This window comes from Clupea harengus, unplaced genomic scaffold (genome assembly GCF_900700415.2).
Source record: "Clupea harengus unplaced genomic scaffold, Ch_v2.0.2, whole genome shotgun sequence".
In the NCBI taxonomy this organism is placed as follows: Eukaryota; Metazoa; Chordata; class Actinopteri; order Clupeiformes; family Clupeidae; genus Clupea; species Clupea harengus.
This window is the reverse complement of record NW_024879740.1, coordinates 1-72,089: the sequence shown is the minus strand read 5'-3', so window position 1 is coordinate 72,089 and position 72,089 is coordinate 1. Positions and strand designations below refer to the sequence as shown.

Below are 72,089 nucleotides of genomic sequence, written 5' to 3'. Positions count from 1 at the left end.
AGTACCCCCCCTCTAAGGGCCGGATTCCAGACGGCCCTAAACACAAACAGATCAAATCCACCTAGGGTGGGTGGAGGGGGTCCAGAGCAAGGCAGGCGGGCAGACCGGACCAGACAGCCCAAAAACACACAAACAGATCAAATCCACCTAGGGTGGGTGGAGGGGGTCCAGAGCAAGGCAGGCGGGCAGGCCGGGCCAGACAGAAGGCTGGAAAGAAGGGTCTGGTGGCTGACCGGGTGGACGGCCAAGCAAGGGCAGAATGTCTGGTGGCTGGCCGTGTGGGTGGCCAAACAGGGGCAGAGTCTTTGGCGGCCGACCGGGTGGATGGCCAAACAGAGGCAGAGTCTTTGACGACCGACCGGGTGGATGGCCAAACAGGGGCAGAGTCTTTGGCGACCGGCCAAACAGACCAACAATAAACACAACAACAACCCTAACAACAAATAGATGCCAGCGATATCGATTGGTGTTTGGGGTTGCAGGGCCAGTGGCTGGGGTAGACGTGGCACCTGGACTCGCTGGTTCATTAGGGCTGGCGGCACCGAACCCTGGGTCTGCTGCAGCTGGGACAGGGAACCCAGGAACACTGGAGACAGGATCCGGAGCGCCTGGGGCCGGCGCAAGGACACCTTGGACAGGGACGCCGGAGACGCTCGGGACCGGGACGCCTGAGGCGCTCGGGACAGGGGAGCCTGGGACGCTCGGGACCGGGGCGCCTGAGACGCTCGGGACAGGGGAGCCTGGGACGCTCGGGACAGGGGAGCCTGGGACGCTCGGGACAGGGGCGCCTGGGGCGCTCGGGACAGGGGCGCTCGGGACAGGGGCGCTCGGGACAGGGGCGCCTGGGACGCTCGGGACAGGGGCGCCTGGGACGCTGGGGACAGGGGCGCCTGGGACGCTCGGGACAGGGGCGCCTGGGGCGCTCGGGACAGGGGCGCTCGGGACAGGGGCGCTCGGGACAGGGGCGCTCGGGACAGCAGAGCCCTCAGCAGCGACGCCATCAGAAGGTGCTGCTGGACCGGTCTCGGCAGAGGGTGCTGCTGGGCCTGCATCGGAAACGGATGCTGGAGGATCTTGGTTGGCAGCTGTGGCAGCAGGGTCCGGGTCAGCTGCGGGGTGTGGGTCGGCAGCGGTAGCTGCGGGGTCCGGGTCGGCAGCGGTGGCTGCGGGGTCCGGGTCGGCAGCGGTGGCTGCGGGGTCCGGGTCGGCAGCGCTGGCTGTAGGGTATGCACAAGCTGGGTGAGCGTCGGCTGGGTCTGCTGGGTCAGCGACGGCTGGGTCTGCAGGGTGAGCGACGGCTCGGTCTGCAGGGTCAGCGACGGCTCGGTCTGCAGGGAGAGCGGCGGCTGGTTCTGCTGTGGCGTAGGCCTCAGTGGCGTCACCATCAGTAATTTCATCAGAGGCTGCTTCAAGGACAGCAGCGACAGAGGCTGCTTCGGGGTTGCTAGCAACAGAGGCTACGTCAGGGGCAGCAGTGGGTGCTTCGGGAGCGGCATCAGAGGCTGCTTCTGGGGTGGTAGCGACAGAGGCTACGTCGGGGGCGGTAGCGTCAGAGGCTGCTTCTGGGGTGGTAGCGATAGAGGCTATGTCGGGGGCGGCAGCGTCAGAGGCTGCTTCTGGGGCGGCAGCGTCAGAGGCTACGTCGGGGGCAGCAGTGGGTGCTTCGAGAGCGGTAGCGACGGAGGCTACGTCAGTGGCATCAAAGACTGCTTCTGGGGTGGTAGCGACAGAGGCTACGTCGGGGGCGGCAGCGTCAGAGGCTGCTTCGGGGGTGGCAGCATCAGAAGCTGCTTCGGGAGAGGCAGAGGCTGCTTTGGGAGTGGTAGCGACGGAGGCTACATCTGGGGCAGCAGAGACGACCTTGGAGGCGGCAGCGTCAGAGGCTGCTTCTGGGGCGGTAGCAACGCAGGCTACTTCAGGGGCGGCAGCGTCAGAGGCTGCTTCTGGGGCGGCAGCGTCAGAGGCTGCTTCGGGGGAGGCAGAGGCTGCTTTGGGAGTGGTAGCGACGGAGGCTACATCTGGGGCAGCAGCGACGACCTCGGAGGCGGCAGCGTCAGAGGCTGCTTCTGGGGCGGTAGCAACGGAGGCTACTTCAGGGGCGGCAGCGTCAGAGGCTGCTTCTGGGGCGGCAGCGTCAGAGGCTGCTTCGGGGGAGGCAGAGGCTGCTTTGGGAGTGGTAGCGACGGAGGCTACCTCTGGGGCAGCAGAGACGACCTCGGAGGCGGCTGCTTCGAGGGTGGCAGAGGCTGCATCGATGGCAGCAGAAGCTGCATCGAGCAAGGCAGCGCCAGAGGCTTCTTTGGGTGTGACAGAAAATCTTTCCAATGCTGCAAAGGCAGCTTCGAGGGCGGCGGAGATTGCTTCAAGGGTGGAAGCTCCAAAGGCTGCGTTGACGGCGTCAGAGACCGCTCTGATGGTGGCATTGGTAGAGGCTGCTTCGAGGTTGACAGCGTCAGAAGCTCTTCCTAGGGCGGCTGCGGCTGTCCTGAAGGCGGGAGGCAGGAGACGTGGAGTCGGAGCTGAAGCCAGAGCAGTATTGGTGAGTGAAGCTGAAACCCTGGAGCCGGAATCCAGGCGGCATGGAACCGGAGCTGGAGAGGGAGGTGCAGCGAGGGAATCCCAACGATCCAGGAGCTGCTCGAATTGTCCCAACAGCAGGTTCAGGAACTTCAGGGAACTTCTCCCTTGCTCCTCTATTTCCCTTGTCACGAGGCAGAGAGAGGAGGCTTGTTTGCTCAAACTGCATCTGAGCACTGAGTCTGAGTCGGCTGAGTCCATCCTTGGTGTCTTCGTACTGTTACGAATGGTGGGTGTTGTGCAGGACTCAATCGCACGACTCAGCACAGGGGTAGATTCAGAAGAATAAACGTTTACTAGCAGGGTTCGGTACACAGGTAGGCAGTCCAAAAGTAGGCAAACAAATCCAAACAGGGAATAGGCAGGAGAATAGTTGTAGGGCAGGCAGAGGTCAGAAGCACGAGTAATCACTTGAACAAGGCGGAAGCGCTAAACGCTAGGAACACACAAGGAGCAGTGGAAAAACAAGGAACATACCATGAAACACAATCTACGACGACACAACCAGGAACAAGAAAACAAGGACTATATATACACCCAGGCAACAGATAACGAGGGACAGGTGAGAACAATCAAGGCGGGGCAGACAAAGACACAGGTGGACTAAACAAGGGGAACCAACAGGACACAGGTGAAACCAATGATACACACAACCCGGGAGATTGGGAACAGGTGAGGGGTGGAGACACGGACAACAACAAGAGGGCACATGGCACAGACAAACAAACACAGGGAAAGCACATGGCGGGAACAAGGAAGCACGAGGACTAGACACGGGAACAAACATGCGACCACACAAGGGAGACAAACACAGAAATTAGACACGGACAGAACACAGACCTTACAGTGTGATGCCCAACCTCGTTGTCTTGGTTTCGCTACCACTTCCGCATACCTTAGCTTCTTGCTTTCAAATACTTTCTCAATCGCATCTTCAAAGAGAATTCTTAACTCAATAATGGAAACAATGTACAAGTACTTACACTTAGAATATAACACCATGTCTAGGTCTCATAGATGTCACAACAATACATTGTGGAACATGACGTTGTCTACTGACACCCACCAGTAATCTCCAGTCCCACATGGACAAATACTGATGAAGGTCCTTACAATTTTAAGTTTTAAATCAGTCTAGTGTGTTAAAGGAAAAACATGTGCCTTCATACGAGTGAAAAGTCAAACAGACAGCACTTCAATCTCAACAGTTTTACAAACCGCTGAGACCCAGCAACTCCAGTTTGGGCATTTGTTCAGCTGTGTTGATGTGTCATGCAAGATGTGTTGAAATGGAGGGACACAGACCTGAGACATTATTCACTCCACTGATCCTCTACTCTGCTTCTCTTCTCTACCATTACTCTAGAATCTAGTATGGCAACAAATCTCTTCACCTGTTCACTTTTAAGAGATACTGTCTATTTTGGCTACAGGCCAACAGCTCCAGGGAAGTGTAGAAAGATAACTGGCTACACACAGTCAAGCACTGCCCTTGAGGGGACCCTGGAAAGTGCTAACGAGCTGAACCAGTTTTTCAACAGGTTTGACCTCCCAACCCCCTTGAGCTCAGCAAGGCAGACTGGGTCCCCTCTCATCACCTCCACCAGTGCCCCCATTCACACCTCGCCTCCCGCCTCCCCCAGCCCCCGACCCCACTCATCACCACCAGTGCCCCCACTTACACCATGTCTCCCCCCACCCCCCCACCCCAGGAGGCAGCAGCATGCCACCCCACACACACCTCCCCCAGATCACAGCCCCAGCACGACTTCTACACCTGGACTGTACATATGTACATAGTTATATTTATTTACGGATAGGCTGTCCAACCAACCCAAGAAACCTCAGGGTCATTATTGATGACCAACTGACTTTCACGGACCACATCGCCTCTGTCTCCAGGTCCTGCCGCTTTGCGCTATTCAACGTCCGCAAAATCAGGCCGTACCTAACCCAGTACACCACCCAGCTGCTGGTGCAAACCTTGGTGAGTTCCCGCCTTGATTACTGCAACGCCCTCCTAACGGGTCTGGCGGCTTGCGTGGTGAAACCACTACAAATGATCCAGAATGCGGCAGCGCGTTTGGTGTTCAACCAACTGAAAAGGGCACACGTCACCCTGCTACTCATTGAGCTCCACTGGCTGCCTGTAGCTGCTCGCATTAAGTTCAAGTCACTTATGCTTGCCTACAGAGTTATTACTGGCTCTGCTCCCACCTACCTAAATGCTCTTGTAAGGGCAAATGTTACACCTAGGATGCTGCGCTCTTCTAGTGAGCGTCGTTTGGTACTGCCGTCTGTGCAAGTACGGCAGTCTAGACTATTCTCATTTGTAGTTCCACGTTGGTGGAATGAACTGCCTAGCACTACCAGAGTAGGGGCATCCCTCTCTACCTTTAAGAAGCTTTTGAAGACCCAACTCTTCAGAGAGCACCTCCCGTCCTAACTGGCACTTCGACTAGTGTTAACTTGCAATTACAGCAGTTACATTCCTGCACTTCTTTTTCTTTTCCATTTCGTTTTTTATATTTCTTATGTAAAGTAGTATTTATTGTAACACCAGGTTCTATTGCTCGTAGCTTGTTCTCTCCCTTGTACGTCGCTTTGGACAAAAGCGTCTGCTAAATGTAAATGTAAATGTAAATGCAAATGCAATCACTCAGAGAACCAGCGCAGATATGTAGGGCCAGTGTTTTACTTATCTTATTTATATTTATTTTTATTTATATTTTGTATTCCTATTACATTGTAACCCACTCTTACCTGTAACTCTCCTTGCTGCTATTACACCTGCATTTCCCTACAGGGATTAATAAAGGTTTATCTTATCTTATCTGTATCTTATTTTATGGAGCCTACATTGAAAGTATGGCAACAAATCTCTTCACCTGCTCACTTTTATGAGATACTGCCTATTTTGTAGATTCAATGAAACCGAATAATTAAACAGTGCTTCATCTCTCTACCACAGTTGTAGTTCACATAAAGTTCATTGTTTACTTACGAAATGCTTGAATTGGCACAAGCTAAACATTAAAACCTGTTTCATGTAGAAAACCCATGAATGTATCAGATAAAAACAACACGGGATAGATAAGACATTTTTATTCCCACTCAGTTTTCCATAACAATTAAGTAACAGGGTGTTGTGTATTCCCACCATACTCTATTGAACAGGTTGGTACGGAGTGTGAATCTCCGCAAGACGTGTAAAACATGCAAGGTCTCATGCCAGTTAACCTAGCTATGGGGAGTCCTGGCCATCTCTGTCTTAGTGCCCCATTATAACAGTTGGCCGGTGCCTGGGTGTGTTAATATACACTAATTAGCTGCGGAGTCAAATGTGTGTGTTTGGGGGCCAAGCAGTGAAGTTGCACAGGCACACAGAAGGTTTCCATTATTTATTAATTATCATTAGCCTATCATTTATTTTTAGCATCAAATTACTGACAATTGTCAGGGCCGGGCTCGGTAAACGAACTCTGGCCGCTGGTTCTCTGGTCCAGAGAGAAGCTCACTGAGCTAATGAAGGAAGTAGGACCCAAATGCAAGATGCTTGCAGGAATTGTTGTCTTTAATTACTTCTCCAAAACAGGGAAAACACAAAAAGGAATAATCCAAACGCTCAGAAGACAGTCAAAAACAGATAATCAAAAACAGAGAAGTTGATTTTAACAAGACTAGGAAAAATAAAAGATTTACAAAGACTGTGACTAGACTGTGAAACTGGAACTAGCAAACGTGATTAACCTAAGAGCCTTGAGAGACCTGAGACTTGAAACACGAAACATGAAAGCTAGAACCCAGTACTGACCAGAACACAAACGAGTAAGTCACCGAAAAGAACACAAAAAACCACCAGGTATAAATACAACACTTAATGGGTCATGTGACCAATTAACTAACAAACAGACAGTTGGCAACAATGAAAGGAAAACCGACACAGAAAGTCAACAAAAGCACATGTACAAACATAACAAACACTGGAAGCACATGTACACACACAACCACACCACAGCCTCTCTAGTTGGCGGCCTCCAGAGGCCCGGAGGTCCCAACTTGTGACACAGAGGTTCCAAATCGTGACAACAATAACACGTATGAAATTGTTTCTTTTTAGGAGGCTAAACTAGAAGGAAACATGACAATTCTCTTAAAACAAAAATATATTTTTAATAACGAAGACCCAGGGAAGATAAAGAAATTAATTTGGTAACTAGCTTTAGTAGTTATTTTCCTGCCAGCTACAACCCACACATAACATGGCAGCAAGATTAAGAACTACAATCCCTATGAGGAGTAGCCACAATGTTATCACAAAAGGTTCGAATACAAACCTTTCCCTTTATCACTTGGGAGACCAAGGCCTGCTAGATTCTTTTAGGAAGTTTGACATGCCTAAATGCTTTTGTATATTTGTATATATCACTAAAAACACAGATGCAAAAGTGGCATATATGATTATGTTCTAGAAGACCTCAGCAATAATAACATGAGGGAATGTAGTACAATATTTTTTTATTTAATTCAAATGTAAACATACCCTTACAAAAACCTACTTTTACCCTAAGGGTAAACTGGTGTTGAACATCAACCTTAAAATGTTCTGCTTCTGTGGCTAACAAAAGCATCTACATTAATGAACCAAAGATCTGATATTTGTGTGTATGGTCAGAAAAAAACCAGCATGGTTTGTCTACTGTATATTTCCTGATGTGTCTTGAGATTTATTCTACGCTTAAAGCATAAAGATTTTTGCATTGTTTCACCCAGGAGGAATGATCATTTTTCTTCTCTTTTTATTTTTGTAAACCCAGAGCAAATGTCTTTTATTCTTGAGAAGTAGGTTTCCCTTATGTTGTTATACTTATTACATTCTGTCAGGAAAAGTAACTCATACCCTGTTACTACAGTGAGGGCAGAGTCTGTATTTTTGAGGTAGCCATGTTTGTCTGTAGCCATGTTTGTCTACCCTTTTTAATGACAATGCTATGTTCCCTCCCCGTCCTCTTTCTTTCTTCCCCCATCTCTGACCCTCAACACTCATCTTTGAGCTGTAGATAATCTTCATATGAGGCGCTGTTTAGGCCATATATCTAGAAAGCTTGCACAAACACTACTGCTGCTTGTCGAAAACCAAAATCCAACAGAAGTGTTTTGGTTGATTTAGCTACAAAGCCTCTAACACCCATCTCCACTGGTCTTGTGTGTGATGCCCAACCTCGTTGCCTTGGTTTCGCTACCAGTTCCGCATACTTTAGCTTCTTCCTTTCAAATGTTCCCCTAATCACATCTTCAAAGGGAATTCTTAACTCAGTAAAGTAAACAATGTACAAGTACTTACACTTAGAATACAACACCATGTCTAGGTCTCAATGAAGTCACAACAATACATTGTGGAATATGACGTTGTCTACTGACACCCACCAGTAATCTCCAGTCCCACATGGACAAATACTGATGAAGGTCCTTACAATTTTAAGTTTTAAATCAGTCTAGTGTGTTAAAGGAAATACATGTGTCTTCATAATAGTGAAAAGTCAAACAGACAGCACTTCAATCTCAGTTTTACAAACCGCTGAGACCCAGCAACTCCAGTTTGGGCATTTGTTCAGCTGTGTTGATGTGTCATGCAAGATGTGTTGAAATGGAGGGACACAGACCTGAGAAATGATTCACTCCTTCACTGATCCTCTACTCTACCATTACTCTAGAATCTAGTATGGCAACCAATCTCTTCACCTGTTCACTTTTAAGAGATACTGTCTATTTTGGCTACAGGCCAACAGCTCCATGGAAGTGTAGAAAGACAACTGGCTACACACAGTCAAGCACTGCCCTTGAGGGGACCCTGGAAAGTGCTAACGAGCTGAACCAGTTTTTCAACAGGTTTGACCTCCCAACCCCAATGAGCTCAGCAGGGCAGACTGGGTCCCCACTCATCAACTCCACCAGTGCCCCCATTCACACCTAGTACGGCAATCTAGACTATTGTCATTCGTAGTTCCACGTTGGTGGAACAAGCTGCCTAGCACTACCAGAGCAGGGCCGTCCCTCTCTACCTTCAAGAAGCTCTTGAAGACCCAATTCTTCAGTTCCTAAATTGCACTTCTACTAGTACTTAACTTTAATATCATAATTGTCATTAGCCTATTATTATTTTTGGCATCAAATTACTGACAATAAGAAAATAAATTGTTGTTTTTAGGAGGCTAAATTAGAAAAAGGAAACATGAAAATTCTTTCAGAAAAAAAAAACATCTTTTTATTAATGAGGACCCAGGAAAGATACAGAAATTTACTTGGTAACTAGATTTTGTAGTTATTTTCCTGCCAGCTACAACCCGCACATAACATGGCAGCAAGCTAAAGAACTACAATCCCTATGAAGAGTAGTCACAAAAAGGTTGGAATTCAAACCTGTACCTTTAACACTTGGGAGACCAAGTCCTGTTAGACTCTTTTAGGAAGTCTGATATGAATCACTGCTTTTATATATTTCACCTCACTAAAAACATAGATTCAAAAGTGGCATATATGATTATGTTCTAGAAGACCTCAACAATAATAACATTAGAGTAAAAGGAATGTAGTAAAATAAAATTGTATTTAAATCAAATGTAAAATCACCCTTACGAAAACCTTCATTCAGAGGTGCTCAGAATTTGTACAAAAAAAACATTGTAAAGATTTCAGACCGAGACTTTTGAACTATGAACCTTGTAAACATAGGTGTTGGCTATACATATATGAGTTTAGCATTCAGAAAGTGTGTGTGGTTTCACTACTACATATTTATAATTTCAGATTGCCCTGTGCCTCTCCAAACTTGTGTCCCTACAAATGCATATTGATGAGTTAGGTGTAAACAGACCTGGGACACCTCAGACAAAGACAATGGCCATTATGTAATGGCCCTGGAATGTCTTTGTGGCCCACTACCCCCACAGGTTTTCTCGCCACACCATGTCCCAATAGAGATCACTGAATCACCATGCCCTTATCATATGAATAGCTGTCATTTGCTAATGGGTGAGTCCTTGGGAGCAGAAACCTCACTCAGAGAGTGAAATGTGCATGCTTAGACACTGTGTGCTTAATAGTGTTTTTGATATTATTATACTAAAGGAAAAATAAATTAAGTAATAAATCACCAAGGGAAAAAAATTACAAATGAAAATGACATACCTTTCAGTAAAAAAATAATTTCACCCAGGAGGAATGATCATTTTTCTTCTCTTTTTATTTTTGTAAACCAAGAGCAAATGTCTTCTGTTCTTGAAAAGTCGTTTCCCCTGATGTAGTTGTATTTATTACATTCTTGTCAGGAAAAGTAACTCATACTCCACTACCCCATTACTACAGTGAGGGCAGAGTCTGTTTTTCTCGAGGTAGCCATTTTTGTCTGTGTATACCCTTTTTAATGACAATGATATGTTCCCTCCCCCGTCCTCTTTCTTTCTTCCCCCATCTCTGACCCTCAACACTCATCTTTGAGGTGTAGATAATCTTCATATGAGGCTCTGTTTAGGCCATATATCTAGAAAGCTTGCACAAACACTACTGCTGCTTGTCGATTATATATTTTACACCCCCTCGCCGCACCCCCACATACACATACTTGAAAAAAACACTCACTTTTAATTTTTTTTTATTGAATTCATGTTTCAATCTTTACCCTAACAAATGTTTCAAATGTGAAGGAATAAACTTTTATCATGTACATCACATGTTGTTTTAAAACTCATCTAATCAAAAATATTTCAATAAGTGATACTCAATCAGGTATTAGCAGGGCAGCACATCGTTTGAATGGATCCTCTGGTGACTCTTGAGATTAGACATTTGGTTAAAGGCCTTTCCACACTGAGAACACTGATATGGCTTTTCTCCAGTATGGATCTTCTGGTGTTTCTTGAGACTACACATTCGGCTAAAGGTTTTTCCACACTGAGAACACTGATGTGGCTTTTCTCCAGTATGGATCTTCTGGTGTGTTGTAAGATTACACATAAGGCTAAAGGTTTTTCCACACTGAGAACAATGATGTGGCTTTTCTCCAGTATGGATCCTCTGATGTGTCTTGAGATGAGACATTCGGCTAAAGGTTTTTCCACACAGAGAACACTGATGTGGCTTTTCTCCAGTATGGATCTTCTGGTGTTTTTTAAGATTACACATAAGGCTAAAGGTTTTTCCACACAGAGAACACTGATGTGGCTTTTCTCCAGTATGGATTTTCTGGTGTTTTTTAAGATTACCCATTTGTTGAAAAGCCTTTCCACACTGAGAACAATGATAAGGCCTTTCCCCGGTATGGATCCTCTGGTGTATCATGAGATGAGACATTTGTCTAAAGGCCTTTCCACACTGAGAACACTGATGTGGCTTTTCTCCAGTATGGATCATCTGGTGTGTCTTGAGACTACACATTTGGCTAAAGGCCTTTCCACACTGAGAACACTGATGTGGCTTTTCTCCAGTATGTATCATCTGGTGTTTCTTGAGATCACACATTTGGACAAAGGCCTTTCCACACTGAGAACACTGATGTGGCTTTTCTCCAGTATGGATCTTCTGGTGTGTCTTGAGATCACACATTTGTTTAAAAGCCTTTCCACACTGAGAACGCTGATGTGGCTTTGCCCCAGTATGGATCCCCTGGTGTATTTTGAGATGAGACATTTGTCTAAAGGCCTTTCCACACTGAGAACACTGATGTGGCTTTTCCCCAGTATGGATCCTCTGATGTGTCCTAAGTTGAGACATGTGGCTAAAGGTCTTTTCACACTGAGAACACTGATAAGGCCTTTCCCCAGTATGGATCCTCTGGGGTTCCTTGAGGCTAGATATATAATTAATGGTCTCTCCACATTGAGAACACTGAACTGGCTTTTCTCCAGTATGTTTCATCATACGTACGGTTAGGTGTGATTGATTTGACTGATTGTGACATCTGTCTTTGTTTCTTTTTTCCTCAGTGTTCCCTTTCATATTAGATTGGATCCTTTGAATGTCTCCTGTAAGATTATAAAAAAAAGTTCAGCAATATTTTCTCTCTTCTCCTCTATCTGGGATGATTCTACAATACAATACATACGATACATATTTTTGATTTTTGTTTTGTCAGACACTTTCTCTCTTTTGAATGTAACAGACTGCAGATATTATCCCATAAGTAAGGTATTCCCACAGTATCTCTGTTCTCTGAAGAGGTCTCACATTCATTGTGAAGCACAAGTTAGCCAAGTTTCTCTAAAATGTAAGTAGTGTAACTATACATAACACATAACGACGAACAAGCAACTTACCTGTAGGAGAAGAGGCATAGTGACCATATTCACTTAAATCAAATTCTTCTTCATCTGTAATTTCCATTGGTGAATTCTTTTCTTCTTTCATGGTTGGTGACGTGTACATTTCAGTCTTGATTTCAAAGTCCATTCCAGGCTTTTCTTCCACTGTCTGAATTGCAGACAAATACTCTTGTAGGAAATCATCAAATTCTTCTTCTTTTATCTCCTTCTTCACTGACATGAGCGGTTGTGATGGTTCGGTAAATCCAGACATTTCTGACTTTAGTTCTGTTTGGAAACAGAAACTCTGTCAAACTATCCTTCAATGCAACGATATGGTGAAAATCTGCAAAGAAAGAACTACAATATAGTTGTATTGCTGGTGAATTACAAATACTGTATAGTTCCAGAGCAGCCCGGTGCCATTTATCTGACTCTGTGGTGTTAATATAGTGCTTCTTCTGTCTGACCTATTAGCTTCCTGGATTCAAACCTAGCCAATCAGCTGTAGGAGATTTTAGAATTCAAACTAGCATGACAAAGGGTTATGGGCAGGTCTCTGAGCACCGTTTACACATCTGATGGTCCTCAGGTGGGCATGGCCATAACTCAACCTGCTGAGACTACACAAAGGAGTGTAGTAGGGGGGTGGGGTGGATGTGTGAACTGAACGGTGATGGAGATAATGTACCTTCCTTCAAGGATGTAACACATAACAAATACAATTTACATGAATAAAAAAGGCTTTCTCTTTGGCAGTACTCCAACTAAACCTTGCCTGTACATCTATTGTGACTAACATAGAAATAGTTTATTTACTCACAATTCTCTCAGAGATGCTTGCTGACTTGTTCTTGTACTGCACCTTTAATCTTTATGTTCATACAATAGGAAAGAAACCTGGGGAAGAGGTTGCGGGTAGAAAGAGAGACGGTTACCATAGATTTGCCTTTTTGCAATACAAATTAGTACACATATTTATTTTTGCTAATGTAAAGCATTAAAAGTTGTAGTCGGTGATTCTGACAAGAGGTTGATGATCAAATCACACTGGCACTGATTGTTTCCCATTTGCAGGGCCAAGACTTTACGAACACCGGAATTATTTTGAGGACACACTCTGAACAGACAGCTAGAAGACTGTGAGGAGCAAGTTGCTAGATTTGACCAAAATTGTACCTGAACCTTTAAGTTTCTTTTTCTTTCTGTGATTCAGTGATTTTCTTGACATGCACCTACAGGTCACTTTCACAGATACAAAGATCAAAGCACCTTGCACAGCTTTGTCACATTAGTCCATACTTTTTTCTGGTAATTGTTCAACAACAATTATTCCCAAAGTGCTTTGTACAATTTATGTTTTTGAATTTCCACACAGTCATAATGAATCAGTAGTATCCATGTAGAAGCAGAAGACAGAGAAGGAGTAGTGACCAAACAGAGATTTCAAAGAATGCTATTTTCAGGGTTGTAATACCAAAAAAAGAACTTGAGGCCCAAATACTGGGGAGTTTGTGCTAATGCCAATCTAGTCACATCCACAACATATTGGGTAATTTATCCAGATGTCATAAAAGAGGTTGTAAGAAAAAGGGAAGTTTATTTTGTGGTTGATGCAGCAATCTGTATACATTCCAGTACAGTAACGAAGCACGTGGAACATACTCCAGATTCAGTGGTGCATATCTGAACAACAAGCATCTTATCTAGCCATATATACGGTTTAAGACACCTCCCAGGTTTTTAATGTAAATGAGCTAGGCTTCTAATTCAAACAGGTCTGGCAACCTTTTGTTGTTCTGTATGATGATCAGGTTTCTCTGACCTACTGCCTAAGATGGTTCTCAAATGGCCTATCCCATTGCCATACTATGATTAATTGCTCACAGCTCAGTTTGCTTCCTGACCCCAGGTGTCTGAGAAAATCCAGTGTGGGGACTTTTCCTTTGTTACCATGAACATTACCATTTTGGATAGCAGCTGCTTAATCATGAACTTGCAGGATTTATTGTAATTTTTTACAAGGTGTTGCAGCTGCTTGATCATGAATCTCATGTTCACTCACATGATATACTGTAATTAGTTACAAGGTGTTGAAAAGAATGCCACTGCTATGTCATATGGAACACTTACTTACTTACGTACCTGCATCCCCTTTTCAGTGCAATATTTTTCATGTCCATTGGGTATTACTGAGCCATTCACAAACACTGACAAGTAACTGGAAGAAAATCAGTTTCAGAAGAGTTTTCTAATTGAACCACTTTAACCCCTTTTGATTGAGTCTTCTTTTAGAAGATAGCCATTCATCATGAAACTAGCCAATAAGAAACTAGTGACTGTACTGTACTGTTTGTCAGCTCTGTCACACATAACTTAATGTCATTTTGGTTATACAAAGGAAAATATGTTCAATTCCTTGTGCTATTGGTTGGGGAATTCCCACAGTGGCTAATCCTCTCACTATCAGATGCAAGTACTCATAGCCAACAACCTGACCAATATAACAACTTCCCAACTATAGATACAAGTACGCAAAACTGGTTGGAGACAGCCAGAACAGCTGCATGTTGTACCCAGGATCCTTAAGGCCCTCCTTCATAGTAAAACAGGCCCAGTCTGTAGCCCACAAGTCCTAAACACAACAACATGATTGCCCAACCATACAACCTGAGCAACAGGATACTACAACATCAACAAAGCTACCTTTGTGAGCATTTCACTGGGGTTTTCAAGCAGGCACCTTCCTTCATCAGTGTTAGAAGGCTCAACAGTGGTGTCTGGCATCCCAGAGCCACCCACTTCATATTCATAATGGGTTAGAATACATGCCGCTAACAGAGACAACAAACAGATACACCTCAAAATGGACCTTGATAAGATTTCACGTATCTCAGTTTGATTCATGACCCCAAGTAGTCTGTGCGCGTCTCAGTCACAACCACTGGCTCACTTTTTCAGCAGCCTCAGTCAACTCCTTTAAAGCTCCTTTGAGTGACCTTCCTCGAAAACCAAAAAATCCAACAGAAGTGATTAGGTGGATTTAGCTACAAATCCTCTAACACGCATCTCCACTGGTCTTGTGTGTGATGCCCAACTTCGTTGTCGTGGTTTCGCTACCACTTCCGCATACCTTAGCTTCTTGCTTTCAAATACTTTCTCAATCGCATCTTCAAGGGGAGCTCTTAACTCAATAATGGAAACAATGTACACGTACTTACACTTAGAATATAACACCATGTCTAGGTCTCATAGATGTCACAACAATACATTGTGGAACATGACGTTGTCTACTGACACCCACCAGTAATCTCCAGTCCCACATGGACAAATACTGATGAAGGTCCTTACAATTTTAAGTTTTAAATCAGTCTAGTGTGTTAAAGGAAAAACATGTGCCTTCATACGAGTGAAAAGTCAAACAGACAGCACTTCAATCTCAACAGTTTTACAAACCGCTGAGACCCAGCAACTCCAGTTTGGGCATTTGTTCAGCTGTGTTGATGTGTCATGCAAGATGTGTTGAAATGGAGGGACACAGACCTGAGACATTATTCACTCCACTGATCCTCTACTCTGCTTCTCTTCTCTACCATTACTCTAGAATCTAGTATGGCAACAAATCTCTTCACCTGTTCACTTTTAAGAGATACTGTCTATTTTGGCTACAGGCCAACAGCTCCAGGGAAGTGTAGAAAGATAACTGGCTACACACAGTCAAGCACTGCCCTTGAGGGGACCCTGGAAAGTGCTAACGAGCTGAACCAGTTTTTCAACAGGTTTGACCTCCCAACCCCCTTGAGCTCAGCAAGGCAGACTGGTTCCCCTCTCATCACCTCCACCAGTGCCCCCATTCACACCTCGCCTCCCGCCTCCCCCAGCCCCCGACCCCAGAATTAGGTCCCCACTCATCATCACCAGTGCCCCACTCACACCATGTCTCCCCCCACCCCCCACCCCAGGAGGCAGCAGCATGCCACCCCACACACACCTCCCCCAGATCACAGCCCCAGCACGACTTCTACACCTGGACTGTACATATGTACATAGTTATATTTATTTACGGATAGGCTGTCCAACCAACCCAAGAAACCTCAGGGTCATTATTGATGACCAACTGACTTTCACGGACCACATCGCCTCTGTCTCCAGGTCCTGCCGCTTTGCGCTATTCAACGTCCGCAAAATCAGGCCGTACCTAACCCAGTACACCACCCAGCTGCTGGTGCAAACCTTGGTGAGTTCCCGCCTTGATTACTGCAACGCCCTCCTAACGGGTCTGCCGGCTTTCGTGGTAAAACCTCTACAAATGATCCAGAATGCGGCAGGGCGTCTGGTGTTCAACCAATCGAAAAGGGCACACGTCACCCCGCTAGTCATTGAGCTCCACTGGCTGCCTGTAGCTGCTCGCATTAAGTTCAAATCACTTATGCTTGCCTACAGAGTGATTACTGGCTCTGCTCCCACCTACCTAAATGCTCTTGTAAGGGCAAATGTTACACCCAGGATGCTGCGCTCTTCTAGTGAGCGTCGTTTGGCACTGCCTGTGCAAGTACGGCAGTCTAGACTATTCTCATTTGTAGTTCCACGTTGGTGGAATGAACTGCCTAGCACTACCAGAGTAGGGGCATCCCTCTCTACCTTTAAGAAGCTTTTGAAGACCCAACTCTTCAGAGAGCACCTCCCGTCTTAACTGGCACTTTGACTAGTGTTAACTTGCAATTACAGCAGTTACATTCCTGCACTTCTTTTTCTTTTCCATTTCGTTTTTTATATTTCTTATGTAAAGTAGTATTTATTGTAACACCAGGTTCTATTGCTCGTAGCTTGTTCTCTCCCTTGTACGTCGCTTTGGACAAAAGCGTCTGCTAAATGACTAAATGTAAATGTAAATGTAAATGCAATCACTCAGAGAACCAGCGCAGATATGTAGGGCCAGTGTTTTACTTATCTTATTTATATTTATTTTTATTTATATTTTGTATTCCTATTACATTGTAACCCACTCTTACCTGTAACTCTCCTTGCTGCTATTACACCTGCATTTCCCTACAGGGATTAATAAAGGTTTATCTTATCTTATAAGATAGGAGGACCCCCTCGAAAACGAGATGCTGCATCTCAAGGGGTTATCCTCCAAACAATACATTTCAAATTATCTGTATCTTATTTTATGGAGCCTACATTGAAAGTATGGCAACAAATCTCTTCACCTGCTCACTTTTATGAGATACTGCCTATTTTGTAGATTCAATGAAACCGAATAATTAAACAGTGCTTCATCTCTCTACCACAGTTGTAGTTCACATAAAGTTCATTGTTTACTTACGAAATGCTTGAATTGGCACAAGCTAAACATTAAAACCTGTTTCATGTAGAAAACCCATGAATGTATCAGGTAAAAACAACACGGGATAGATAAGACATTTTTATTCCCACTCAGTTTTCCATAACAATTAAGTAACAGGGTGTTGTGTATTCCCACCATACTCTATTGAACAGGTTGGTACGGAGTGCGAATCTCCGCAAGATGTGTAAAACATGCAAGGTCTCATGCCAGTTAACCTAGCTATGGGGAGTCCTGGCCATCTCTGTCTTAGTGCCCCATTATAACAGTTGGCAGTTGCCTGGGTGTGTTAATATACACTAATTAGCTGCTGAGTCAAATGTGTGTGTTTGGGGGCCAAGCAGTGAAGCGGTACAGGCACACAGAAGGTTTCCATTATTTATTAATTATCATTAGCCTATCATTTATTTTTAGCATCAAATTAGTGACAAATGTCAGGGCCGGGCTCGGGAAACGAACTCTGGCCGCTGGTTCTCTGGTCCAGAGAGAAGCTCACTGAGCTAATGAAGGAAGTAGGACCCAAATGCAAGATGCTTGCAGGAATTGTTGTCTTTAATTACTTCTCCAAAACAGGGAAAACACAAAAAGGAATAATCCAAACGCTCAGAAGACAGTCAAAAACAGATAATCAAAAACAGAGAAGTTGATTTTAACAAGACTAGGAAAAATAAAAGATTTACAAAGACTGTGACTAGACTGTGAAACTGGAACTAGCAAACGTGATTAACCTAAGAGCCTTGAGAGACCTGAGACTTGAAACACGAAACATGAAAGCTAGAACCCAGTACTGACCAGAACACAAACGAGTAAGTCACCGAAAAGAACACAAAAAACCACCAGGTATAAATACAACACTTAATGGGTCATGTGACCAATTAACTAACAAACAGACAGTTGGCAACAATGAAAGGAAAACCGACACAGAAAGTCAACAAAAGCACATGTACAAACATAACAAACACTGGAAGCACATGTACACACACAACCACACCACAGCCTCTCTAGTTGGCGGCCTCCAGAGGCCCGGAGGTCCCAACTTGTGACACAGAGGTTCCAAATCGTGACAACAATAACACGTATGAAATTGTTTCTTTTTAGGAGGCTAAACTAGAAGAAGGAAACATGACAATTCTCTCAAAACAAAAATATATTTTTAATAACGAAGACCCAGGAAAGATACAGAAATTAATTTGGTAACTAGCTTTAGTAGTTATTTTCCTGCCAGCTACAACCCACACATAACATGGCAGCAAGATTAAGAACTACAATCCCTATGAGGAGTAGCCACAATGTTATCACAAAAGGTTAGAATACAAACCTTTCCCTTTAACACTTGGGAGACCAAGGCCTGTTAGACTCTTTTAGGAAGTTTGACATGCCTAAATGCTTTTATATATTTGTATATATCACTAAAAACACAGATGCAAAAGTGGCATATATGATTATGTTCTAGAACATCGGTTCCCAAACTGGGGTACGTGTACCCCCAGGGGTACGCAAAGTGGTTCAGGGGGTACGCAGGGAGAAAATTTCCGCGATAACAGAAAACGGAAGGAATTCACAGAATGTACCGTTTGAAACAGAATTGCAACTTTCAGACGGAAACATCATTTTGTGCATCAAAATCGCCCAAATTCCCCCGTATTTTGTCCTGCAAGGCTGTATTTATTTCTTATAAACACAACAACGATCGCAACGATGAACAAGCATTAATTCGAAAACAAAACCACTGAGAAAATGTCACGTCTGTGCTGAACTCCGCTCCGGCCACGCCCCCCTATCCTATTCAACACAGACCTCCGTAGCCTGTCAAATGAATTAGTTCATCTTCCCAATCGCCTGCAAATAATGTTTTTTTAGTCTTCTGTTCTGTTGATGGCTGGCCAACAACAACCTTAGAAGGTTTGGGTCACTTGTGGCACATATTATTCACTCATTTTAGGCCATCAATCTACCTCTGGGTGAACAAAATAAGCCGAAACGGATTAAAACGGAATTAAAGTAAAAGGTGAAAAGGAAAAGTTTATTTTTTTCAACGGGGGGGGGGGGGGGTAAGCAGCTGGATATTAAATGTCTGAAGGGGTACGGTACTGTAAAAAGTTTGGGAACTACTGTTCTAGAAGACCTCACCAATAATAACATGAGGGAATGTAGTACAATATTTTTTTATTTAATTCAAATGTAAACATACCCTTACAAAAACCTACTTTTACCCTAAGGGTAAACTGGTGTTGAACATCAACCTTAAAATGTTCTGCTTCTGTGGCTAACAAAAGCATCTACATTAATGAACCAAAGATCTGATATTTGTGTGTATGGTCAGAAAAAAACCAGCATGGTTTGTCTACTGTATATTTCCTGATGTGTCTTGAGATTTATTCTACGCTTAAAGCATAAAGATTTTTGCATTGTTTCACCCAGGAGGAATGATCATTTTTCTTCTCTTTTTATTTTTGTAAACCCAGAGCAAATGTCTTTTATTCTTGAGAAGTAGGTTTCCCTTATGTTGTTATACTTATTACATTATGTCAGGAAAAGTAACTCATACCCTGTTACTACAGTGAGGGCAGAGTCTGTATTTTTGAGGTAGCCATGTTTGTCTGTGTCTACCCTTTTTAATGACAATGCTATGTTCCCTCCCCCGTCCTCTTTCTTTCTTCCCCCATCTCTGACCCTCAACACTCATCTTTGAGGTGTAGATAATCTTCATATGAGGCGCTGTTTAGGCCATATATCTAGAAAGCTTGCACAAACACTACTGCTGCTTGTCGATTATATATTTTACGTCCTCACACTGCACCCCCACATACACATACTTGAAAAAAACACTCACTTTTAACTTTTTTTTATTGAATTCATGTTTCAATCTCTACCCTAACTAATGTTTCATATGTGAAGGAATAAACTTTTATCATGTACATCACATGTTGTTTTAAAACTCATCTAATCTAAAATATTTCAGTAAGTGATACTCAATCAGGTATTAGCAGGGCAGCACATCATTTCAATGGATCCTCTGGTGACTCTTGAGATTAGACATTTGGTTAAAGGCCTTTCCACACTGAGAACACTGATGTGGCTTTTCTCCAGTATGGATCTTCTGGTGTGTTTTAAGATCAGACATTCGGCTAAAGTTTTTACCACACTGAGAACACTGATGTGGCTTTTCTCCAGTATGGATCTTCTGGTGTGTTTTAAGATTACCCATAAGGCTAAAGGTTTTTCCACACAGAGAACACTGATGTGGCTTTTCTCCAGTATGGCTCTTCTGGTGTGTTTTAAGATTACACATATGGCTGAAGGTTTTTCCACACAGAGAACACTGATGTGGCTTTTCTCCAGTATGGATCTTCTGGTGATTTTTAAGATTACTCATTTGATTAAAAGCCTTTCCACACTGAGAACACTGATGTGGCTTTTCTCCAGTATGGATCTTCTCGTGTTTCTTGAGATGAGATATGTGGCCAAAGGTTTTTCCACACTGAGAACACTGATGTGGCTTTTCTCCAGTATGGATCTTCTGGTGTGTTTTAAGATCAGACATTTGGCTAAAGGTTTTTCCACACTGAGAACACTGATGTGGCTTTTCTCCAGTATGGATCTTCTGGTGTGTTTTAAGATTACCCATAAGGCTAAAGGTTTTTCCACATAGAGAACACTGATGTGGCTTTTCTCCAGTATGGATCTTCTGGTGTTTTTTAAGATTACACATAAGGTTGAAGGTTTTTCCACACAGAGAACACTGATGTGGCTTTTCTCCAGTATGGATCTTCTGGTGATTTTTAAGATTACTCATTTGATTAAAAGCCTTTCCACACTGAGAACACTGATGTGGCTTAGCCCCAATATGGATCCCCTGGTGTCTCTTGAGATTAGACATTTGTCTAAAGGTTTTTCCACACTGAGAACACTGATAGGGCTTTTCTCCAGTATGGATCCTCTGATGGGTCCTAAGTTGAGACATGTGGCTAAAGGTCTTTTCACACTGAGAACACTGATAAGGCCTTTCCCCAGTATGGATCCTCTGGGGTTCCTTGAGGCTGGATATATAATTAATGGTCCCTCCACATTGAGAACACTGAACTGGCTTTTCTCCAGTATGTTTCATCATATGTACGGTTAGGTGTGATTGATTTGACTGATTGTGACATCTGTCTTTGTTTCTTTTTTCCTCAGTGTTCCCTTTCATATTAGATTGGATCCTTTGAATGTCTCCTGTAAGATTATAAAAAAAAGTTCAGCAACATTTTCTCTCTTCTTCTCTATCTGGGATGATTCTACAATACAATACATACGATACATATTTTTTATTTTTGTTTTGTCAGACACTTTCTCTCTTTTGAATGTAACAGACTGCAGATATTATCCCATAAGTAAGGTATTCCCACAGTATCTCTGTTCTCTGAATAGGTCTCACATTCATTGTGAAGCACAAGTTAGCCAAGTTTCTCTAAAATTGAAGTAGTGTAACTATACATAACACATAACGATGAAAAAGCAACTTACCTGTAGGAGAAGAGGCATAGTGACCATATTCACTTAAATCAAATTCTTCTTCATCTGTAATTTCCATTGGTGAATTCTTTTCTTCTTTCATGGTTGGTGACGTGTACATTTCAGTCTTGATTTCACATTCCATTCCAGGCTTTTCTTCCACTGTCTGAATTGCAGACAAATACTCTTGTAGGAAATCATCAAATTCTTCTTCTTTTATCTCCTTCTTCACTGACATGAGCGGTTGTGATGGTTCGGTAAATCCAGACATTTCTGACTTTAGTTCTGTTTGGAAACAGAAACTCGGTCAAACTATCCTTTAATGCAACGATATGGTGAAAATCTGCAAAGAAAGAACTACAGTATAGTTGTACTGCTGCTGAATTACAAATAATGTATAGATCCAGAGCATCCCAGTGCCAGCCTTAACAATGTGAGTTCATTAATCTGTCTTTGTGGTGTTAATATAATGCTTCTTCTGTCTGACCTATTACCTTCCTGAATTCAAACCTAGCCAATCAGCTGTAGGAGCTGTTGGAATGCAAACTAGCATGACAAAGGGTTATGGGCAGGTCTCTGAGCACCGTTTACACATCTGATGGTCCTCAGGTGGGCATGGCCATAAATCAACCTGCTGAGACTACACAAAGGAGTGTAGTAGAGGGGTGGGGTGGATGTGTGAACTGAACGGTGATGGAGATAATGTACCTTACTTCAAGGATGTAACACATAACAAATACAATTTACATGAATAAAAAAGGCTTTCTCTTTGGCAGTACTCCAACTAAACCTTGCCTGTACATCTATTGTGACTAACATAGAAATAGTTTATTTACTCACAATTCTCTCAGAGATGCTTGCTGACTTGTTCTTGTACTGCACCTTTAATCTTTATGTTCATACAATAGGAAAGAAACCTGGGGAAGAGGTTGCGGGTAGAAAGAGAGACGGTTACCATAGATTTGCCTTTTTGCAATACAAATTAGTACACATATTTATTTTTGCTAATGTAAAGCATTAAAAGTTGTAGTCGGTGATTCTGACAAGAGGTTGATGATCAAATCACACTGGCACTGATTGTTTCCCATTTGCAGGGCCAAGACTTTACGAACACCGGAATTATTTTGAGGACACACTCTGAACAGACAGCTAGAAGACTGTGAGGAGCAAGTTGCTAGATTTGACCAAAATTGTACCTGAACCTTTAAGTTTCTTTTTCTTTCTGTGATTCAGTGATTTTCTTGACATGCACCTACAGGTCACTTTCACAGATACAAAGATCAAAGCACCTTGCACAGCTTTGTCACATTAGTCCATACTTTTTTCTGGTAATTGTTCAACAACAATTATTCCCAAAGTGCTTTGTACAATTTATGTTTTTGAATTTCCACACAGTCATAATGAATCAGTAGTATTCATGTAGAAGCAGAAGACAGAGAAGGAGTAGTGACCAGACAGAGATTTCAAAGAATGCTATTTTCAGGGTTGTAATACCAAAAAAAGAACTTGAGGCCCAAATACTGGGGAGTTTGTGCTAATGCCAATCTAGTCACATCCACAACATATTGGGTAATTTATCCAGATGTCATAAAAGAGGTTGTAAGAAAAAGGGAAGTTTCTTTTGTGGTTGATGCAGCAATCTGTATACATTCCAGTACAGTAACGAAGCACGTGGAACATACTCCAGATTCAGTGGTGCATATCTGAACAACAAGCATCTTATCTAGCCATATATACGGTTTAAGACACCTCCCAGGTTTTTAATGTAAATGAGCTAGGCTTCTAATTCAAACAGGTCTGGCAACCTTTTGTTGTTCTGTATGATGATCAGGTTTCTCTGACCTACTGCCTAAGATGGTTCTCAAATGGCCTATCCCATTGCCATACTATGATTAATTGCTCACAGCTCAGTTTGCTTCCTGACCCCAGGTGTCTGAGAAAATCCAGTGTGGGGACTTTTCCTTTGTTACCATGAACATTACCATTTTGGATAGCAGCTGCTTAATCATGAACTCACAGGATTTATTGTAATTTTTTACAAGGTGTTGCAGCTGCTTGATCATGAATCTCATGTTCACTCACATGATATACTGTAATTAGTTACAAGGTGTTGAAAAGAATGCCACTGCTATGTCATATGGAACACTTACTTACTTACGTACCTGCATCCCCTTTTCAGTGCAATATTTTTCATGTCCATTGGGTATTACTGAGCCATTCACAAACACTGACAAGTAACTGGAAGAAAATCAGTTTCAGAAGAGTTTTCTAATTGAACCACTTTAACCCCTTTTGATTGAGTCTTCTTTTAGAAGATAGCCATTCATCATGAAACTAGCCAATAAGAAACTAGTGACTGTACTGTACTGTTTGTCAGCTCTGTCACACATAACTTAATGTCATTTTGGTTATACAAAGGAAAATATGTTCAATTCCTTGTGCTATTGGTTGGGGAATTCCCACAGTGGCTAATCCTCTCACTATCAGATGCAAGTACTCATAGCCAACAACCTAACCAATATAACAACTTCCCAACTATAGATACAAGTACGCAAAAACTGGTTGGAGACAGCCAGAACAGCTGCATGTTGTACCCAGGATCCTTAAGGCCCTCCTTCATAGTAAAACAGGCCCAGTCTGTAGCCCACAAGTCCTAAACACAACAACATGATTGCCCAACCATACAACCTGAGCAACAGGATACTACAACATCAACAAAGCTACCTTTGTGAGCATTTCACTGGGGTTTTCAAGCAGGCACCTTCCTTCATCAGTGTTTTGTTGAATTAGGCCCACAGTGCCTCCAGAAGGCTCAACAGTGGTGTCTGGCATCCCAGAGCCACCACTACATTCTCATGATGGGTTAGAATGTATGCCGCTAACAGAGACAACAAACAGATACACCTCAAAATGGACCTTGATAAGATTTCACGTATCTCAGTTTTAGTTCAGTTTAATTCATGACCTGTCAGGGAATTATTTCACCCTTTGTATAAGGACTGTATTTAAACCTCAGTTATTAAGACACACACAACCAAGAATAAAATCAAGTAACAGACATTTACTCTGGCCCAGAGGAGAGTAGTGGTTTCAGAACGCTGTCCCCACATACACTGCCCCTTGAGTAACTTGCCTGACCATTTATTAAGAAAATCTCACAGAACAAAGACAATGACACACCCATGGCTCTGTCTTCCCATGCCTGGTTCCAAAACACAAGAATGTTTACCTAAGACCCCCAAAAACCCTGACTATGGGTCTTAGACCAATAAATCAGTCTTAACCTAAACATTTCATGACAGTCTGAATTCCAAGCTTCTCTTCCCACAGTTTCAAACTTCCTTTCACAGAACAATGGAAAGAGCTTAGTCCTCCATTTAACTAACTAACTATAATCAAACTAAAACCCATCATGATAATAATTAAAAAGAAACATTTCTTTCACATGACCCCAAGTAGTCTGTAAGCGTCTCAGTCACAACCATCTGGCTCGCTTTTTCAGGAGCCTTAGGCAACTCCTTTAAAGCTCCTTTGAGTGACCTTCCTCGAAAACTTAAATCCAACAGAAGTGATTTGGTTGATTTAGCTACAAATCCTCTAACACCCATCTCCACTGGTCTTGTGTGTGATGCCCAACCTCGTTGTCTTGGTTTCGCTACCACTTCCGCATACCTTAGCTTCTTGCTTTCAAATACTTTCTCAATCGCATCTTCAAAGAGAATTCTTAACTCAATAATGGAAACAATGTACAAGTACTTACACTTAGAATATAACACCATGTCTAGGTCTCATAGATGTCACAACAATACATTGTGGAACATGACGTTGTCTACTGACACCCACCAGTAATCTCCAGTCCCACATGGACAAATACTGATGAAGGTCCTTACAATTTTAAGTTTTAAATCAGTCTAGTGTGTTAAAGGAAAAACATCTGCCTTCATACGAGTGAAAAGTCAAACAGACAGCACTTCAATCTCAACAGTTTTACAAACCGCTGAGACCCCAGCAACTCCAGTTTGGGCATTTGTTCAGCTGTGTTGATGTGTCATGCAAGATGTGTTTGAAATGGAGGGACACAGACCTGAGACATTATTCACTCCTTCACTGATCCTCTACTCTGCTTCTCTTCTCTACCATTACTCTAGAATCTAGTATGGCAACAAATCTCTTTCACCTGTTCACTTTTAAGAGATACTGTCTATTTTGGCTACAGGCCAACAGCTCCAGGGAAGTGTAGAAAGATAACTGGCTACACACAGTCAAGCACTGCCCTTGAGGGGACCCTGGAAAGTGCTAACGAGCTGAACCAGTTTTTCAACAGGTTTGACCTCCCAACCCCCTTGAGCTCAGCAAGGCAGACTGGGTCCCCTCTCATCACCTCCACCAGTGCCCCCATTCACACCTCGCCTCCCCGCCTCCCCCAGCCCCCGACCCCACTCATCACCACCAGTGCCCCCCACTTACACCATGTCTCCCCCCACCCCCCCACCCCAGGAGGCAGCAGCATGCCACCCCACACACACCTCCCCCAGATCACAGCCCCAGCACGACTTCTACACCTGGACTGTACATATGTACATAGTTATATTTATTTACGGATAGGCTGTCCAACCAACCAAGAAACCTCAGGGTCATTATTGATGACCAACTGACTTTCACGGACCACATCGCCTCTGTCTCCAGGTCCTGCCGCTTTGCGCTATTCAACGTCCGCAAAATCAGGCCGTACCTAACCCAGTACACCACCCAGCTGCTGGTGCAAACCTTGGTGAGTTCCCGCCTTGATTACTGCAACGCCCTCCTAACGGGTCTGGCGGCTTGCGTGGTGAAACCACTACAAATGATCCAGAACGCGGCAGCGCGTTTGGTGTTCAACCAACTGAAAAGGGCACACGTCACCCTGCTACTCATTGAGCTCCACTGGCTGCCTGTAGCTGCTCGCATTAAGTTCAAGTCACTTATGCTTGCCTACAGAGTTATTACTGGCTCTGCTCCCACCTACCTAAATGCTCTTGTAAGGGCAAATGTTACACCTAGGATGCTGCGCTCTTCTAGTGAGCGTCGTTTGGTACTGCCGTCTGTGCAAGTACGGCAGTCTAGACTATTCTCATTTGTAGTTCCACGTTGGTGGAATGAACTGCCTAGCACTACCAGAGTAGGGGCATCCCTCTCTACCTTTAAGAAAGCTTTTTGAAGACCCAACTCTTCAGAGAGCACCTCCCGTCCTAACTGGCACTTCGACTAGTGTTAACTTGCAATTACAGCAGTTACATTCCTGCACTTCTTTTTCTTTTCCATTTCGTTTTTTATATTTCTTATGTAAAGTAGTATTTATTGTAACACCAGGTTCTATTGCTCGTAGCTTGTTCTCTCCCTTGTACGTCGCTTTGGACAAAAGCGTCTGCTAAATGTAAATGTAAATGTAAATGTAAATGCAATCACTCAGAGAACCAGCGCAGATATGTAGGGCCAGTGTTTTACTTATCTTATTTATATTTATTTTTATTTATATTTTGTATTCCTATTACATTGTAACCCACTCTTACCTGTAACTCTCCTTGCTGCTATTACACCTGCATTTCCCTACAGGGATTAATAAAGGTTTATCTTATCTTATAAGATAGGAGGACCCCCTCGAAAACGAGATGCTGCATCTCAAGGGGTTATCCTCCAAACAATACATTTCAAATTATCTGTATCTTATTTTATGGAGCCTACATTGAAAGTATGGCAACAAATCTCTTCACCTGCTCACTTTTATGAGATACTGCCTATTTTGTAGATTCAATGAAACCGAATAATTAAACAGTGCTTCATCTCTCTACCACAGTTGTAGTTCACATAAAGTTCATTGTTTACTTACGAAATGCTTGAATTGGCACAAGCTAAACATTAAAACCTGTTTCATGTAGAAAACCCATGAATGTATCAGGTAAAAACAACACGGGATAGATAAGACATTTTTATTCCCACTCAGTTTTCCATAACAATTAAGTAACAGGGTGTTGTGTATTCCCACCATACTCTATTGAACAGGTTGGTACGGAGTGTGAATCTCCGCAAGACGTGTAAAACATGCAAGGTCTCATGCCAGTTAACCTAGCTATGGGGAGTCCTGGCCATCTCTGTCTTAGTGCCCCATTATAACAGTTGCCAGTTGCCTGGGTGTGTTAATATACACTAATTAGCTGCTGAGTCAAATGTGTGTGTTTGGGGGCCAAGCAGTGAAGCGGTACAGGCACACAGAAGGTTTCCATTATTTATTAATTATCATTAGCCTATCATTTATTTTTGCATCAAATTACTGACAATTGTCAGGGCCGGGCTCGGGAAACGAACTCTGGCCACTGGTTCTCTGGTCCAGAGAGAAGCTCACTGAGCTAATGAAGGAAGTAGGACCCAAATGCAAGATGCTTGCAGGAATTGTTGTCTTTAATAACAGGGAAAACACAAAAAGGAATAATCCAAACGCTCGGAAGACAGTCAAAAAACAGATAATCAAAAACAGAGAAGTTGATTTTAACAAGACTAGGAAAAATAAAAGATTTACAAAGACTGTGACTAGACTGTGAAACTGGAACTAGCAAACGTGATTAACCTAAGAGCCTTGAGAGACCTGAGACTTGAAACACGAAACATGAAAGCTAGAACCCAGTACTGACCAGAACACAAACGAGTAAGTCACCGAAAAGAACACAAAAAACCACCAGGTATAAATACAACACTTAATGGGTCATGTGACCAATTAACTAACAAACAGACAGTTGGCAACAATGAAAGGAAAACCGACACAGAAAGTCAACAAAAGCACATGTACAAACATAACAAACACTGGAAGCACATGTACACACACAACCACACCACAGCCTCTCTAGTCGGCGGCCTCCAGAGGCCCGGAGGTCCCAACTTGTGACACAGAGGTTCCAAATCGTGACAACAATAACACGTATGAAATTGTTTCTTTTTAGGAGGCTAAACTAGAAGAAGGAAACATGACAATTCTCTCAAAACAAAAATATATTTTTAATAACGAAGACCCAGGAAAGATACAGAAATTAATTTGGTAACTAGCTTTAGTAGTTATTTTCCTGCCAGCTACAACCCACACATAACATGGCAGCAAGATTAAGAACTACAATCCCTATGAGGAGTAGCCACAATGTTATCACAAAAGGTTAGAATACAAACCTTTCCCTTTAACACTTGGGAGACCAAGGCCTGTTAGACTCTTTTAGGAAGTTTGACATGCCTAAATGCTTTTATATATTTGTATATATCACTAAAAACACAGATGCAAAAGTGGCATATATGATTATGTTCTAGAACATCGGTTCCCAAACTGGGGTACGTGTACCCCCAGGGGTACGCAAAGTGGTTCAGGGGGTACGCAGGGAGAAAATTTCCGCGATAACAGAAAACGGAAGGAATTCACAGAATGTACCGTTTGAAACAGAATTGCAACTTTCAGACGGAAACATCATTTTGTGCATCAAAATCGCCCAAATTCCCCTGTATTTTGTCCTGCAAGGCTGTATTTATTTCTTATAAACACAACAACGATCGCAACGATGAACAAGCATTAATTCGAAAACAAAACCACTGAGAAAATGTCACGTCTGTGCTGAACTCCGCTCCGGCCACGCCCCCCTATCCTATTCAACACAGACCTCCGTAGCCTATCAAATGAATTAGTTCATCTTCCCAATCGCCTGCAAATAATGTTTTTTTAGTCTTCTGTTCTGTTGATGGCTGGCCAACAACAACCTTAGAAGGTTTGGGTCACTTGTGGCACATATTATTCACTCATTTTAGGCCATCAATCTACCTCTGGGTGAACAAAATAAGCCGAAACGGATTAAAACGGAATTAAAGTAAAAGGTGAAAAGGAAAAGTTTATTTTTTTCAACGGGGGGGGGGGGGGTAAGCAGCTGGATATTAAATGTCTGAAGGGGTACGGTACTGTAAAAAGTTTGGGAACTACTGTTCTAGAAGACCTCACCAATAATAACATGAGGGAATGTAGTACAATATTTTTTTATTTAATTCAAATGTAAACATACCCTTACAAAAACCTACTTTTACCCTAAGGGTAAACTGGTGTTGAACATCAACCTTAAAATGTTCTGCTTCTGTGGCTAACAAAAGCATCTACATTAATGAACCAAAGATCTGATATTTGTGTGTATGGTCAGAAAAAAACCAGCATGGTTTGTCTACTGTATATTTCCTGATGTGTCTTGAGATTTGTTCTACGCTTAAAGCATAAAGATTTTTGCATTGTTTCACCCAGGAGGAATGATCATTTTTCTTCTCTTTTTATTTTTGTAAACCCAGAGCAAATGCCTTTTATTCTTGAGAAGTAGGTTTCCCTTATGTTGTTATACTTATTACATTCTGTCAGGAAAAGTAACTCATACCCTGTTACTACAGTGAGGGCAGAGTCTGTATTTTTGAGGTAGCCATGTTTGTCTGTGTCTACCCTTTTTAATGACAATGCTATGTTCCCTCCCCGTCCTCTTTCTTTCTTCCCCCATCTCTGACCCTCAACACTCATCTTTGAGGTGTAGATAATCTTCATATGAGGCGCTGTTTAGGCCATATATCTAGAAAGCTTGCACAAACAGCTACTGCTGCTTGTCGATTATATATTTTACGTCCTCACACCGCACCCCCACATACACATACTTGAAAAAAACACTCACTTTTAACTTTTTTTATTGAATTCATGTTTCAATCTCTACCCTAACTAATGTTTCATATGTGAAGGAATAAACTTTTATCATGTACATCACATGTTGTTTTAAAACTCATCTAATCTAAAATATTTCAGTAAGTGATACTCAATCAGGTATTAGCAGGGCAGCACATCATTTCAATGGATCCTCTGGTGACTCTTGAGATTAGACATTTGGTTAAAGGCCTTTCCACACTGAGAACACTGATGTGGCTTTTCTCCAGTATGGATCTTCTGGTGTGTTTTAAGATCAGACATTCGGCTAAAGTTTTTACCACACTGAGAACACTGATGTGGCTTTTCTCCAGTATGGATCTTCTGGTGTGTTTTAAGATTACCCATAAGGCTAAAGGTTTTTCCACACAGAGAACACTGATGTGGCTTTTCTCCAGTATGGCTCTTCTGGTGTGTTTTAAGATTACACATATGGCTGAAGGTTTTTCCACACAGAGAACACTGATATGGCTTTTCTCCAGTATGGATCTTCTGGTGATTTTTAAGATTACTCATTTGATTAAAAGCCTTTCCACACTGAGAACACTGATGTGGCTTTTCTCCAGTATGGATCTTCTCGTGTTTCTTGAGATGAGATATGTGGCTAAAGGTTTTTCCACACTGAGAACACTGATGTGGCTTTTCTCCAGTATGGATCTTCTGGTGTGTTTTAAGATCAGACATTTGGCTAAAGGTTTTTCCACACTGAGAACACTGATGTGGCTTTTCTCCAGTATGGATCTTCTGGTGTGTTTTAAGATTACCCATAAGGCTAAAGGTTTTTCCACATAGAGAACACTGATGTGGCTTTTCTCCAGTATGGATCTTCTGGTGTTTTTTAAGATTACACATAAGGTTGAAGGTTTTTCCACACAGAGAACACTGATGTGGCTTTTCTCCAGTATGGATCTTCTGGTGATTTTTAAGATTACTCATTTGATTAAAAGCCTTTCCACACTGAGAACACTGATGTGGCTTTGCCCCAATATGGATCCCCTGGTGTCTCTTGAGATTAGACATTTGTCTAAAGGTTTTTCCACACTGAGAACACTGATAGGGCTTTTCTCCAGTATGGATCCTCTGATGGGTCCTAAGTTGAGACATGTGGCTAAAGGTCTTTTCACACTGAGAACACTGATAAGGCCTTTCCCCAGTATGGATCCTCTGGGGTTCCTTGAGGCTGGATATATAATTAATGGTCCCTCCACATTGAGAACACTGAACTGGCTTTTCTCCAGTATGTTTCATCATATGTACGGTTAGGTGTGATTGATTTGACTGATTGTGACATCTGTCTTTGTTTCTTTTTTCCTCAGTGTTCCCTTTCATATTAGATTGGATCCTTTGAATGTCTCCTGTAAGATTATAAAAAAAAGTTCAGCAATATTTTCTCTCTTCTCCTCTATCTGGGATGATTCTACAATACAATACATACGATACATATTTTTGATTTTTGTTTTGTCAGACACTTTCTCTCTTTTGAATGTAACAGACTGCAGATATTATCCCATAAGTAAGGTATTCCCACAGTATCTCTGTTCTCTGAAGAGGTCTCACATTCATTGTGAAGCACAAGTTAGCCAAGTTTCTCTAAAATGTAAGTAGTGTAACTATACATAACACATAACGACGAACAAGCAACTTACCTGTAGGAGAAGAGGCATAGTGACCATATTCACTTAAATCAAATTCTTCTTCATCTGTAATTTCCATTGGTGAATTCTTTTCTTCTTTCATGGTTGGTGACGTGTACATTTCAGTCTTGATTTCACATTCCATTCCAGGCTTTTCTTCCACTGTCTGAATTGCAGACAAATACTCTTGTAGGAAATCATCAAAAGCGGTTGTGATGGTTCGGTAAATCCAGACATTTCTGACTTTAGTTCTGTTTGGAAACAGAAACTCTGTCAAACTATCCTTCAATGCAACGATATGGTGAAAATCTGCAAAGAAAGAACTACAATATAGTTGTATTGCTGGTGAATTACAAATACTGTATAGTTCCAGAGCAGCCCGGTGCCATTTATCTGACTCTGTGGTGTTAATATAGTGCTTCTTCTGTCTGACCTATTAGCTTCCTGGATTCAAACCTAGCCAATCAGCTGTAGGAGATTTTAGAATTCAAACTAGCATGACAAAGGGTTATGGGCAGGTCTCTGAGCACCGTTTACACATCTGATGGTCCTCGGGTGGGCATGGCCATAACTCAACCTGCTGATACTACACAAAGGAGTGTAGTAGGGGGTGGGGTGGATGTGTGAACTGAACGGTGATGGAGATAATGTACCTTCCTTCAAGGATGTAACACATAACAAATACAATTTACATGAATAAAAAAGGCTTTCTCTTTGGCAGTACTCCAACTAAACCTTGCCTGTACATCTATTGTGACTAACATAGAAATAGTTTATTTACTCACAATTCTCTCAGAGATGCTTGCTGACTTGTTCTTGTACTGCACCTTTAATCTTTATGTTCATAAAATAGGAAAGAAACCTGGGGAAGAGGTTGCGGGTAGAAAGAGAAAGAGAGACGGTTACCATAGATTTGCCTTTTTGCAATACAAATTAGTACACATATTTATTTTTGCTAATGTAAAGCATTAAAAGTTATAGTCGGTGATTCTGACAAGAGGTTGATGATCAAATCACACTGGCACTGATTGTTTCCCATTTGCAGGGCCAAGACTTTACGAACACCGGAATTATTTTGAGGACACACTCTGAACAGACAGCTAGAAGACTGTGAGGAGCAAGTTGCTAGATTTGACCAAAATTGTACCTGAACCTTTAAGTTTCTTTTTCTTTCTGTGATTCAGTGATTTTCTTGACATGCACCTACAGGTCACTTTCACAGATACAAAGATCAAAGCACCTTGCACAGCTTTGTCACATTAGTCCATACTTTTTTCTGGTAATTGTTCAACAACAATTATTCCCAAAGTGCTTTGTACAATTTATGTTTTTGAATTTCCACACAGTCATAATGAATCAGTAGTATTCATGTAGAAGCAGAAGACAGAGAAGGAGTAGTGACCAAACAGAGATTTCAAAGAATGCTATTTTCAGGGTTGTAATACCAAAAAAAGAACTTGAGGCCCAAATACTGGGAAGTTTGTGCTAATGCCAATCTAGTCACATCCACAACATATTGGGTAATTTATCCAGATGTCATAAAAGAGGTTGTAAGAAAAAGGGAAGTTTCTTTTGTGGTTGATGCAGCAATCTGTATACATTCCAGTACAGTAACGAAGCACGTGGAACATACTCCAGATTCAGTGGTGCATATCTGAACAACAAGCATCTTATCTAGCCATATATACGGTTTAAGACACCTCCCAGGTTTTTAATGTAAATGAGCTAGGCTTCTAATTCAAACAGGTCTGGCAACCTTTTGTTGTTCTGTATGATGATCAGGTTTCTCTGACCTACTGCCTAAGATGGTTCTCAAATGGCCTATCCCATTGCCATACTATGATTAATTGCTCACAGCTCAGTTTGCTTCCTGACCCCAGGTGTCTGAGAAAATCCAGTGTGGGGACTTTTCCTTTGTTACCATGAACATTACCATTTTGGATAGCAGCTGCTTAATCATGAACTCACAGGATGTATTGTAATTTTTTACAAGGTGTTGCAGCTGCTTGATCATGAATCTCATGTTCACTCACATGATATACTGTAATTAGTTACAAGGTGTTGAAAAGAATGCCACTGCTATGTCATATGGAACACCTACTTACTTACGTACCTGCATCCCCTTTTCAGTGCAATATTTTTCATGTCCATTGGGTATTACTGAGCCATTCACAAACACTGACAAGTAACTGGAAGAAAATCAGTTTCAGAAGAGTTTTCTAATTGAACCACTTTAACCCCTTTTGATTGAGTCTTCTTTTAGAAGATAGCCATTCATCATGAAACTAGCCAATAAGAAACTAGTGACTGTACTGTACTGTTTGTCAGCTCTGTCACACATAACTTAATGTCATTTTGGTTATACAAAGGAAAATATGTTCAATTCCTTGTGCTATTGGTTTGGGAATTCCCACAGTGGCTAATCCTCTCACTATCAGATGCAAGTACTCATAGCCAACAACCTGACCAATATAACAACTTCCCAACTATAGATACAAGTACGCAAAACTGGTTGGAGACAGCCAGAACAGCTGCATGTTGTACCCAGGATCCTTAAGGCCCTCCTTCATAGTAAAACAGGCCCAGTCTGTAGCCCACAAGTCCTAAACACAACAACATGATTGCCCAACCATACAACCTGAGCAACAGGATACTACAACATCAACAAAGCTACCTTTGTGAGCATTTCACTGGGGTTTTCAAGCAGGCACCTTCCTTCATCAGTGTTTTGTTGAATTAGGCCCACAGTGCCTCCAGAAGGCTCAACAGTGGTGTCTGGCATCCCAGAGCCACCCACTACATTCTCATGATGGGTTAGAATGTATGCCGCTAACAGAGACAACAAACAGATACACCTCAAAATGGACCTTGATAAGATTTCACGTATCTCAGTTTTAGTTCAGTTTAATTCATGACCCCAAGTAGTCTGTGCGCGTCTCAGTCACAACCATCTGGCTCGCTTTTTCAGGAGCCTTAGGCAACTCCTTTAAAGCTCCTTTGAGTGACCTTCCTCGAAAACTTAAATCCAACAGAAGTGATTTGGTTGATTTAGCTACAAATCCTCTAACACCCATCTCCACTGGTCTTGTGTGTGATGCCCAACCTCGTTGTCTTGGTTTCGCTACCACTTCCGCATACCTTAGCTTCTTGCTTTCAAATACTTTCTCAATCGCATCTTCAAAGAGAATTCTTAACTCAATAATGGAAACAATGTACAAGTACTTACACTTAGAATATAACACCATGTCTAGGTCTCATAGATGTCACAACAATACATTGTGGAACATGACGTTGTCTACTGACACCCACCAGTAATCTCCAGTCCCACATGGACAAATACTGATGAAGGTCCTTACAATTTTAAGTTTTAAATCAGTCTAGTGTGTTAAAGGAAAAACATGTGCCTTCATACGAGTGAAAAGTCAAACAGACAGCACTTCAATCTCAACAGTTTTACAAACCGCTGAGACCCAGCAACTCCAGTTTGGGCATTTGTTCAGCTGTGTTGATGTGTCATGCAAGATGTGTTGAAATGGAGGGACACAGACCTGAGACATTATTCACTCCACTGATCCTCTACTCTGCTTCTCTTCTCTACCATTACTCTAGAATCTAGTATGGCAACAAATCTCTTCACCTGTTCACTTTTAAGAGATACTGTCTATTTGGCTACAGGCCAACAGCTCCAGGGAAGTGTAGAAAGATAACTGGCTACACATAGTCAAGCACTGCCCTTGAGGGGACCCTGGAAAGTGCTAACGAGCTGAACCAGTTTTTCAACAGGTTTGACCTCCCAACCCCCTTGAGCTCAGCAAGGCAGACTGGGTCCCCTCTCATCACCTCCACCAGTGCCCCCATTCACACCTCGCCTCCCGCCTCCCCCAGCCCCCGAACCCACTCATCACCACCAGTGCCCCCACTTACACCATGTCTCCCCCCACCCCCCCCCCCCACCCCAGGAGGCAGCAGCATGCCACCCCACACACACCTCCCCCAGATCACAGCCCCAGCACGACTTCTACACCTGGACTGTACATATGTACATAGTTATATTTATTTACGGATAGGCTGTCCAACCAACCCAAGAAACCTCAGGGTCATTATTGATGACCAACTGACTTTCACGGACCACATCGCCTCTGTCTCCAGGTCCTGCCGCTTTGCGCTATTCAACGTCCGCAAAATCAGGCCGTACCTAACCCAGTACACCACCCAGCTGCTGGTGCAAACCTTGGTGAGTTCCCGCCTTGATTACTGCAACGCCCTCCTAACGGGTCTGGCGGCTTGCGTGGTGAAACCACTACAAATGATCCAGAACGCGGCAGCGCGTTTGGTGTTCAACCAACTGAAAAGGGCACACGTCACCCTGCTACTCATTGAGCTCCACTGGCTGCCTGTAGCTCCTCGCATTAAGTTCAAGTCACTTATGCTTGCCTACAGAGTTATTACTGGCTCTGCTCCCACCTACCTAAATGCTCTTGTAAGGGCAAATGTTACACCTAGGATGCTGCGCTCTTCTAGTGAGCGTCGTTTGGTACTGCCGTCTGTGCAAGTACGGCAGTCTAGACTATTCTCATTTGTAGTTCCACGTTGGTGGAATGAACTGCCTAGCACTACCAGAGTAGGGGCATCCCTCTCTACCTTTAAGAAGCTTTTGAAGACCCAACTCTTCAGAGAGCACCTCCCGTCCTAACTGGCACTTCGACTAGTGTTAACTTGCAATTACAGCAGTTACATTCCTGCACTTCTTTTTCTTTTCCATTTCGTTTTTTATATTTCTTATGTAAAGTAGTATTTATTGTAACACCAGGTTCTATTGCTCGTAGCTTGTTCTCTCCCTTGTACGTCGCTTTGGACAAAAGCGTCTGCTAAATGTAAATGTAAATGTAAATGTAAATGTAAATGCAATCACTCAGAGAACCAGCGCAGATATGTAGGGCCAGTGTTTTACTTATCTTATTTATATTTATTTTTATTTATATTTTGTATTCCTATTACATTGTAACCCACTCTTACCTGTAACTCTCCTTGCTGCTATTACACCTGCATTTCCCTACAGGGATTAATAAAGGTTTATCTTATCTTATCTGTATCTTATTTTATGGAGCCTACATTGAAAGTATGGCAACAAATCTCTTCACCTGCTCACTTTTATGAGATACTGCCTGTTTTGTAGATTCAATGAAACCGAATAATTAAACAGTGCATCATCTCTCTACCACAGTTGTAGTTCACATAAAGTTCATTGTTTACTTACGAAATGCTTGAATTGGCACAAGCTAAACATTAAAACCTGTTTCATGTAGAAAACCCATGAATGTATCAGATAAAAACAACACGGGATAGATAAGACATTTTTATTCCCACTCAGTTTTCCATAACAATTAAGTAACAGGGTGTTGTGTATTCCCACCATACTCTATTGAACAGGTTGGTACGGAGTGCGAATCTCCGCAAGATGTGTAAAACATGCAAGGTCTCATGCCAGTTAACCTAGCTATGGGGAGTCCTGGCCATCTCTGTCTTAGTGCCCCATTATAACAGCTGGCAGGTGCACGGGTGTGTTAATATACACTAATTAGCTGCGGAGTCAAATGTGTGTGTGTGGGGGCCAAGCAGTGAAGCTACACAGGCACACAGAAGGTTTCCATTATTTATTAATTATCATTAGCCTATCATTTATTTTTAGCATCAAATTACTGACAATTGTCAGGGCCGGGCTCGGGAAACGAACTCTGGCCGCTGGTTCTCTGGTCCAGAGAGAAGCTCACTGAGCTAATGAAGGAAGTAGGACCCAAATGCAAGATGCTTGCAGGAATTGTTGTCTTTAATTACTTCTCCAAAACAGGGAAAACACAAAAAGGAATAATCCAAACGCTCAGAAGACAGTCAAAAACAGATAATCAAAAACAGAGAAGTTGATTTTAACAAGACTAGGAAAAATAAAAGATTTACAAAGACTGTGACTAGACTGTGAAACTGGAACTAGCAAACGTGATTAACCTAAGAGCCTTGAGAGACCTGAGACTTGAAACACGAAACATGAAAGCTAGAACCCAGTACTGACCAGAACACAAAACGAGTAAGTCACCGAAAAGAACACAAAAAACCACCAGGTATAAATACAACACTTAATGGTCATGTGACCAATTAACTAACAAACAGACAGTTGGCAACAATGAAAGGAAAACCGACACAGAAGTCAACAAAAAGCACATGTACAAACATAACAAACACTGGAAGCACATGTACACACACAACCACACCACAGCCTCTCTAGTTGGCGGCCTCCAGAGGCCCGGAGGTCCCAACTTGTGACACAGAGGTTCCAAATCGTGACAACAATAACACGTATGAAATTGTTTCTTTTTAGGAGGCTAAACTAGAAGAAGGAACATGACAATTCTCTCAAAACAAAAATATATTTTTAATAACGAAGACCCAGGAAAGATACAGAAATTAATTTTGGTAACTAGCTTTAGTAGTTATTTTCCTGCCAGCTACAAACCCACACATAACATGGCAGCAAGATTAAGAACTACAATCCCTATGAGGAGTAGCCACAATGTTATCACAAAAGGTTAGAATACAAACCTTTCCCTTTAACACTTGGGAGACCAAGGCCTGTTAGACTCTTTTAGGAAGTTTGACATGCCTAAATGCTTTTATATATTTGTATATATCACTAAAAACACAGATGCAAAAGTGGCATATATGATTATGTTCTAGAACATCGGTTCCCAAACTGGGGTACGTGTACCCCCAGGGGTACGCAAAGTGGTTCAGGGGGTACGCGGGGAGAAAATTTCCGCGATAACAGAAAACGGAAGGAATTCACAGAATGTACCGTTTGAAACAGAATTGCAACTTTCAGACGGAAACATCATTTTGTGCATCAAAATCGCCCAAATTCCCCTGTATTTTGTCCTGCAAGGCTGTATTTATTTCTTTATAAACACAACAAACGATCGCAACGATGAAACAAGCATTTAATTCGAAAACAAAACCACTGAGAAAATGTCACGTCTGTGCTGAACTCCGCTCCGGCCACGCCCCCCTATTCAACACAGACCTCCGTAGCCTGTCAAATGAATTAGTTCATCTTCCCAATCGCCTGCAAATAATGTTTTTTTTAGTCTTCTGTTCTGTTGATGGCTGGCCAACAACAACCTTAGAAGGTTTGGGTCACTTGTGGCACATATTATTCACTCATTTTAGGCCATCAATCTACCTCTGGGTGAACAAAATAAGCCGAAACGGATTAAAACGGAATTAAAGTAAAAGGGTGAAAAGGAAAAGTTTATTTTTTTCAACGGGGGGGGGGGGGGGGGGGGTAAGCAGCTGGATATTAAATGTCTGAAGGGGTACGGTACTGTAAAAAGTTGGGAACTACTGTTCTAGAAGACCTCACCAATAATAACATGAGGGAATGTAGTACAATATTTTTTTATTTAATTCAAATGTAAACATACCCTTACAAAAACCTACTTTTACCCTAAGGGTAAACTGGTGTTGAACATCAACCTTAAAATGTTCTGCTTCTGTGGCTAACAAAAGCATCTACATTAATGAACCAAAGATCTGATATTTGTGTGTATGGTCAGAAAAAAACCAGCATGGTTTGTCTACTGTATATTTCCTGATGTGTCTTGAGATTTGTTCTACGCTTAAAGCATAAAGATTTTTGCATTGTTTCACCCAGGAGGAATGATCATTTTTCTTCTCTTTTTATTTTTGTAAACCCAGAGCAATGCCTTTTATTCTTGAGAAGTAGGTTTCCCTTATGTTGTTATACTTATTACATTCTGTCAGAAAAGTAACTCATACCCTGTTACTACAGTGAGGGCAGAGTCTGTATTTTTGAGGTAGCCATGTTTGTCTGTGTCTACCCTTTTTAATGACAATGCTATTGTTCCCTCCCCCGTCCTCTTTCTTTCTTCCCCCATCTCTGACCCTCAACACTCATCTTTGAGGTGTAGATAATCTTCATATGAGGCGCTGTTTAGGCCATATATCTAGAAAGCTTGCACAAACACTACTGCTGCTTGTCGATTATATATTTTACGTCCTCACACCGCACCCCCACATACACATACTTGAAAAAAACACTCACTTTTAACTTTTTTTTATTGAATTCATGTTTCAATCCTACCCTAACTAATGTTTCATATGTGAAGGAATAAACTTTTATCATGTACATCACATGTTGTTTTAAAACTCATCTAATCTAAAATATTTCAGTAAGTGATACTCAATCAGGTATTAGCAGGGCAGCACATCATTTCAATGGATCCTCTGGTGACTCTTGAGATTAGACATTTGGTTAAAGGCCTTTCCACACTGAGAACACTGATGTGGCTTTTCTCCAGTATGGATCTTCTGGTGTGTTTTAAGATCAGACATTCGGCTAAAGTTTTTACCACACTGAGAACACTGATGTGGCTTTTCTCCAGTATGGATCTTCTGGTGTGTTTTAAGATTACCATAAGGCTAAAGGTTTTTCCACACAGAGAACACTGATGTGGCTTTTCTCCAGTATGGCTCTTCTGGTGTGTTTTAAGATTACACATATGGCTGAAGGTTTTTCCACACAGAGAACACTGATGTGGCTTTTCTCCAGTATGGATCTTCTGGTGTTTTTAAGATTACTCATTTGATTAAAAGCCTTTCCACACTGAGAACACTGATGTGGCTTTTCTCCAGTATGGATCTTCTCGTGTTTCTTGAGATGAGATATGTGAAAGGTTTTTCCACACTGAGAACACTGATGTGGCTTTTCTCCAGTATGGATCTTCTGGTGTGTTTTAAGATCAGACATTTGGCTAAAGGTTTCCACACTGAGAACACTGATGTGGCTTTTCTCCAGTATGGATCTTCTGGTGTGTTTTAAGATTACCATAAGGCTAAAGGTTTTCCACATAGAGAACACTGATGTGGCTTTTCTCCAGTATGGATCTTCTGGTGTTTTTAAGATTACACATAAGGTTGAAGGTTTTTCCACACAGAGAACACTGATGTGGCTTTTCTCCAGTATGGATCTTCTGGTGATTTTTAGATTACTCATTTGATTAAAAGCCTTTCCACACTGAGAACACTGATGTGGCTTTGCCCCAATATGGATCCCCTGGTGTCTCTTGAGATTAGACATTTGTCTAAAGGTTTTTCCACACTGAGAACACTGATAGGGCTTTTCTCCAGTATGGATCCTCTGATGGTCCTAAGTTGAGACATGTGGCTAAAGGTCTTTTCACACTGAGAACACTGATAAGGCCTTTCCCCAGTATGGATCCTCTGGGGTTCCTTGAGGCTGGATATATAATTAATGGTCCTCCACATTGAGAACACTGAACTGGCTTTTCTCCAGTATGTTTCATCATATGTACGGTTAGGTGTGATTGATTTGACTGATTGTGACATCTGTCTTTGTTTCTTTTTTCCTCAGTGTTCCCTTTCATATTAGATTGGATCCTTTGAATGTCTCCTGTAAGATTATAAAAAAAAGTTCAGCAACATTTTCTCTCTTCTCTATCTGGGATGATTCTACAATACAATACATACGATACATATTTTTATTTTTGTTTTGTCAGACACTTTCTCTCTTTTGAATGTAACAGACTGCAGATATTATCCCATAAGTAAGGTATTCCCACAGTATCTCTGTTCTCTGAATAGGTCTCACATTCATTGTGAAGCACAAGTTAGCCAAGTTTCTCTAAAATTAAGTAGTGTAACTATACATAACACATAACGATGAAAAGCAACTTACCTGTAGGAGAAGAGGCATAGTGACCATATTCACTTAAATCAAATTCTTCTTCATCTGTAATTTCCATTGGTGAATTCTTTTCTTCTTTCATGGTTGGTGACGTGTACATTTCAGTCTTGATTTCACATTCCATTCCAGGCTTTTCTTCCACTGTCTGAATTGCAGACAAATACTCTTGTAGGAAATCATCAAATTCTTCTTCTTTTATCTCCTTCTTCACTGACATGAGCGGTTGTGATGGTTCGGTAAATCCAGACATTTCTGACTTTAGTTCTGTTTGGAAACAGAAACTCGTCAAACTATCCTTCAATGCAACGATATGGTGAAAATCTGCAAAGAAAGAACTACAATATAGTTGTATGCTGCTGAATTACAAATACTGTATAGTCCAGAGCATCCCAGTCAGCCTTTGTGATTCATTAATCTGTCTGTGGTGTTAATATATGCTTCTTCTGTCTGACCTATTACCCTGATTCAAACCTAGCCAATCAGCTGTAGGAGCTTTGAATTCAAACTAGCATGACAAAGGGTTATGGGCAGGTCTCTGAGCACCGTTTACACATCTGATGGTCCTCAGGTGGGCATGGCCATAACTCAACCTGCTGAGACTACACAAAGGAGTGTAGTAGGGGGTGGGGTGGATGTGTGAACTGAACGGTGATGGAGATAATGTACCTTCCTTCAAGGATGTAACACATAACAAATACAATTTACATGAATAAAAAAGGCTTTCTCTTTGGCAGTACTCCAACTAAACCTTGCCTGTACATCTATTGTGACTAACATAGAAATAGTTTATTTACTCACAATTCTCTCAGAGATGCTTGCTGACTTGTTCTTGTACTGCACCTTTAATCTTTATGTTCATACAATAGGAAAGAAACCTGGGGAAGAGGTTGCGGGTAAAGAGAAAGAGACGGTTACCATAGATTTGCCTTTTTGCAATACAAATTAGTACACATATTTATTTTTGCTAATGTAAAGCATTAAAAGTTGTAGTCGGTGATTCTGACAAGAGGTTGATGATCAAATCACACTGGCACTGATTGTTTCCCATTTGCAGGGCCAAGACTTTACGAACACCGGAATTATTTTGAGGACACACTCTGAACAGACAGCTAGAAGACTGTGAGGAGCAAGTTGCTAGATTTGACCAAAATTGTACCTGAACCTTTAAGTTTCTTTTTCTTTCTGTGATTCAGTGATTTTCTTGACATGCACCTACAGGTCACTTTCACAGATACAAAGATCAAAGCACCTTGCACAGCTTTGTCACATTAGTCCATACTTTTTTCTGGTAATTGTTCAACAACAATTATTCCCAAAGTGCTTTGTACAATTTATGTTTTTGAATTTCCACACAGTCATAATGAATCAGTAGTATTCATGTAGAAGCAGAAGACAGAGAAGGAGTAGTGACCAACAGAGATTTCAAAGAATGCTATTTTCAGGGTTGTAATACCAAAAAAAGAACTTGAGGCCCAAATACTGGGAGTTTGTGCTAATGCCAATCTAGTCACATCCACAACATATTGGGTAATTTATCCAGATGTCATAAAAGAGGTTGTAAGAAAAAGGGAAGTTTCTTTTGTGGTTGATGCAGCAATCTGTATACATTCCAGTACAGTAACGAAGCACGTGGAACATACTCCAGATTCAGTGGTGCATATCTGAACAACAAGCATCTTATCTAGCCATATATACGGTTTAAGACACCTCCCAGGTTTTTAATGTAAATGAGCTAGGCTTCTAATTCAAACAGGTCTGGCAACCTTTTGTTGTTCTGTATGATGATCAGGTTTCTCTGACCTACTGCCTAAGATGGTTCTCAAATGGCCTATCCCATTGCCATACTATGATTAATTGCTCACAGCTCAGTTTGCTTCCTGACCCCAGGTGTCTGAGAAAATCCAGTGTGGGGACTTTTCCTTTGTTACCATGAACATTACCATTTTGGATAGCAGCTGCTTAATCATGAACTCACAGGATTTATTGTAATTTTTTACAAGGTGTTGCAGCTGCTTGATCATGAATCTCATGTTCACTCACATGATATACTGTAATTAGTTACAAGGTGTTGAAAAGAAGGCCACTGCTATGTTATATGGAACACTTACTTACGTACCTGCATCCCCTTTTCAGTGCAATATTTTTCATGTCCATTGGGTATTACTGAGCCATTCACAAACACTGACAAGTAACTGGAAGAAAATCAGTTTCAGAAGAGTTTTCTAATTGAACCACTTTAACCCCTTTGATTGAGTCTTCTTTTAGAAGATAGCCATTCATCATGAAACTAGCCAATAAGAAACTAGTGACTTGTACTGTACTGTTTGTCAGCTCTGTCACACATAACTTAATGTCATTTTGGTTATACAAAGGAAAATATGTTCAATTCCTTGTGCTTATTGGTTGGGGAATTCCCACAGTGGCTAATCCTCTCACTATCAGATGCAAGTACTCATAGCCAACAACCTAACCAATATAACAACTTCCCAACTATAGATACAAGTACGCAAAACTGGTTGGAGACAGCCAGAACAGCTGCATGTTGTACCCAGGATCCTTAAGGCCCCTCCTTCATAGTAAACAGGCCCCAGTCTGTAGCCCACAAGTCCTAAACACAACAACATGATTGCCCAACCATACAACCTGAGCAACAGGATACTTACAACATCAACAAAGCTACCTTTGTGAGCATTTCACTGGGGTTTTCAAGCAGGCACCTTCCTTCATCAGTGTTTTGTTGAATTAGGCCCACAGTGCCTCCAGAAGGCTCAACAGTGGTGTCTGGCATCCCAGAGCCACCCACTACATTCTCATGATGGGTTAGAATGTATGCCGCTAACAGAGACAACAAACAGATACACCTCAAAATGGACCTTGATAAGATTTCACGTATCTCAGTTTTAGTTCAGTTTAATTCATGACCTGTCAGGGAATTATTTCACCCTTTGTATAAGGACTGTATTTAAACCTCAGTTATTAAGACACACACAACCAAGAATAAAATCAAGTAACAGACATTTACTCTGGCCCAGAGGAGAGTAGTGGTTTCAGAACGCTGTCCCCACATACACTGCCCCTTGAGTAACTTGCCTGACCATTTATTAAGAAATCTCACAGACAAAGACAATGACACACCCATGGCTCTGTCTTCCCATGCCTGGTTCCAAAACACAAGAATGTTTACCTAAGACCCCCAAAAACCCTGACTATGGGTCTTAGACCAATAAATCAGTCTTAACCTAAACATTTCATGACAGTCTGAATTCCAAGCTTCTCTTCCACAGTTTCAAACTTCCTTTCACAGAACAATGGAAAGAGCTTAGTCCTCCATTTAACTAACTAACTATAATCAAACTAAAACCCATCATGATAATAATTAAAAAGAAACATTTCTTTCACATGACCCCAAGTAGTCTGTAAGCGTCTCAGTCACAACCATCTGGCTCGCTTTTTCAGGAGCCTTAGGCAACTCCTTTAAAGCTCCTTTGAGTGACCTTCCTCGAAAACTTAAATCCAACAGAAGTGATTTGGTTGATTTAGCTACAAATCCTCTAACACCCATCTCCACTGGTCTTGTGTGTGATGCCCAACCTCGTTGTCTTGGTTTCGCTACCACTTCCGCATACCTTAGCTTCTTGCTTTCAAATACTTTCTCAATCGCATCTTCAAAGAGAATTCTTAACTCAATAATGGAAACAATGTACAAGTACTTACACTTAGAATATAACACCATGTCTAGGTCTCATAGATGTCACAACAATACATTGTGGAACATGACGTTGTCTACTGACACCCACCAGTAATCTCCAGTCCCACATGGACAAATACTGATGAAGGTCCTTACAATTTTAAGTTTTAAATCAGTCTAGTGTGTTAAAGGAAAAACATCTGCCTTCATACGAGTGAAAAGTCAAACAGACAGCACTTCAATCTCAACAGTTTTACAAACCGCTGAGACCCAGCAACTCCAGTTTGGGCATTTGTTCAGCTGTGTTGATGTGTCATGCAAGATGTGTTGAAATGGAGGGACACAGACCTGAGACATTATTCACTCCTTCACTGATCCTCTACTCTGCTTCTCTTCTCTACCATTACTCTAGAATCTAGTATGGCAACAAATCTCTTCACCTGTTCACTTTTAAGAGATACTGTCTATTTTGGCTACAGGCCAACAGCTCCAGGGAAGTGTAGAAAGATAACTGGCTACACACAGTCAAGCACTGCCCTTGAGGGGACCCTGGAAAGTGCTAACGAGCTGAACCAGTTTTTCAACAGGTTTGACCTCCCAACCCCCTTGAGCTCAGCAAGGCAGACTGGGTCCCCTCTCATCACCTCCACCAGTGCCCCCATTCACACCTCGCCTCCCGCCTCCCCCAGCCCCCGACCCCACTCATCACCACCAGTGCCCCCACTTACACCATGTCTCCCCACCCCCCCACCCCAGGAGGCAGCAGCATGCCACCCCACACACACCTCCCCCAGATCACAGCCCAGCACGACTTCTACACCTGGACTGTACATATGTACATAGTTATATTTATTTACGGATAGGCTGTCCAACCAACCCAAGAAACCTCAGGGTCATTATTGATGACCAACTGACTTTCACGGACCACATCGCCTCTGTCTCCAGGTCCTGCCGCTTTGCGCTATTCAACGTCCGCAAAATCAGGCCGTACCTAACCCAGTACACCACCCAGCTGCTGGTGCAAACCTTGGTGAGTTCCCGCCTTGATTACTGCAACGCCCTCCTAACGGGTCTGGCGGCTTGCGTGGTGAAACCACTACAAATGATCCAGAACGCGGCAGCGCGTTTGGTGTTCAACCAACTGAAAAGGGCACACGTCACCCTGCTACTCATTGAGCTCCACTGGCTGCCTGTAGCTGCTCGCATTAAGTTCAAGTCACTTATGCTTGCCTACAGAGTTATTACTGGCTCTGCTCCCACCTACCTAAATGCTCTTGTAAGGGCAAATGTTACACCTAGGATGCTGCGCTCTTCTAGTGAGCGTCGTTTGGTACTGCCGTCTGTGCAAGTACGGCAGTCTAGACTATTCTCATTTGTAGTTCCACGTTGGTGGAATGAACTGCCTAGCACTACCAGAGTAGGGGCATCCCTCTCTACCTTTAAGAAGCTTTTGAAGACCCAACTCTTCAGAGAGCACCTCCCGTCCTAACTGGCACTTCGACTAGTGTTAACTTGCAATTACAGCAGTTACATTCCTGCACTTCTTTTTCTTTTCCATTTCGTTTTTTTATATTTCTTATGTAAAGTAGTATTTATTGTAACACCAGGTTCTATTGCTCGTAGCTTGTTCTCTCCCTTGTACGTCGCTTTGGACAAAAGCGTCTGCTAAATGTAAATGTAAATGTAAATGTAAATGCAATCACTCAGAGAACCAGCGCAGATATGTAGGGCCAGTGTTTACTTATCTTATTTATATTTATTTTTATTTATATTTTGTATTCCTATTACATTGTAACCCACTCTTACCTGTAACTCTCCTTGCTGCTATTACACCTGCATTTCCCTACAGGGATTAATAAAGGTTTATCTTATCTTATAAGATAGGAGGACCCCCTCGAAAACGAGATGCTGCATCTCAAGGGGTTATCCTCCAAACAATACATTTCAAATTATCTGTATCTTATTTTATGGAGCCTACATTGAAAGTATGGCAACAAATCTCTTCACCTGCTCACTTTTATGAGATACTGCCTATTTTGTAGATTCAATGAAACCGAATAATTAAACAGTGCTTCATCTCTCTACCACAGTTGTAGTTCACATAAAGTTCATTGTTTACTTACGAAATGCTTGAATTGGCACAAGCTAAACATTAAAACCTGTTTCATGTAGAAAACCCATGAATGTATCAGGTAAAAACAACACGGGATAGATAAGACATTTTTATTCCCACTCAGTTTTCCATAACAATTAAGTAACAGGGTGTTGTGTATTCCCACCATACTCTATTGAACAGGTTGGTACGGAGTGTGAATCTCCGCAAGACGTGTAAAACATGCAAGGTCTCATGCCAGTTAACCTAGCTATGGGGAGTCCTGGCCATCTCTGTCTTAGTGCCCCATTATAACAGTTGCCAGTTGCCTGGGTGTGTTAATATACACTAATTAGCTGCTGAGTCAAATGTGTGTGTTTGGGGGCCAAGCAGTGAAGCGGTACAGGCACACAGAAGGTTTCCATTATTTATTAATTATCATTAGCCTATCATTTATTTTTAGCATCAAATTACTGACAATTGTCAGGGCCGGGCTCGGGAAACGAACTCTGGCCACTGGTTCTCTGGTCCAGAGAGAAGCTCACTGAGCTAATGAAGGAAGTAGGACCCAAATGCAAGATGCTTGCAGGAATTGTTGTCTTTAATAACAGGGAAAACACAAAAAGGAATAATCCAAACGCTCGGAAGACAGTCAAAAACAGATAATCAAAAACAGAGAAGTTGATTTTAACAAGACTAGGAAAAATAAAAGATTTACAAAGACTGTGACTAGACTGTGAAACTGGAACTAGCAAACGTGATTAACCTAAGAGCCTTGAGAGACCTGAGACTTGAAACACGAAACATGAAAGCTAGAACCCAGTACTGACCAGAACACAAACGAGTAAGTCACCGAAAAGAACACAAAAAACCACCAGGTATAAATACAACACTTAATGGGTCATGTGACCAATTAACTAACAAACAGACAGTTGGCAACAATGAAAGGAAAACCGACACAGAAAGTCAACAAAAGCACATGTACAAACATAACAAACACTGGAAGCACATGTACACACACAACCACACCACAGCCTCTCTAGTCGGCGGCCTCCAGAGGCCCGGAGGTCCCAACTTGTGACACAGAGGTTCCAAATCGTGACAACAATAACACGTATGAAATTGTTTCTTTTTAGGAGGCTAAACTAGAAGAAGGAAACATGACAATTCTCTCAAAACAAAAATATATTTTTAATAACGAAGACCCAGGAAAGATACAGAAATTAATTTGGTAACTAGCTTTAGTAGTTATTTTCCTGCCAGCTACAACCCACACATAACATGGCAGCAAGATTAAGAACTACAATCCCTATGAGGAGTAGCCACAATGTTATCACAAAAGGTTAGAATACAAACCTTTCCCTTTAACACTTGGGAGACCAAGGCCTGTTAGACTCTTTTAGGAAGTTTGACATGCCTAAATGCTTTTATATATTTGTATATATCACTAAAAACACAGATGCAAAAGTGGCATATATGATTATGTTCTAGAACATCGGTTCCCAAACTGGGGTACGTGTACCCCCAGGGGTACGCAAAGTGGTTCAGGGGGTACGCAGGGAGAAAATTTCCGCGATAACAGAAAACGGAAGGAATTCACAGAATGTACCGTTTGAAACAGAATTGCAACTTTCAGACGGAAACATCATTTTGTGCATCAAAATCGCCCAAATTCCCCTGTATTTTGTCCTGCAAGGCTGTATTTATTTCTTATAAACACAACAACGATCGCAACGATGAACAAGCATTAATTCGAAACAAAACCACTGAGAAAATGTCACGTCTGTGCTGAACTCCGCTCCGGCCACGCCCCCCTATCCTATTCAACACAGACCTCCGTAGCCTATCAAATGAATTAGTTCATCTTCCCAATCGCCTGCAAATAATGTTTTTTTAGTCTTCTGTTCTGTTGATGGCTGGCCAACAACAACCTTAGAAGGTTTGGGTCACTTGTGGCACATATTATTCACTCATTTTAGGCCATCAATCTACCTCTGGGTGAACAAAATAAGCCGAAACGGATTAAAACGGAATTAAAGTAAAAGGTGAAAAGGAAAAGTTTATTTTTTTCAACGGGGGGGGGGGGGTAAGCAGCTGGATATTAAATGTCTGAAGGGGTACGGTACTGTAAAAAGTTTGGGAACTACTGTTCTAGAAGACCTCACCAATAATAACATGAGGGAATGTAGTACAATATTTTTTTATTTAATTCAAATGTAAACATACCCTTACAAAAACCTACTTTTACCCTAAGGGTAAACTGGTGTTGAACATCAACCTTAAAATGTTCTGCTTCTGTGGCTAACAAAAGCATCTACATTAATGAACCAAAGATCTGATATTTGTGTGTATGGTCAGAAAAAAACCAGCATGGTTTGTCTACTGTATATTTCCTGATGTGTCTTGAGATTTGTTCTACGCTTAAAGCATAAAGATTTTTGCATTGTTTCACCCAGGAGGAATGATCATTTTTTCTTCTCTTTTTATTTTTGTAAACCCAGAGCAAATGCCTTTTATTCTTGAGAAGTAGGTTTCCCTTATGTTGTTATACTTATTACATTCTGTCAGGAAAAGTAACTCATACCCTGTTACTACAGTGAGGGCAGAGTCTGTATTTTTGAGGTAGCCATGTTTGTCTGTGTCTACCCTTTTTAATGACAATGCTATGTTCCCTCCCCCGTCCTCTTTCTTTCTTCCCCCATCTCTGACCCTCAACACTCATCTTTGAGGTGTAGATAATCTTCATATGAGGCGCTGTTTAGGCCATATATCTAGAAAGCTTGCACAAACAGCTACTGCTGCTTGTCGATTATATATTTTACGTCCTCACACCGCACCCCCACATACACATACTTGAAAAAAACACTCACTTTTAACTTTTTTTTATTGAATTCATGTTTCAATCTCTACCCTAACTAATGTTTCATATGTGAAGGAATAAACTTTTATCATGTACATCACATGTTGTTTTAAAACTCATCTAATCTAAAATATTTCAGTAAGTGATACTCAATCAGGTATTAGCAGGGCAGCACATCATTTCAATGGATCCTCTGGTGACTCTTGAGATTAGACATTTGGTTAAAGGCCTTTCCACACTGAGAACACTGATGTGGCTTTTCTCCAGTATGGATCTTCTGGTGTGTTTTAAGATCAGACATTCGGCTAAAGTTTTTACCACACTGAGAACACTGATGTGGCTTTTCTCCAGTATGGATCTTCTGGTGTGTTTTAAGATTACCCATAAGGCTAAAGGTTTTTCCACACAGAGAACACTGATGTGGCTTTTCTCCAGTATGGCTCTTCTGGTGTGTTTTAAGATTACACATATGGCTGAAGGTTTTTCCACACAGAGAACACTGATATGGCTTTTCTCCAGTATGGATCTTCTGGTGATTTTTAAGATTACTCATTTGATTAAAAGCCTTTCCACACTGAGAACACTGATGTGGCTTTTCTCCAGTATGGATCTTCTCGTGTTTCTTGAGATGAGATATGTGGCTAAAGGTTTTTCCACACTGAGAACACTGATGTGGCTTTTCTCCAGTATGGATCTTCTGGTGTGTTTTAAGATCAGACATTTGGCTAAAGGTTTTTCCACACTGAGAACACTGATGTGGCTTTTCTCCAGTATGGATCTTCTGGTGTGTTTTAAGATTACCCATAAGGCTAAAGGTTTTTCCACATAGAGAACACTGATGTGGCTTTTCTCCAGTATGGATCTTCTGGTGTTTTTTAAGATTACACATAAGGTTGAAGGTTTTTCCACACAGAGAACACTGATGTGGCTTTTCTCCAGTATGGATCTTCTGGTGATTTTTAAGATTACTCATTTGATTAAAAGCCTTTCCACACTGAGAACACTGATGTGGCTTTGCCCCAATATGGATCCCCTGGTGTCTCTTGAGATTAGACATTTGTCTAAAGGTTTTTCCACACTGAGAACACTGATAGGGCTTTTCTCCAGTATGGATCCTCTGATGGGTCCTAAGTTGAGACATGTGGCTAAAGGTCTTTTCACACTGAGAACACTGATAAGGCCTTTCCCCAGTATGGATCCTCTGGGGTTCCTTGAGGCTGGATATATAATTAATGGTCCCTCCACATTGAGAACACTGAACTGGCTTTTCTCCAGTATGTTTCATCATATGTACGGTTAGGTGTGATTGATTTGACTGATTGTGACATCTGTCTTTGTTTCTTTTTTCCTCAGTGTTCCCTTTCATATTAGATTGGATCCTTTGAATGTCTCCTGTAAGATTATAAAAAAAAGTTCAGCAATATTTTCTCTCTTCTCCTCTATCTGGGATGATTCTACAATACAATACATACGATACATATTTTTGATTTTTGTTTTGTCAGACACTTTCTCTCTTTTGAATGTAACAGACTGCAGATATTATCCCATAAGTAAGGTATTCCCACAGTATCTCTGTTCTCTGAAGAGGTCTCACATTCATTGTGAAGCACAAGTTAGCCAAGTTTCTCTAAAATGTAAGTAGTGTAACTATACATAACACATAACGACGAACAAGCAACTTACCTGTAGGAGAAGAGGCATAGTGACCATATTCACTTAAATCAAATTCTTCTTCATCTGTAATTTCCATTGGTGAATTCTTTTCTTCTTTCATGGTTGGTGACGTGTACATTTCAGTCTTGATTTCACATTCCATTCCAGGCTTTTCTTCCACTGTCTGAATTGCAGACAAATACTCTTGTAGGAAATCATCAAATTCTTCTTCTTTTATCTCCTTCTTCACTGACATGAGCGGTTGTGATGGTTCGGTAAATCCAGACATTTCTGACTTTAGTTCTGTTTGGAAACAGAAACTCTGTCAAACTATCCTTCAATGCAACGATATGGTGAAAATCTGCAAAGAAAGAACTACAATATAGTTGTATTGCTGGTGAATTACAAATACTGTATAGTTCCAGAGCAGCCCGGTGCCATTTATCTGACTCTGTGGTGTTAATATAGTGCTTCTTCTGTCTGACCTATTAGCTTCCTGGATTCAAACCTAGCCAATCAGCTGTAGGAGATTTTAGAATTCAAACTAGCATGACAAAGGGTTATGGGCAGGTCTCTGAGCACCGTTTACACATCTGATGGTCCTCAGGTGGGCATGGCCATAACTCAACCTGCTGAGACTACACAAAGGAGTGTAGTAGGGGGGTGGGGTGGATGTGTGAACTGAACGGTGATGGAGATAATGTACCTTCCTTCAAGGATGTAACACATAACAAATACAATTTACATGAATAAAAAAGGCTTTCTCTTTGGCAGTACTCCAACTAAACCTTGCCTGTACATCTATTGTGACTAACATAGAAATAGTTTATTTACTCACAATTCTCTCAGAGATGCTTGCTGACTTGTTCTTGTACTGCACCTTTAATCTTTATGTTCATAAAATAGGAAAGAAACCTGGGGAAGAGGTTGCGGGTAGAAAGAGAAAGAGAGACGGTTACCATAGATTTGCCTTTTTGCAATACAAATTAGTACACATATTTATTTTTGCTAATGTAAAGCATTAAAAGTTATAGTCGGTGATTCTGACAAGAGGTTGATGATCAAATCACACTGGCACTGATTGTTTCCCATTTGCAGGGCCAAGACTTTACGAACACCGGAATTATTTTGAGGACACACTCTGAACAGACAGCTAGAAGACTGTGAGGAGCAAGTTGCTAGATTTGACCAAAATTGTACCTGAACCTTTAAGTTTCTTTTTCTTTCTGTGATTCAGTGATTTTCTTGACATGCACCTACAGGTCACTTTCACAGATACAAAGATCAAAGCACCTTGCACAGCTTTGTCACATTAGTCCATACTTTTTTCTGGTAATTGTTCAACAACAATTATTCCCAAAGTGCTTTGTACAATTTATGTTTTTGAATTTCCACACAGTCATAATGAATCAGTAGTATTCATGTAGAAGCAGAAGACAGAGAAGGAGTAGTGACCAAACAGAGATTTCAAAGAATGCTATTTTCAGGGTTGTAATACCAAAAAAAGAACTTGAGGCCCAAATACTGGGAAGTTTTGTGCTAATGCCAATCTAGTCACATCCACAACATATTGGGTAATTTATCCAGATGTCATAAAAGAGGTTGTAAGAAAAAGGGAAGTTTCTTTTGTGGTTGATGCAGCAATCTGTATACATTCCAGTACAGTAACGAAGCACGTGGAACATACTCCAGATTCAGTGGTGCATATCTGAACAACAAGCATCTTATCTAGCCATATATACGGTTTAAGACACCTCCCAGGTTTTTAATGTAAATGAGCTAGGCTTCTAATTCAAACAGGTCTGGCAACCTTTTGTTGTTCTGTATGATGATCAGGTTTCTCTGACCTACTGCCTAAGATGGTTCTCAAATGGCCTATCCCATTGCCATACTATGATTAATTGCTCACAGCTCAGTTTGCTTCCTGACCCCAGGTGTCTGAGAAAATCCAGTGTGGGGACTTTTCCTTTGTTACCATGAACATTACCATTTTGGATAGCAGCTGCTTAATCATGAACTCACAGGATGTATTGTAATTTTTTACAAGGTGTTGCAGCTGCTTGATCATGAATCTCATGTTCACTCACATGATATACTGTAATTAGTTACAAGGTGTTGAAAAGAATGCCACTGCTATGTCATATGGAACACCTACTTACTTACGTACCTGCATCCCCTTTTCAGTGCAATATTTTTCATGTCCATTGGGTATTACTGAGCCATTCACAAACACTGACAAGTAACTGGAAGAAAATCAGTTTCAGAAGAGTTTTCTAATTGAACCACTTTAACCCCTTTTGATTGAGTCTTCTTTTAGAAGATAGCCATTCATCATGAAACTAGCCAATAAGAAACTAGTGACTGTACTGTACTGTTTGTCAGCTCTGTCACACATAACTTAATGTCATTTTGGTTATACAAAGGAAAATATGTTCAATTCCTTGTGCTATTGGTTTGGGAATTCCCACAGTGGCTAATCCTCTCACTATCAGATGCAAGTACTCATAGCCAACAACCTGACCAATATAACAACTTCCCAACTATAGATACAAGTACGCAAAACTGGTTGGAGACAGCCAGAACAGCTGCATGTTGTACCCAGGATCCTTAAGGCCCTCCTTCATAGTAAAACAGGCCCAGTCTGTAGCCCACAAGTCCTAAACACAACAACATGATTGCCCAACCATACAACCTGAGCAACAGGATACTACAACATCAACAAAGCTACCTTTGTGAGCATTTCACTGGGGTTTTCAAGCAGGCACCTTCCTTCATCAGTGTTTTGTTGAATTAGGCCCACAGTGCCTCCAGAAGGCTCAACAGTGGTGTCTGGCATCCCAGAGCCACCCACTACATTCTCATGATGGGTTAGAATGTATGCCGCTAACAGAGACAACAAACAGATACACCTCAAAATGGACCTTGATAAGATTTCACGTATCTCAGTTTTAGTTCAGTTTAATTCATGACCCCAAGTAGTCTGTGCGCGTCTCAGTCACAACCATCTGGCTCGCTTTTTCAGGAAGCCTTAGGCAACTCCTTTAAAGCTCCTTTGAGTGACCTTCCTCGAAAACTTAAATCCAACAGAAGTGATTTGGTTGATTTAGCTACAAATCCTCTAACACCCATCTCCACTGGTCTTGTGTGTGATGCCCAACCTCGTTGTCTTGGTTTCGCTACCACTTCCGCATACCTTAGCTTCTTGCTTTCAAATACTTTCTCAATCGCATCTTCAAAGAGAATTCTTAACTCAATAATGGAAACAATGTACAAGTACTTACACTTAGAATATAACACCATGTCTAGGTCTCATAGATGTCACAACAATACATTGTGGAACATGACGTTGTCTACTGACACCCACCAGTAATCTCCAGTCCCACATGGACAAATACTGATGAAGGTCCTTACAATTTTAAGTTTTAAATCAGTCTAGTGTGTTAAAGGAAAAACATGTGCCTTCATACGAGTGAAAAGTCAAACAGACAGCACTTCAATCTCAACAGTTTTACAAACCGCTGAGACCCAGCAACTCCAGTTTGGGCATTTGTTCAGCTGTGTTGATGTGTCATGCAAGATGTGTTGAAATGGAGGGACACAGACCTGAGACATTATTCACTCCACTGATCCTCTACTCTGCTTCTCTTCTCTACCATTACTCTAGAATCTAGTATGGCAACAAATCTCTTCACCTGTTCACTTTTAAGAGATACTGTCTATTTTGGCTACAGGCCAACAGCTCCAGGGAAGTGTAGAAAGATAACTGGCTACACATAGTCAAGCACTGCCCTTGAGGGGACCCTGGAAAGTGCTAACGAGCTGAACCAGTTTTTCAACAGGTTTGACCTCCCAACCCCCTTGAGCTCAGCAAGGCAGACTGGGTCCCCTCTCATCACCTCCACCAGTGCCCCCATTCACACCTCGCCTCCCGCCTCCCCCAGCCCCCGAACCCACTCATCACCACCAGTGCCCCCACTTACACCATGTCTCCCCCCACCCCCCCCACCCCAGGAGGCAGCAGCATGCCACCCCACACACACCTCCCCCAGATCACAGCCCCAGCACGACTTCTACACCTGGACTGTACATATGTACATAGTTATATTTATTTACGGATAGGCTGTCCAACCAACCCAAGAAACCTCAGGGTCATTATTGATGACCAACTGACTTTCACGGACCACATCGCCTCTGTCTCCAGGTCCTGCCGCTTTGCGCTATTCAACGTCCGCAAAATCAGGCCGTACCTAACCCAGTACACCACCCAGCTGCTGGTGCAAACCTTGGTGAGTTCCCGCCTTGATTACTGCAACGCCCTCCTAACGGGTCTGGCGGCTTGCGTGGTGAAACCACTACAAATGATCCAGAACGCGGCAGCGCGTTTGGTGTTCAACCAACTGAAAAGGGCACACGTCACCCTGCTACTCATTGAGCTCCACTGGCTGCCTGTAGCTCCTCGCATTAAGTTCAAGTCACTTATGCTTGCCTACAGAGTTATTACTGGCTCTGCTCCCACCTACCTAAATGCTCTTGTAAGGGCAAATGTTACACCTAGGATGCTGCGCTCTTCTAGTGAGCGTCGTTTGGTACTGCCGTCTGTGCAAGTACGGCAGTCTAGACTATTCTCATTTGTAGTTCCACGTTGGTGGAATGAACTGCCTAGCACTACCAGAGTAGGGGCATCCCTCTCTACCTTTAAGAAGCTTTTGAAGACCCAACTCTTCAGAGAGCACCTCCCGTCCTAACTGGCACTTCGACTAGTGTTAACTTGCAATTACAGCAGTTACATTCCTGCACTTCTTTTCTTTTCCATTTCGTTTTTTATATTTCTTATGTAAAGTAGTATTTATTGTAACACCAGGTTCTATTGCTCGTAGCTTGTTCTCTCCCTTGTACGTCGCTTTGGACAAAAGCGTCTGCTAAATGTAAATGTAAATGTAAATGTAAATGTAAATGCAATCACTCAGAGAACCAGCGCAGATATGTAGGGCCAGTGTTTTACTTATCTTATTTATATTTATTTTTATTTATATTTTGTATTCCTATTACATTGTAACCCACTCTTACCTGTAACTCTCCTTGCTGCTATTACACCTGCATTTCCCTACAGGGATTAATAAAGGTTTATCTTATCTTATCTGTATCTTATTTTATGGAGCCTACATTGAAAGTATGGCAACAAATCTCTTCACCTGCTCACTTTTATGAGATACTGCCTGTTTTGTAGATTCAATGAAACCGAATAATTAAACAGTGCATCATCTCTCTACCACAGTTGTAGTTCACATAAAGTTCATTGTTTACTTACGAAATGCTTGAATTGGCACAAGCTAAACATTAAAACCTGTTTCATGTAGAAAACCCATGAATGTATCAGATAAAAACAACACGGGATAGATAAGACATTTTTATTCCCACTCAGTTTTCCATAACAATTAAGTAACAGGGTGTTGTGTATTCCCACCATACTCTATTGAACAGGTTGGTACGGAGTGCGAATCTCCGCAAGATGTGTAAAACATGCAAGGTCTCATGCCAGTTAACCTAGCTATGGGGAGTCCTGGCCATCTCTGTCTTAGTGCCCCATTATAACAGCTGGCAGGTGCACGGGTGTGTTAATATACACTAATTAGCTGCGGAGTCAAATGTGTGTGTGTGGGGGCCAAGCAGTGAAGCTACACAGGCACACAGAAGGTTTCCATTATTTATTAATTATCATTAGCCTATCATTTATTTTTAGCATCAAATTACTGACAATTGTCAGGGCCGGGCTCGGGAAACGAACTCTGGCCGCTGGTTCTCTGGTCCAGAGAGAAGCTCACTGAGCTAATGAAGGAAGTAGGACCCAAATGCAAGATGCTTGCAGGAATTGTTGTCTTTAATTACTTCTCCAAAACAGGGAAAACACAAAAAGGAATAATCCAAACGCTCAGAAGACAGTCAAAAACAGATAATCAAAAACAGAGAAGTTGATTTTAACAAGACTAGGAAAAATAAAAGATTTACAAAGACTGTGACTAGACTGTGAAACTGGAACTAGCAAACGTGATTAACCTAAGAGCCTTGAGAGACCTGAGACTTGAAACACGAAACATGAAAGCTAGAACCCAGTACTGACCAGAACACAAACGAGTAAGTCACCGAAAAGAACACAAAAAACCACCAGGTATAAATACAACACTTAATGGGTCATGTGACCAATTAACTAACAAACAGACAGTTGGCAACAATGAAAGGAAAACCGACACAGAAAGTCAACAAAAGCACATGTACAAACATAACAAACACTGGAAGCACATGTACACACACAACCACACCACAGCCTCTCTAGTTGGCGGCCTCCAGAGGCCCGGAGGTCCCAACTTGTGACACAGAGGTTCCAAATCGTGACAACAATAACACGTATGAAATTGTTTCTTTTTAGGAGGCTAAACTAGAAGAAGGAAACATGACAATTCTCTCAAAACAAAAATATATTTTTAATAACGAAGACCCAGGAAAGATACAGAAATTAATTTGGTAACTAGCTTTAGTAGTTATTTTCCTGCCAGCTACAACCCACACATAACATGGCAGCAAGATTAAGAACTACAATCCCTATGAGGAGTAGCCACAATGTTATCACAAAAGGTTAGAATACAAACCTTTCCCTTTAACACTTGGGAGACCAAGGCCTGTTAGACTCTTTTAGGAAGTTTGACATGCCTAAATGCTTTTATATATTTGTATATATCACTAAAAACACAGATGCAAAAGTGGCATATATGATTATGTTCTAGAACATCGGTTCCCAAACTGGGGTACGTGTACCCCCAGGGGTACGCAAAGTGGTTCAGGGGGTACGCGGGGAGAAAATTTCCGCGATAACAGAAAACGGAAGGAATTCACAGAATGTACCGTTTGAAACAGAATTGCAACTTTCAGACGGAAACATCATTTTGTGCATCAAAATCGCCCAAATTCCCCTGTATTTTGTCCTGCAAGGCTGTATTTATTTCTTATAAACACAACAACGATCGCAACGATGAACAAGCATTAATTCGAAAACAAAACCACTGAGAAAATGTCACGTCTGTGCTGAACTCCGCTCCGGCCACGCCCCCCTATTCAACACAGACCTCCGTAGCCTGTCAAATGAATTAGTTCATCTTCCCAATCGCCTGCAAATAATGTTTTTTTAGTCTTCTGTTCTGTTGATGGCTGGCCAACAACAACCTTAGAAGGTTTGGGTCACTTGTGGCACATATTATTCACTCATTTTAGGCCATCAATCTACCTCTGGGTGAACAAAATAAGCCGAAACGGATTAAAACGGAATTAAAGTAAAAGGTGAAAAGGAAAAGTTTATTTTTTTCAACGGGGGGGGGGGGGGGGGGGGGTAAGCAGCTGGATATTAAATGTCTGAAGGGGTACGGTACTGTAAAAAGTTTGGGAACTACTGTTCTAGAAGACCTCACCAATAATAACATGAGGGAATGTAGTACAATATTTTTTTATTTAATTCAAATGTAAACATACCCTTACAAAAACCTACTTTTACCCTAAGGGTAAACTGGTGTTGAACATCAACCTTAAAATGTTCTGCTTCTGTGGCTAACAAAAGCATCTACATTAATGAACCAAAGATCTGATATTTGTGTGTATGGTCAGAAAAAAACCAGCATGGTTTGTCTACTGTATATTTCCTGATGTGTCTTGAGATTTGTTCTACGCTTAAAGCATAAAGATTTTTGCATTGTTTCACCCAGGAGGAATGATCATTTTTCTTCTCTTTTTATTTTTGTAAACCCAGAGCAAATGCCTTTTATTCTTGAGAAGTAGGTTTCCCTTATGTTGTTATACTTATTACATTCTGTCAGGAAAAGTAACTCATACCCTGTTACTACAGTGAGGGCAGAGTCTGTATTTTTGAGGTAGCCATGTTTGTCTGTGTCTACCCTTTTTAATGACAATGCTATGTTCCCTCCCCCGTCCTCTTTCTTTCTTCCCCCATCTCTGACCCTCAACACTCATCTTTGAGGTGTAGATAATCTTCATATGAGGCGCTGTTTAGGCCATATATCTAGAAAGCTTGCACAAACACTACTGCTGCTTGTCGATTATATATTTTACGTCCTCACACCGCACCCCCACATACACATACTTGAAAAAAACACTCACTTTTAACTTTTTTTTATTGAATTCATGTTTCAATCTCTACCCTAACTAATGTTTCATATGTGAAGGAATAAACTTTTATCATGTACATCACATGTTGTTTTAAAACTCATCTAATCTAAAATATTTCAGTAAGTGATACTCAATCAGGTATTAGCAGGGCAGCACATCATTTCAATGGATCCTCTGGTGACTCTTGAGATTAGACATTTGGTTAAAGGCCTTTCCACACTGAGAACACTGATGTGGCTTTTCTCCAGTATGGATCTTCTGGTGTGTTTTAAGATCAGACATTCGGCTAAAGTTTTTACCACACTGAGAACACTGATGTGGCTTTTCTCCAGTATGGATCTTCTGGTGTGTTTTAAGATTACCCATAAGGCTAAAGGTTTTTCCACACAGAGAACACTGATGTGGCTTTTCTCCAGTATGGCTCTTCTGGTGTGTTTTAAGATTACACATATGGCTGAAGGTTTTTCCACACAGAGAACACTGATGTGGCTTTTCTCCAGTATGGATCTTCTGGTGATTTTTAAGATTACTCATTTGATTAAAAGCCTTTCCACACTGAGAACACTGATGTGGCTTTTCTCCAGTATGGATCTTCTCGTGTTTCTTGAGATGAGATATGTGGCCAAAGGTTTTTCCACACTGAGAACACTGATGTGGCTTTTCTCCAGTATGGATCTTCTGGTGTGTTTTAAGATCAGACATTTGGCTAAAGGTTTTTCCACACTGAGAACACTGATGTGGCTTTTCTCCAGTATGGATCTTCTGGTGTGTTTTAAGATTACCCATAAGGCTAAAGGTTTTTCCACATAGAGAACACTGATGTGGCTTTTCTCCAGTATGGATCTTCTGGTGTTTTTTAAGATTACACATAAGGTTGAAGGTTTTTCCACACAGAGAACACTGATGTGGCTTTTCTCCAGTATGGATCTTCTGGTGATTTTTAAGATTACTCATTTGATTAAAAGCCTTTCCACACTGAGAACACTGATGTGGCTTAGCCCCAATATGGATCCCCTGGTGTCTCTTGAGATTAGACATTTGTCTAAAGGTTTTTCCACACTGAGAACACTGATAGGGCTTTTCTCCAGTATGGATCCTCTGATGGGTCCTAAGTTGAGACATGTGGCTAAAGGTCTTTTCACACTGAGAACACTGATAAGGCCTTTCCCCAGTATGGATCCTCTGGGGTTCCTTGAGGCTGGATATATAATTAATGGTCCCTCCACATTGAGAACACTGAACTGGCTTTTCTCCAGTATGTTTCATCATATGTACGGTTAGGTGTGATTGATTTGACTGATTGTGACATCTGTCTTTGTTTCTTTTTTCCTCAGTGTTCCCTTTCATATTAGATTGGATCCTTTGAATGTCTCCTGTAAGATTATAAAAAAAAGTTCAGCAACATTTTCTCTCTTCTTCTCTATCTGGGATGATTCTACAATACAATACATACGATACATATTTTTTATTTTTGTTTTGTCAGACACTTTCTCTCTTTTGAATGTAACAGACTGCAGATATTATCCCATAAGTAAGGTATTCCCACAGTATCTCTGTTCTCTGAATAGGTCTCACATTCATTGTGAAGCACAAGTTAGCCAAGTTTCTCTAAAATTGAAGTAGTGTAACTATACATAACACATAACGATGAAAAAGCAACTTACCTGTAGGAGAAGAGGCATAGTGACCATATTCACTTAAATCAAATTCTTCTTCATCTGTAATTTCCATTGGTGAATTCTTTTCTTCTTTCATGGTTGGTGACGTGTACATTTCAGTCTTGATTTCACATTCCATTCCAGGCTTTTCTTCCACTGTCTGAATTGCAGACAAATACTCTTGTAGGAAATCATCAAATTCTTCTTCTTTTATCTCCTTCTTCACTGACATGAGCGGTTGTGATGGTTCGGTAAATCCAGACATTTCTGACTTTAGTTCTGTTTGGAAACAGAAACTCGGTCAAACTATCCTTTAATGCAACGATATGGTGAAAATCTGCAAAGAAAGAACTACAGTATAGTTGTACTGCTGCTGAATTACAAATAATGTATAGATCCAGAGCATCCCAGTGCCAGCCTTAACAATGTGAGTTCATTAATCTGTCTTTGTGGTGTTAATATAATGCTTCTTCTGTCTGACCTATTACCTTCTTGAATTCAAACCTAGCCAATCAGCTGTAGGAGCTGTTGGAATGCAAACTAGCATGACAAAGGATTATGGGCAGGTCTCTGAGCACCGTTTACACATCTGATGGTCCTCAGGTGGGCATGGCCATAAATCAACCTGCTGAGACTACACAAAGGAGTGTAGTAGAGGGGTGGGGTGGATGTGTGAACTGAACGGTGATGGAGATAATGTACCTTCCTTCAAGGATGTAACACATAACAAATACAATTTACATGAATAAAAAATACTTTCTCTTTGGCAGTACTCCAACTAAACCTTGCCTGTACATCTATTGTGACTAACATAGAAATAGTTTATTTACTCACAATTCTCTCAGAGATGCTTGCTGACTTGTTCTTGTACTGCACCTTTAATCTTTATGTTCATACAAGAGGAAAGAAACCTGGGGAAGAGGTTGCGGGTAAAAAGAGAAAGAGAGACGGTTACCATAGATTTGCCTTTTTGCAATAAAAATTAGTACACATATTTATTTTTGCTAATGTAAAGCATTAAAAGTTGTAGTCTGTGATTCTGACAAGAGGTTGATGATCAAATCACACTGGCACTGATTGTTTCCCATTTGCAGGGCCAAGACTTTACGAACACCGGAATTATTTTGAGGACACACCCTGAACAGACAGCTAGAAGACTGTGAGGAGCAAGTTGCTAAATTTGACCAAAAGTGTACCTGAACCTTTAAGTTTATTTTTCTTTCTGTGATTCAGTGATTTTCTTGACATGCACCAACAGGTCACTTTCACAGATACACAGATCAAAGCACCTTGCACAGCTTTGTCACATTAGTCCATACTTTTTTCTGGTAATTGTTCAACAACAATTATTCCCAAAGTGTTTTTTACAATTTATGTTTTTGAATTTCCACACAGTCATAATGAATCAGTAGTATTCATGTAGAAGCAGAAGACAGAGAAGGAGTAGTGACCAGACAGAGATTTCAAAGAATGCTATTTTCAGGGTTGTAATACCAAAAAAAGAACTTGAGGCTCAAATACTGGGGAGTTTGTGCTAATGCCAATCTAGTCACATCCACAACACATTGGGTAATTTATCCAGATGTCATAAAAGAGGTTGTAAGAAAAAGGGAAGTTTCTTTTGTGGTTGATGCAGCAATCTGTATACATTCCAGTACAGTAACGAAGCACGTGGAACATACTCCAGATTCAGTGGTGCATATCTGAACAACAAGCATCTTATCTAGCCATATATACGGTTTAAGACACCTCCCAGGTTTTTAATGTAAATGAGCTAGGCTTCTAATTCAAACAGGTCTGGCAATCTTTTGTTGTTCTGTATGATAATCAGGTTTCTCTGACCTACTGCCTAAGATGGTTCTCAAATGGCCTATCCCATTGCCATACTATGATTAATTGCTCACAGCTCAGTTTGCTTCCTGACCCCAGGTGTCTGAGCAAATCCAGTGTGGGGACTTTTCCTTTGTTACCATGAACATTACCATTTTGGATAGCAGCTGCTTAATCATGAACTCACAGGATTTATTGTAATTTTTTACAAGGTGTTGCAGCTGCTTGATCATGAATCTCATGTTCACTCACATGATATACTGTAATTAGTTACAAGGTGTTGAGAAGAAGGCCACTGCTATGTCATATGGAACACCTACTTACTTACGTACCTGCATCCCCTTTTCAGTGCAATATTTTTCATGTCCATTGGGTATTACTGAGCCATTCACAAACACTGACAAGTAACTGGAAGAAAATCAGTTTGAGAAGAGTTTTCTAATTGATGTTGTGCTGTACAGAACTCGAACACAGAGAACCACTTTAACCCCTTTTGATTGAGTCTTCTTTAAGAAGATAGCCATTCATCATGAAACTAGCCAATAAGAAACTAGTGACTGTACTGTACTGTTTGTCAGCTCTGTCACACATAACTTTATGTCATTTTGGTTATACAAAGGAAAATATGTTCAATTCCTTGTGCTATTGGTTGGGGAATTCCCACAGTGGCTAATCCTCTCACTATCAGATGCAAGTACTCATAGCCAGCAACCTAACCAATGTAACAACTGCCCAACTATACATACCAGTACGCAAAACTGGTTGGAGACAGCCACAACAGCCGCATGTTGTACCCAGGATCCTTAAGGCCCTCCTTCATAGTAAAACAGTCCCAGTCTGTAGCCCACAAGTGCTAAACACAACAACATGATTGCGCAACCATACAACCTGAGCAACAGGATACTACAACATCAACAAAGCTACCTTTGTGAGCATTTCACTGGGGTTTTCAAGCAGGCACCTTCCTTCATCAGTGTTTTGTTGAATTAGGCCCACAGTGCCTCCAGAAGGCTCAACAGTGGTGTCTGGCATCCCAGAGCCACCCACTACATTCTCATGATGGGTTAGAATGTATGCCGCTAACAGAGACAACAAACAGATACACCTCAAAATGGACCTTGATAAGATTTCACGTATCTCAGTTTTAGTTCAGTTTAATTCATGACCCCAAGTAGTCTGTGCGCGTCTCAGTCACAACCATCTGGCTCGCTTTTTCAGGAGCCTTAGGCAACTCCTTTAAAGCTCCTTTGAGTGACCTTCCTCGAAAACTTAAATCCAACAGAAGTGATTTGGTTGATTTAGCTACAAATCCTCTAACACCCATCTCCACTGGTCTTGTGTGTGATGCCCAACCTCGTTGTCTTGGTTTCGCTACCACTTCCGCATACCTTAGCTTCTTGCTTTCAAATACTTTCTCAATCGCATCTTCAAAGGGAATTCTTAACTCAATAATGGAAACAATGTACAAGTACTTACACTTAGAATATAACACCATGTCTAGGTCTCATAGATGTCACAACAATACATTGTGGAACATGACGTTGTCTACTGACACCCACCAGTAATCTCCAGTCCCACATGGACAAATACTGATGAAGGTCCTTACAATTTTAAGTTTTAAATCAGTCTAGTGTGTTAAAGGAAAAACATCTGCCTTCATACGAGTGAAAAGTCGAACAGACAGCACTTCAATCTCAAGAGTTTTACAAACCGCTGAGACCCAGCAACTTCAGTTTGGGCATTTCTTCAGCTGTGTTGATGTGTCATTCAAGATGTGTTGAAATGGAGGGACACAGACCTGAGACATTATTCACTCCTTCACTGATCTTCTACTCTACTTCTCTACTCTACCATTACTCTAGAATCTAGTATGGCAACCAATCTCTTCACCTGTTCACTTTTAAGAGATACTGTCTATTTTGGCTACAGGCCAACATCTCCAGGGAAGTGTAGAAAGATAACTGGCTACACACAGTCAAGCACTGCCCTTGAGGGGACCCTGGAAAGTGCTAACGAGCTGAACCAGTTTTTCAACAGGTTTGACCTCCCAACCCCAATGAGCTCAGCAAGGCAGACTGGGTCCCCTCTCATCAACTCCACCAGTGCCCCCATTCACACCTCGCCTCCCGCCTCCCCCAGCCCCCGACCCCACTCATCACCACCAGTGCCCCCACTTACACCATGTCTCCCCCCACCCCCCCACCCCAGGAGGCAGCAGCATGCCACCCCACACACACCTCCCCCAGATCACAGCCCCAGCACGACTTCTACACCTGGACTGTACATATGTACATAGTTATATTTATTTACGGATAGGCTGTCCAACCAACCCAAGAAACCTCAGGGTCATTATTGATGACCAACTGACTTTCACGGACCACATCGCCTCTGTCTCCAGGTCCTGCCGCTTTGCGCTATTCAACGTCCGCAAAATCAGGCCGTACCTAACCCAGTACACCACCCAGCTGCTGGTGCAAACCTTGGTGAGTTCCCGCCTTGATTACTGCAACGCCCTCCTAACGGGTCTGGCGGCTTGCGTGGTAAAACCACTACAAATGATCCAGAATGCGGCGGCGCTTCTGGTGTTCAACCAACTGAAAAGGGCACACGTCACCCTGCTACTCATTGAGCTCCACTGGCTGCCTGTAGCTGCTCGCATTAAGTTCAAGTCACTTATGCTTGCCTACAGAGTTATTACTGGCTCTGCTCCCACCTACCTAAATGCTCTTGTAAGGGCAAATGTTACACCTAGGATGCTGCGCTCTTCTAGTGAGCGTCGTTTGGTACTGCCGTCTGTGCAAGTACGGCAGTCTAGACTATTCTCATTTGTAGTTCCACGTTGGTGGAATGAACTGCCTAGCACTACCAGAGTAGGGGCATCCCTCTCTACCTTTAAGAAGCTTTTGAAGACCCAACTCTTCAGAGAGCACCTCCCGTCTTAACTGGCACTTTGACTAGTGTTAACTTGCAATTACAGCAGTTACATTCCTGCACTTCTTTTTCTTTTCCATTTCGTTTTTTATATTTCTTATGTAAAGTAGTATTTATTGTAACACCAGGTTCTATTGCTCGTAGCTTGTTCTCTCCCTTGTACGTCGCTTTGGACAAAAGCGTCTGCTAAATGTAAATGTAAATGTAAATGCAATCACTCAGAGAACCAGCGCAGATATGTAGGGCCAGTGTTTTACTTATCTTATTTATATTTATTTTTATTTATATTTTGTATTCCTATTACATTGTAACCCACTCTTACCTGTAACTCTCCTTGCTGCTATTACACCTGCATTTCCCTACAGGGATTAATAAAGGTTTATCTTATCTTATCTGTATCTTATCTTATGGAGCCTACATTGAAAGTATGGCAACAAATCTCTTCACCTGCTCACTTTTATGAGATACTGCCTATTTTGTAGATTCAATGAAACCGAATAATTAAACAGTGCTTCATCTCTCTACCACAGTTGTAGTTCACATAAAGTTCATTGTTTACTTACGAAATGCTTGAATTGGCACAAGCTAAACATTAAAACCTGTTTCATGTAGAAAACCCATGAATGTATCAGATAAAAACAACACGGGATAGATAAGACATTTTTATTCCCACTCAGTTTTCCATAACAATTAAGTAACAGGGTGTTGTGTATTCCCACCATACTCTATTGAACAGGTTGGTACGGAGTGTGAATCTCCGCAAGACGTGTAAAACATGCAAGGTCTCATGCCAGTTAACCTAGCTATGGGGAGTCCTGGCCATCTCTGTCTTAGTGCCCCATTATAACAGCTGGCAGGTGCACGGGTGTGTTAATATACACTAATTAGCTGCTGAGTCAAATGTGTGTGTTTGGGGGCCAAGCAGTGAAGTTGCACAGGCACACAGAAGGTTTCCATTATTTATTAATTATCATTAGCCTATCATTTATTTTTAGCATCAAATTACTGACAATTGTCAGGGCCGGGCTCGGGAAACGAACTCTGGCCGCTGGTTCTCTGGTCCAGAGAGAAGCTCACTGAGCTAATGAAGGAAGTAGGACCCAAATGCAAGATGCTTGCAGGAATTGTTGTCTTTAATTACTTCTCCAAAACAGGGAAAACACAAAAAGGAATAATCCAAACGCTCAGAAGACAGTCAAAAACAGATAATCAAAAACAGAGAAGTTGATTTTAACAAGACTAGGAAAAATAAAAGATTTACAAAGACTGTGAAACTGGAACTAGCAAACGTGATTAACCTAAGAGCCTTGAGAGACCTGAGACTTGAAACACGAAACATGAAAGCTAGAACCCAGTACTGACCAGAACACAAACGAGTAAGTCACCGAAAAGAACACAAAAAACCACCAGGTATAAATACAACACTTAATGGGTCATGTGACCAATTAACTAACAAACAGACAGTTGGCAACAATGAAAGGAAAACCGACACAGAAAGTCAACAAAAGCACATGTACAAACATAACAAACACTGGAAGCACATGTACACACACAACCACACCACAGCCTCTCTAGTTGGCGGCCTCCAGAGGCCCGGAGGTCCCAACTTGTGACACAGAGGTTCCAAATCGTGACAACAATAACACGTATGAAATTGTTTCTTTTTAGGAGGCTAAACTAGAAGAAGGAAACATGACAATTCTCTCAAAACAAAAATATATTTTTAATAACGAAGACCCAGGAAAGATACAGAAATTAATTTGGTAACGTCATAAGCAGCTGGATATTAAATGTCTGAAGGGGTACGGTACTGTAAAAAGTTTGGGAACTACTGTTCTAGAAGACCTCACCAATAATAACATGAGGGAATGTAGTACAATATTTTTTTATTTAATTCAAATGTAAACATACCCTTACAAAAACCTACTTTTACCCTAAGGGTAAACTGGTGTTGAACATCAACCTTAAAATGTTCTGCTTCTGTGGCTAACAAAAGCATCTACATTAATGAACCAAAGATCTGATATTTGTGTGTATGGTCAGAAAAAAACCAGCATGGTTTGTCTACTGTATATTTCCTGATGTGTCTTGAGATTTGTTCTACGCTTAAAGCATAAAGATTTTTGCATTGTTTCACCCAGGAGGAATGATCATTTTTCTTCTCTTTTTATTTTTGTAAACCCAGAGCAAATGCCTTTTATTCTTGAGAAGTAGGTTTCCCTTATGTTGTTATACTTATTACATTCTGTCAGGAAAAGTAACTCATACCCTGTTACTACAGTGAGGGCAGAGTCTGTATTTTTGAGGTAGCCATGTTTGTCTGTGTCTACCCTTTTTAATGACAATGCTATGTTCCCTCCCCCGTCCTCTTTCTTTCTTCCCCCATCTCTGACCCTCAACACTCATCTTTGAGGTGTAGATAATCTTCATATGAGGCGCTGTTTAGGCCATATATCTAGAAAGCTTGCACAAACAGCTACTGCTGCTTGTCGATTATATATTTTACGTCCTCACACCGCACCCCCACATACACATACTTGAAAAAAACACTCACTTTTAACTTTTTTTTATTGAATTCATGTTTCAATCTCTACCCTAACTAATGTTTCATATGTGAAGGAATACACTTTTATCATGTACATCACATGTTGTTTTAAAACTCATCTAATCTAAAATATTTCAGTAAGTGATACTCAATCAGGTATTAGCAGGGCAGCACATCATTTCAATGGATCCTCTGGTGACTCTTGAGATTAGACATTTGGTTAAAGGCCTTTCCACACTGAGAACACTGATGTGGCTTTTCTCCAGTATGGATCTTCTGGTGTGTTTTAAGATCAGACATTCGGCTAAAGTTTTTACCACACTGAGAACACTGATGTGGCTTTTCTCCAGTATGGATCTTCTGGTGTGTTTTAAGATTACCCATAAGGCTAAAGGTTTTTCCACACAGAGAACACTGATGTGGCTTTTCTCCAGTATGGCTCTTCTGGTGTGTTTTAAGATTACACATATGGCTGAAAGTTTTTCCACACAGAGAACACTGATATGGCTTTTCTCCAGTATGGATCTTCTGGTGATTTTTAAGATTACTCATTTGATTAAAAGCCTTTCCACACTGAGAACACTGATGTGGCTTTTCTCCAGTATGGATCTTCTCGTGTTTCTTGAGATGAGATATGTGGCTAAAGGTTTTTCCACACTGAGAACACTGATGTGGCTTTTCTCCAGTATGGATCTTCTGGTGTGTTTTAAGATCAGACATTTGGCTAAAGGTTTTTCCACACTGAGAACACTGATGTGGCTTTTCTCCAGTATGGATCTTCTGGTGTGTTTTAAGATTACCCATAAGGCTAAAGGTTTTTCCACATAGAGAACACTGATGTGGCTTTTCTCCAGTATGGATCTTCTGGTGTTTTTTAAGATTACACATAAGGTTGAAGGTTTTTCCACACAGAGAACACTGATGTGGCTTTTCTCCAGTATGGATCTTCTGGTGATTTTTAAGATTAGTCATTTGATTAAAAGCCTTTCCACACTGAGAACACTGATGTGGCTTTGCCCCAATATGGATCCCCTGGTGTCTCTTGAGATTAGACATTTGTCTAAAGGTTTTTCCACACTGAGAACACTGATAGGGCTTTTCTCCAGTATGGATCCTCTGATGGGTCCTAAGTTGAGACATGTGGCTAAAGGTCTTTTCACACTGAGAACACTGATAAGGCCTTTCCCCAGTATGGATCCTCTGGGGTTCCTTGAGGCTGGATATATAATTAATGGTCCCTCCACATTGAGAACACTGAACTGGCTTTTCTCCAGTATGTTTCATCATATGTACGGTTAGGTGTGATTGATTTGACTGATTGTGACATCTGTCTTTGTTTCTTTTTTCCTCAGTGTTCCCTTTCATATTAGATTGGATCCTTTGAATGTCTCCTGTAAGATTATAAAAAAAAGTTCAGCAACATTTTCTCTCTTCTTCTCTATCTGGGATGATTCTACAATACAATACATACGATACATATTTTTTATTTTTGTTTTGTCAGACACTTTCTCTCTTTTGAATGTAACAGACTGCAGATATTATCCCATAAGTAAGGTATTCCCACAGTATCTCTGTTCTCTGAATAGGTCTCACATTCATTGTGAAGCACAAGTTAGCCAAGTTTCTCTAAAATTGAAGTAGTGTAACTATACATAACACATAACGATGAAAAAGCAACTTACCTGTAGGAGAAGAGGCATAGTGACCATATTCACTTAAATCAAATTCTTCTTCATCTGTAATTTCCATTGGTGAATTCTTTTCTTCTTTCATGGTTGGTGACGTGTACATTTCAGTCTTGATTTCACATTCCATTCCAGGCTTTTCTTCCACTGTCTGAATTGCAGACAAATACTCTTGTAGGAAATCATCAAATTCTTCTTCTTTTATCTCCTTCTTCACTGACATGAGCGGTTGTGATGGTTCGGTAAATCCAGACATTTCTGACTTTAGTTCTGTTTGGAAACAGAAACTCGGTCAAACTATCCTTTAATGCAACGATATGGTGAAAATCTGCAAAGAAAGAACTACAGTATAGTTGTACTGCTGCTGAATTACAAATACTGTATAGATCCAGAGCATCCCAGTGCCAGCCTTAACAATGTGAGTTCATTAATCTGTCTTTGTGGTGTTAATATAATGCTTCTTCTGTCTGACCTATTACCTTCTTGAATTCAAACCTAGCCAATCAGCTGTAGGAGCTGTTGGAATGCAAACTAGCATGACAAAGGGTTATGGGCAGGTCTCTGAGCACCGTTTACACATCTGATGGTCCTCAGGTGGGCATGGCCATAAATCAACCTGCTGAGACTACACAAAGGAGTGTAGTAGAGGGGTGGGGTGGATGTGTGAACTGAACGGTGATGGAGATAATGTACCTTCCTTCAAGGATGTATGTAACACATAACAAATACAATTTACATGAATAAAAAAGGCTTTCTCTTTGGCAGTACTCCAACTAAACCTTGCCTGTACATCTATTGTGACTAACATAGAAATAGTTTATTTACTCACAATTCTCTCAGAGATGCTTGCTGACTTGTTCTTGTACTGCACCTTTAATCTTTATGTTCATACAATAGGAAAGAAACCTGGGGAAGAGGTTGTGGGTAAAAAGAGAAAGAGAGACGGTTACCATAGATTTGCCTTTTTGCAATACAAATTAGTACACATATTTATTTTTGCTAATGTAAAGCATTAAAAGTTGTAGTCGGTGATTCTGACAAGAGGTTGATGATCAAATCACACTGGCACTGATTGTTTCCCATTTGCAGGGCCAAGACTTTACGAACACCGGAATTATTTTGAG

General features: G+C 41.5%; 3 protein-coding genes, 1 long non-coding RNA gene and 1 pseudogene across 8 annotated transcripts in view; 1 reads left to right on the top strand and 4 right to left on the bottom strand.

Annotated features, from left to right (window-relative positions):
• Positions 1 to 8,416, top strand: part of LOC122130185 — a 16,122-nt gene extending 7,706 nt beyond the window's left edge. The window contains exon 3 of the long non-coding RNA XR_006151838.1: positions 8,299 to 8,416. This is a non-coding gene — a long non-coding RNA (uncharacterized LOC122130185). The remainder of the gene's footprint in view (positions 1 to 8,298) is intronic.
• LOC122130181 (zinc finger protein OZF-like) overlaps positions 1 to 13,260 on the bottom strand; it is a 19,382-nt gene extending 6,122 nt beyond the window's left edge. Inside the window, exon 1 of the mRNA XM_042704818.1 lies at positions 12,697 to 13,260. The gene's annotated coding sequence lies outside the window, so the exon portion shown is untranslated. The remainder of the gene's footprint in view (positions 1 to 12,696) is intronic.
• Positions 13,261 to 20,022: 6,762 nt separating this feature from the next.
• LOC122130182 (zinc finger protein OZF-like) lies at positions 20,023 to 32,925 on the bottom strand. Of its 3 annotated transcripts, XM_042704820.1 has the most exons (4): positions 32,865 to 32,925; positions 22,555 to 22,631; positions 21,727 to 22,057; positions 20,023 to 21,435 (listed from the first exon to the last, which is right to left on the bottom strand). In XM_042704820.1, the coding sequence occupies exons 3-4, from the start codon at positions 21,983 to 21,985 to the stop codon at positions 20,225 to 20,227; spliced, it is 1,470 nt and encodes a 489-aa protein (XP_042560754.1). In that variant the 5' UTR covers positions 21,986 to 22,057; positions 22,555 to 22,631; positions 32,865 to 32,925; the 3' UTR covers positions 20,023 to 20,224. The 3 variants fall into 3 exon arrangements, with proteins under 3 accessions (XP_042560754.1, XP_042560753.1, XP_042560755.1); XM_042704819.1 differs by lacking the exon at positions 32,865 to 32,925 and having other exon boundaries at positions 22,555 to 23,401; XM_042704821.1 differs by lacking the exons at positions 20,023 to 21,435; positions 21,727 to 22,057; positions 22,555 to 22,631; positions 32,865 to 32,925 and adding exons at positions 30,229 to 31,800; positions 32,092 to 32,225.
• A 7,308-nt stretch (positions 32,926 to 40,233) lies between these two features.
• Positions 40,234 to 41,999, bottom strand: LOC122130184 (annotated as a pseudogene).
• An 8,113-nt stretch (positions 42,000 to 50,112) lies between these two features.
• LOC122130183 (zinc finger protein OZF-like) lies at positions 50,113 to 72,080 on the bottom strand. 3 transcript variants are annotated; one of them, XM_042704822.1, is made up of 4 exons: positions 71,795 to 72,080; positions 62,809 to 62,885; positions 61,981 to 62,311; positions 59,917 to 61,689 (listed from the first exon to the last, which is right to left on the bottom strand). In XM_042704822.1, exons 3-4 carry the CDS (start codon positions 62,237 to 62,239, stop codon positions 60,479 to 60,481), a joined length of 1,470 nt encoding a protein of 489 aa, XP_042560756.1. In that variant the 5' UTR covers positions 62,240 to 62,311; positions 62,809 to 62,885; positions 71,795 to 72,080; the 3' UTR covers positions 59,917 to 60,478. The 3 variants fall into 3 exon arrangements, with proteins under 3 accessions (XP_042560758.1, XP_042560756.1, XP_042560757.1); XM_042704823.1 differs by lacking the exon at positions 71,795 to 72,080 and adding an exon at positions 70,963 to 71,035; XM_042704824.1 differs by lacking the exons at positions 59,917 to 61,689; positions 61,981 to 62,311; positions 62,809 to 62,885; positions 71,795 to 72,080 and adding exons at positions 50,113 to 51,886; positions 52,178 to 52,508; positions 52,986 to 53,047.
• Between the last annotated feature and the right edge of the window lie 9 nt (positions 72,081 to 72,089).

Excerpts from the sequence above, each read along its gene's own strand:
- LOC122130182 (XM_042704820.1), bottom strand. The coding sequence starts at position 21,985 with ATGTCTGGATTTACCGAACCATCACAACCGCTCATGTCAGTGAAGAAG. Across the intron at positions 21,436-21,726 it reads CTATGCCTCTTCTCCTACAG|GAGACATTCAAAGGATCCAA; the intron begins GTAAGTTGCTTT and ends ATAATCTTACAG.
- LOC122130183 (XM_042704822.1), bottom strand. The coding sequence starts at position 62,239 with ATGTCTGGATTTACCGAACCATCACAACCGCTCATGTCAGTGAAGAAG. Across the intron at positions 61,690-61,980 it reads CTATGCCTCTTCTCCTACAG|GAGACATTCAAAGGATCCAA; the intron begins GTAAGTTGCTTT and ends ATAATCTTACAG.